The sequence below is a fragment of the Medicago sativa genome, chromosome 6, assembly GCF_051527215.1.
Source record: "Medicago sativa cultivar Bolivia chromosome 6, Bolivia_mono, whole genome shotgun sequence".
NCBI classification, from domain to species: Eukaryota; Viridiplantae; Streptophyta; class Magnoliopsida; order Fabales; family Fabaceae; genus Medicago; species Medicago sativa.
The window spans coordinates 30,797,874-30,869,962 of record NC_140754.1 but is presented as its reverse complement, the minus strand read 5'-3'; the positions used below and the strand labels follow the sequence as shown (position 1 = coordinate 30,869,962).

At 33.9% G+C, this 72,089-nt stretch overlaps 4 protein-coding genes across 4 annotated transcripts; 3 read left to right on the top strand and 1 right to left on the bottom strand.

The window, feature by feature from the left end:
* The first annotated feature begins 19,069 nt into the window (after positions 1 to 19,069).
* On the top strand, positions 19,070 to 20,010 carry LOC146914484 (ribonuclease S-4-like). The gene is made up of 2 exons (XM_085721077.1): positions 19,070 to 19,318; positions 19,543 to 20,010. The coding sequence occupies exons 1-2, from the start codon at positions 19,070 to 19,072 to the stop codon at positions 19,990 to 19,992; spliced, it is 699 nt and encodes a 232-aa protein (XP_085577203.1). The 3' UTR covers positions 19,993 to 20,010.
* Positions 20,011 to 21,293: 1,283 nt separating this feature from the next.
* Positions 21,294 to 22,897, top strand: LOC146914483 (putative F-box protein At3g16210). Its single transcript, XM_085717349.1, has one exon. The coding sequence runs from the start codon at positions 21,303 to 21,305 to the stop codon at positions 22,500 to 22,502; it is 1,200 nt and encodes a 399-aa protein (XP_085573475.1). The 5' UTR covers positions 21,294 to 21,302; the 3' UTR covers positions 22,503 to 22,897.
* A 4,476-nt stretch (positions 22,898 to 27,373) lies between these two features.
* Positions 27,374 to 30,450, bottom strand: LOC146914482 (serpin-ZX-like). The gene is made up of 2 exons (XM_085717347.1): positions 29,796 to 30,450; positions 27,374 to 28,331 (listed from the first exon to the last, which is right to left on the bottom strand). The coding sequence occupies exons 1-2, from the start codon at positions 30,183 to 30,185 to the stop codon at positions 27,552 to 27,554; spliced, it is 1,170 nt and encodes a 389-aa protein (XP_085573473.1). The 5' UTR covers positions 30,186 to 30,450; the 3' UTR covers positions 27,374 to 27,551.
* Positions 30,451 to 67,833: 37,383 nt separating this feature from the next.
* On the top strand, positions 67,834 to 68,614 carry LOC146914481 (uncharacterized). Its single transcript, XM_085717346.1, has one exon. It carries the CDS (start codon positions 67,834 to 67,836, stop codon positions 68,500 to 68,502), a length of 669 nt encoding a protein of 222 aa, XP_085573472.1. The 3' UTR covers positions 68,503 to 68,614.
* Positions 68,615 to 72,089: the final 3,475 nt, after the last annotated feature.

Sequence of the window (72,089 nt, the reverse complement as noted above, 5' to 3'; positions counted from 1 at the left end):
CGGAAGTATTATGATCAAACAAATTAGAAATTAAAGTAGCATTCCAAACAAATTTTATCTTCTTTTAATACTTCTCTCTCTATCTCGATAAAACCGATAATATGTCTTTTATATGTCTTTTATATATTTCAGCTTATCGATAGGAGAAGATTCACGACGGTTAGGATTTTGATACTCGTTGTTTGAGCATATTATTAAAAGGATTTTAAAACAAAATTACGAGGACTTGTCATTTAGTCATATAATATTAAAAAATAAAAAATAAGTTGGGTAACCCATTACCCAATCCAACCCAACCCAAAAATTAGTGGGTTTGCCCAAACCCACCCAATAGTATAACGGGTGGTTATTTTACCTCATCCAAACCGGAGTACCCTATTTGGTTTGGTTTTGGGTTTGACCAAACCCAACCCAAACCCACCCACGAACAACCCTGTCAGTTTCTTCACGATATTTATACAATATACGAAGAAAATAGAGCGTTTTGGGTTGCCTTTATCTCATTTTAATTATACATTTAAGCAATTTGATTATAAGAAATTTTAGGTTGGGCTTGTTCAAAAAAAAAAAATTCTAGGTTGGACATCGTGACCTAAGTTTGCACCCCGACTCCTTCAATTTTGTGCTTGACTTTCCAATGATTCTTCTCATTTCGTCTATCAATTCAAAGAAAAAATGTTATTTCCACCAAACAAAAAATCTCCTGTATTTTTTTTCAACATCGTCATCAACACGTACACTATAATAATAGGAAAACGTCCAAATTTCTTTTTGTCAAGTAGTGTAGTGGTTAAAATCAAATAGGTGTATACTTGCATCTTTGCAATTTTTTTTGGTCAGGTAGCCTAGTGGTTAGAATTCACCTTATAAGGTGAATAAGTGGAGTGTCCGGGCTTCGAACACCAACCCCCGCATATAATAATGCATTGTCTGCCAACTGAGTTATGCTCACGGACTGCATTTTGCAATTTTAGATGGGTGTAAATTAACAATTTTTCATCAAACAAAAAAATAACAACAACAATAATAAATTCCGTAACAATGAATATTTTTTTTTTGAGAGAAACAAGCTTAATGCATTTCATTGATAATAATAGATTCAATACATGTTGGAATATGAGAATAAATGCGGAAACTAGCTTCTGACAAAGCCGCCTTAGCTAAACTATGAGCAACTTTGTTCGCTTGTCTCCTAATGAACTTAACATGAGAGTTCATAAGGTCCGTGCAGAGAAGGTGTACACAATGCGTGATAATAGCACTAAAATCTGATACACCATTTTGCTTCCCGTAAATATTATCCACAACCGTCTTTGAGTCGACTTCGAAATCCATGTTCCAAAGATGGAGGTCCCTTACCCATTCCATAGCTTTTAATAGTCCAATAGCCTCCCCAATATCTACATCAGTGATAGGTGAAAACCATTCTGTTCGAGCCAGCACAAAGGCTCCTTCTGCGTCTCTGATACACATACCTATGCCCACAATGTCTAGAGTTTCAGAGAAAGAAGCATCAACATTACACTTGTATCTTCCGGGAGATGGTTTTGTCCAGGATGCAACATGACTAGGAGAGCTGCGTGTACCACTTTGTTGCTTGATTTCTTGAGCGTTCCTCCAGCTCTGTAACAAAGTTGTGGCTCTGTCACAAATACCCTGACACGTGTCTGAAGAATCATTCCACACTTTGTTGTTTCTGTTTTTCCATATGCTCCACATTAATGTGCTAAAAATTGGATGATGGGTAGGTTGCAGCTGCTGTAGAATTTCAAAGATGGTGGTGGAGATATTGCCGAGACTTGAAACAACATGCGAAACTTCATTCCATAGCCCCATCTGCTGCCAGCATTGCGCGCTTTTAGGACATGTGAATAGCGCGTGCACACTGTCTTCATCTTCGCTACAGAACGGACACTGCAAAGGACAAGCTACACCTCGAGTATGTAGTCGAAGCCGTGTTGGAAGACAGCCCCGAGTAACACGCCATAGAAAATTCTTGATTCGAGGTGGAATTTTACTGCGCCATAATTGATTCCAATTGCCGTCAATTCTGTGTTGTTGGATGGACAGATTGTTTTCCATGATGCTTCTATACGCACTGCGGACCGAGTAAACTCCATTCTTTTCCAGTTTCCACATGGGTGTGTCCTGCTGTACCGAGGCATAAAGTGGTGTTCTGCATATTTGATAAGCAGAACTGCTGTCAAATAACATGAAAATATTTTCTGTATGCCATTGCTTCATGTGTGGGATGAACAAATCAGACACCTTAAGCGAAGCCATGGCTGAGTTCATGTCAGCAGGCTGTGGGATAGAGTAATTTCCCCGAATCCAAGATGAGTTCCAAACTGATATGTTAGTTCCGGACCCAATGCTCCAGTGGAAGCCATTTTCGACAACCGCCTTAACGCTCCAAAGACTCCTCCAGACAAAACTCGGTTTGTGGCCTATACTTGATGCAAAGTAGTCACTAGAAGGAAAGTATCTAGCCTTAAATAATCTAGTGATCAAGGAATCAGGGTGTGTAAGAAGCTTCCACGCCTGTTTTCCTAACATTGCCATATTAAAAGCCTTAAGGCTTTTGAAACCCATACCTCCAAAACATTTCGGAACCGTAAGCCGCTCCCAAGATAACCAATGCATGCCTCTTCTATTTCCATTTCCGTGTCCCCACCAGAAAGCGTTGAGCATTTTCTCTATATCTTTAATTAAAGAATTTGGTAGAAGGAAAGTACTCATTAAATAGGACGGGATGGATTGTAGGACTGATTTTATGAGGACTTCTCTGCCTGCTTGAGAGAGACACCTGCTGCTCCAGGAGTTTATTTTGTTCCATATTCGGTCCTTGATGAATTTGAAAGTTGATGCTTTACTTCTTCCAACCATTGACGGTACCCCTAGATATTTACCCGCATATAATAATGCATTGTCTGCCAACTGAGTTATGCTCACGGACTGCATTTTGCAATTTTAGATGGGTGTAAATTAACAATTTTTCATCAAACAAAAAAATAACAACAACAATAATAAATTCCGTAACAATGAATATATTTTCAATCAAAATGTGAGAAGTAACATAGTGACGTAATTCTCCTAAAAAGACATAATAACATAATTTTTTTGAATAAATAACATAATTAGAAATATGACGATATTTTGTCAAAAAAAAAGAAAGAAATATGACGATATAATAGGAATTATATTTATGGGAAATTTAACCTCAGTCATATTTTTTTTGCAAGGAAACTTCACAAATTTAATTAACATATCCCTTTTTCACAAGAATGGAATGATAAAGTTTTTTGTTTCATTAGCAAGTTGTCAAAAAAAGAATGGAATGATAAAGTTTTTTGTTTCATTAGCAAGAGAATAAAAGGAGCCATGGGTTAAATATATTAATATCGTAAATATACAATATAGCAAACAACATTTTTTTTCAACCCTCTCAAAAAAAAAACATTTTTTTCAACATATTTCTCACCATATACTCTGTAACACCCATACCAGACGTATCTAGAAAGTCTGGCACGTGCGTTAACATTAGTACTGGATACATTAAAATATACAACATAAAAATTTTACAACTTAAATTACATTCGAATGAATATTATACAACAAATTGCGTTCGTACATAAATAACATAAACATCTCAACCATATATATAATTTCATCCTTAAAGTCCCAAGCATCCTGCAGCGACACGAACGCACACTTGTTGAAACATCCATCCGACTTCAAGCTTGCATAACATCCTGCTTATCTGAAACAAATAAGGATTGGGATGAGACATAATGTCTCAGTGAGTTCCCCTAAATCCTAGGCTATAGGCAACCTCAAGGGGAAACCTACGGTCACCACGTGTCTACATTACAACCTGGCGGTTGATTATACGTGTCTGGGGACTTGCATACTTAGACGGTAGTGCATACTAGAGCCGTCATAGTCTTATCTTAACTTGTTATAGGCTTCACTTCCTATACGTGTCATGGCGGTTGAGGGGGAATCTAAAACCGCATTGCCAAGAATACGCTCTACGTATCGAGGCCTAAACATAACATAATCATGGCACGATTCTAAACCGGACGATTAGGGGAAACCTAAGATCGTCATCGGTATCATGTTCATAGCTTGTTCTATACATAACTTGTCTTAGCATCTAATGCTCTTGCTCTTAACTTGATCATACATGCAATCATTCTTGCATTTCGTAACATAATCATAATCGTGAGAAACATATTCGTATCTAAGTTCATTCATATTGGTTAGCGTTGAACAAACAATTATTATCTTGACTCATTTTACGGATAGTCCCGGGTGGAGTAACCCCGAGATCAATCCCATACATGACCGATGTACGTACATCGGACTCCCTCGGTGTCGTGCGGGTCCCTTGCGGCTTGAACCGTTCCCCTTAGGTCGAGAACCTCCCGTATCCCCCTGGCGTGGATAACAAGAGACACGAGCACCTACATCTTGCTTACTCAGTGACATGCGGGTCCCTTACGGCTTGAATCGTTCTCATTATGAGAACCCCTTGTATCCCCCTGATGTGGATAGCAAGAGACATGTCACCTACACATATTAATCATGGTCTTGTCGTGCATATAAGTTAAACATATACATACTTGCTTATTTACCTCGGAACCTTAATCGATCCGATTAGTGGTAACTTATACTTGTTCATACTTAACATGGTGGAGAGAATAACTTATCAATCCACAACTTACATACTAGCTAAGTCATTCTAGCTCATGTGCGAAGAGAATATCATTTGCGTCTTACTTACATATGTATTCATAATCCTATACTTGACATACTTAGTGATTCATGCTATCTTGCTAGTTCTCAACAACTATGTCGAGGCTCTACATTCATGCCCTTTCTTAAATCATGCTACCCGAGTAATATCGGCTTAAACTCTCTTGATTCACTCTTGTCATTCATGTTAAGATTGCCATGATTTTCATTTCAAGAATCGTTTGATGTTATGTGCATTGCCTAGATGTTGTTTTAGGGTTATAAAGTTATAAAACGTTGAAAGAAAATCTTCGGAATGCACCACAGACCCTGAACTGGGCCAACAGGCCAAAACAAGTTGGCCAAGTCCAGAGAGCTGCGCTAATAGCTCAGCTTGGGCGTGGCTCATCCTGAAAATTTCGCTATTAGCGTATATTTCGCTAATAGCGTGGCTCTTCGGGTCAGAGGTACAAAATTTCCAGTTTTGACCCAAAACTTGTCCAGTTTGATCCTGCAATGCACCATAATCATCCAGCAACATATATTGACTTTAAATAACATATTTCATGGCAAACTAACATGGAATCAACAAGAATTGCTCAAAAGAACATTAGGGTTCTAACTCCCTCATAAACATAAATCAATCATTTCTAACATGAATTTATGCAACCAAAGGTAGGTAAACTATCTATGGAACTCACCTAACATGTTTTCTTGCTTTCCTTCAAGCTTCAAGCATCAACCTTAGTTTTCCCTTCATTCTTGATCTTTAGCTTTTCCCACCAAACCATGCTTAAATCCATGCTTCCTCTTGTTTCTTGCTTGCTAAGCTACCAATTGCATGATTTTGGAAGACTTTGATGCCTTAGAGAGGAAAGATTGGGGCGGCCAAGTAGAGAGAAGGAGGAGAGAATTTTCTTCCCAAAACCTAGAGAGAGAAAGTGGAAGGGAAAATGAATATTTTGGGTCCAAACATGCTTAAATACTCCCTTATGCGAGATTACTTAATTGCCCTTCGTCTCAGTTGTGTTTACCTGACACTGATACATAAGTCCATGCTTAACTTATATTGCATACTTTTACTATCCTCCATACTTAGCATTCTTCATCATACTCACTTTCCATGAACCTGAGTCCTCTGATACATTTAACAGATAAAGTTTCCTTTAGTTGATGAGCGGGATGTTACATACTCTTCATTTGGTTAAAATTTACATGAGTTTTATAAACTTTATGTGGGACAGACATGATTTTTTTAGGCAAATTAATTTAATTGTTAGACCCATACACTTAAGATGAAGAAGTGGATAATCCAAAATTCGAACTTCAATCCTATATATCAACATCTTTACAGCTACCAACTAAATTGTATTTAAAAGATGAGATTCATGTGAATTTTAATCAATCATAAAGCGTACATGTTTTTTGAAGCGTTTGTTATAAAAATATGTGTGTTGCTATCATTTTTCATCATAGTACTAAACAAATATGTCTTCGTGAGCTTAACTCAGTTGGTAAGGACAATATATAATATATGCAAGGTTTGCGGTTCATACCCCGACCACCACAAAAAAAAAAACAAATATTAAACAAATGATAATATTAATACATCTAAAAATAATAATAAAATCATTTAATAATAATAATGCTGATGATGATGATGAATAATGTAATAAATATATTGTCAATGAAAATGTGGGAGGGAAATAACATACTCCATTCGTTCTAAATTATATGTCATTCTATCAAAATTTTCTTGTTCTAAATTATATGTCACTTTACAATATCAAGAATCATTAATGATTATTTTCCTATTATACCCATTGATATTCATTATTTTGTCTTTTTTCCAAAAAAAATTAATGAAAGTTCTTCATACCATTAATTAAGAATATTTTTGTAAAAACAACTCACAATTAATTTTTTCCTATATAACATTAATTACATTGCTTAATCCGATTGTATATACAGTAGAAACTCTTTAATTTAATACTCGGTAAATTAATAAACTCTCTAAAATAATAAATTTGTCCGGTCCCGACTTGGGCCAATGTAAAAAATTGAAAAAATTGATAAAATAATAAGATAATAATTTTTCGGGAGATCCCTTTATAATTTTTGGTCCCAAGAAAATCATAAATTAATAATTCATAGAAACTGAAAAAAATATATTAAGAATACATTGAACACATTTGTTCCTCTTGTTTACATTTACTGTACTTCAAAAGTCATTATTGATTTCCAATGCATATGAACACAGTAGTTACTAATTTACGTTGAGTCCCAAGGTTCGTTGCAACGTAATTCTAAGAGGCATAAACTAATTTGCCTTTTTGTTTGGTATGTACAGTATAATTACTTAAAAACTCTTTAAATTAATAATTATTAATTTATCGATAAATTAATAACTCTCTAAATTAATAAATTTCTCCGGTCCTGACATTATTAATTTATAGAGTTTTAACTGTACAGTGGAATGAAGGGAGTAATTAAAAACATTTAGTAAGAAAAACATAATTAGAAACAACATGATGTAATATGAATTGAATTAATAAGAAGTATCCTCAAACATATTTCTTTTGAAAGAAAACCCCAAAAATTCTCCCTCAAAAAAAAAAACCCCAAAAATTTTAGCATCCCCCATTCACACACGAATAACAACTCACAATTACTCTTTTATATGCAACATTAATTACATTACTATTATTAATAAGAAGTATCCTCAAACATATTTCTTTTGAAAGGAAACCCCAAAAATATTAAAGTCCCCCATTTACACACGAAGAGCAACCCACAATTACTCTTTTCTATGAAACATTAATTACATTACTTAATTTATTTGTATTTTCTAAAATATATAATGTGAAAAGGAGAGAGTGATTACAAACATTTAGTGAGAAAAACATAATTAGAAACAACATGATGTAATATGAATTGCATTAATAAGAAGTATCCTCAAACATATTTCTTTTGATAGGAAACCCGAAAAATATTAACGTCCCCCATTTAAACGTGAATGAGAGCATCTTTATTTTTTTTTAAATCGAAAAATTAACGGGACTCGCGAGCTTAGCTCAGTTGGTTTGAACAATGCATAAAAATATGCAAGGTTCGGGGTTCAAACTCCGACCACCACAAAAAAATAGAAAAATTATCGGTGTTAATGTAATGTTTTCATTAAATAAATTTTTCTTTTATATGTAAAAATCTGTTAATTAATGTAATGTTTTCATTAAATAAATTTTTCTTTTATATGTAAAAATCTGTTAAATATCTCTCAAAATAATATGTTAAATATTTGCAAGATTGTCAATTTTATTTTCTAAATTTTTATATATCGATATAATAAAATTTTGAAAGGTCAAAGCTATTTTCAAAATATCAACATTGATGTGGTGTTTTTATTTTTATTTTATATTCAAAACAATGTTAAATATTTAATATTTTTTATGTGAATTAGTGATATTAAGAGCCTGTAATATCCCGCCTGTCAGTGTCGGAATATTACCGTTGATCGTGCCATAATATTTATATAAAGGAAATTAAGTTATGGAGAATGCTATTAAGTGGTGACAGTCAAATACGAGCTAAGCCTCAGAGTCGTATTTAACACGCTTAAGACAAAGGGTATTTTGGTAATTGCACGGAAAAGGGGTATTTAAGTAATTTGGACCCAAAAATATCTCATTTTTCCATAATCTTTCTCTCTCTAGGTTTTTGGAATTGGGATTGCTCTCCCTTCTCTCTCTTCTCTCACGACCATTCCCTCTTCTCTCCTCCATCTATTCTTTCAAAATTTTCCTCCTCTTCCATGACAAGTTTATACTAAGTTCCATCATGATCTTATGAGTTTGTGGAAGCTTGGTTTATTTTATTTATCCACTTCTCCTCATAGAAGAGATTCAAGCAAAGGTTTTGGTTAAGTTAGAAGTTGAAGCATGAACTTGTGCAAGCTATGATTCCTTCATGGTTAAGAAACAAAGGGAAAGATGATTTGAAGAATGGATTGATGAGCTAAGGCCATGGTAGTTAGTGAATCAAGAGCTAGGGTTTGAAGTTTGGGAGTGTAAAGCTTGAAGAAAGCAAGCTTATGTCAAGGTGAGTTCCTTAGTTATCTTCCTACCCTTTGGGATTGTGTGATTATGCTTGCAAGAAAACATATATGTTTAGGGTTTATATATAGAAATTGTTATCCCTTTTATTGTCATGCTCTCAATACATGTAAATACTTGCTACAAGACTATTTTGCAGGTTCCAAATGATCCATAGAGTCATGATATGCCTTAGAATACTTTGATTTGAGGATTTTGGGTCAAAAACATCGTTTTTGCACTTCTTGACTGTCATAACTCGCAACGGCGAGTAATTACTTGCCATGGCAAGCAAACAACACCGAATGGGGTGTTTACTCGCCGCGAACTCGCAGTGGCGAGTTAAGTAACTCGCAGTGGCGAGTAGGTGAACTCGCAGTGGCGAGTAACAGGGTGGCAGCACCCTGTTCGCCCGCTTCAGGCCCTTTCACCGCCGTTCGATCCAGTTTTTCTTCGTGCAGTCTTTTACAGTATTAAACCCCTCAAGTCATGACCCCAAGGCATAGCTTTTTACATGTTTTTCTTTAATAGTAAAGCAAGTATTTATATTGTATAGAGAAGCATGACATATGAGAGAAATATTTGTTTCACGATCGGGTAGCAAGTTATACCTCAAGTAAGGGAATGAACTAGAACCTCGACATAGTCGTCGAGAACTAGAAAGTTAGTATGAATTCTTAGAATGATAGGACGCGAATTATATATTCGCACATGAACAAGAATAAGTTAGTAAGCATGATAAGTGTGGGTTGTTTAGTCAATCACTCCACCATGATTAGGTATGTATAGGAACAAGTAAGACTTTACCACTAATCGGTTCGATTAAGGTTCCGAGGTAAAAGATCAAGTATGTACATGTTTAATTTATGTATACGACAAGACCATGACTAATAAGTAGGTGGCATGTCTCTTGCTATCCACATCAGGGGGATACAAGAGGTTCTCGATCTAAGGGGAACGATTCAAGCCGTAAGGGACCCGCATGTCATTGAAATAAGTAAGATGTAGGTGCTCGTGTCTCTTGTTATCCACACTAGGGGGATACGGGAGGTTCTCGACCTAAGGGGAACGGTTTAAGCCGCAAGGGACCCGCACGACACCGAGGGAGTCCGATGTACGTACATCGGTCATGTATGGGATTGTACTCGGGGTTACTCCACCCGGGACTTTCCGTAAAATGAATCAAGATAAGAATGTTTGTTCAACGCTAACATAATGAATAATGAACTTAGATGCGGATATATGTATGAATATGTTATGTACAAGTACAAGCTAAGTAAGGAATGTGATGCCGATGACGTTCTTAGGTTTCCCTGATCGTCCGGCTTAGGATTGTGTCATGAACATGTTACAAGAAGACCTCGATGCGTTTACCGTATCTTGGCATAGCGGTCTTAGGTCCCCTTTACCACCATGACACTCAAGATTATAGTAAGCCTATAACAAGTAAGATGAATTAAGACGGTCCTAGTATGCACCGCCGTCTAAGCATGCAAGTCCCCACACACGTATAATCAACCGTCGGGTTGTAAAATAGACACGTGGTGACCGTAGGTTTTCCCCCGTGGTTGCCTATAGCCTAGGATTAGGTGGAACTCACAGAGACATTATGTCTCATCCCAATCCTTATTTGTTTCAGATTAATAGGAGGGACGTCAAGCTATTTGCCGAATGGATTAATCAACAAGTGTTCGTTCGTACCGCTGAAGGATGAGATGGACGTTCAAGGATGCACCTTTATGTTTTAGACAAGTTGAGTTGAAATTTTTATGTACGAACACATTTAGTTGCATAATGTATTCATTCGAAGTATTATTGTTGTAAATTTTTAATGTATCCAGTACTAAATTAACGCTCTTGCTAGACTTTCTAGATACGTCTGGTATGGGTGTTACATTTGGTATCAGAGCAGGTCGATTCAGACCGTGCCTTGGGTCATTAAGTTACAACTAAGGAAGTGGGACCATTGGGTTCCAGGTAAATGTTTTAATTGTTGATGTTAGTTGAGCCTGATCAACTCAATTTAACATTCGACGGTTAGAACGGTTGCCTGAGAGCTGAATAGGACCAGGAGGAACGAAGTATATGATGAAGATGATTTGAGAAGGTAGAAACTCGGAGTAAGGATAGTAAGAGTCAAATCGTGCCAAATGGCGGCCGGTGAGTTAATCCGTTTAGGTATGATCTCTCCGAGAATGCAAGGTCAAGTCAAGATGGGTTGATCCGACAACGTTGGGGAAGTTGTTAAAGATATTTTGAATACCCGAAGGTGAAGAATTTGAGAATGTCTAAGAGGGACCGGAAGTTCCGGTAAAAGTCGTTGTTGTAGTAGGACAAAGTTATAGAAAGGAGAAGTCGACATATGTGGACGGAGTTAGTAGACTCTCAGAAGTAGAGTTATGTGAATGAGGTTATGGATTCGTAAGCTCAGATTGGACAAGGTTCTGGTGTTTGAAAGTGCGAGAAGTTGTAATGTAGCGAGGCAAGATACTCGTAGTAGAGGAAGTTAATGATTCAAGTGAAAGTTTTGGGTTATCAAGATTAAGGTATTGATTTCCGACGTGCCAAGAATTGTATTGAAATAGGTTGATGATTGCCGTGCATATATTGTAGAATATTTTACGATGATAGGAATGATATGCATTGGATTACTTGAGAAATAAGAATTGTTATGTGAAGAATGTTCTAGGAAAATTGAGCTGAAGGACCTCGCCAATAGTGAACCTAGAGCGGAATTTGGGTTTTTCAAAAAAAAAAAATTGTCAATTCGTTCCTAGGACCTATAGTGGCTAATGGGGAGTTGTCATCACAATCTTATTATACAACAAAAAAAAAAAACTTTTTTATGACATCGAGTAATGAATGCATATCACATCCTAAGATTTTCAAAGGAAAATGCATGAGCAACTATTAACGAGAATCAATACGGTTAGGGTAACTTTGGAAATTAATATGTCAAGGGTCAAAGAAGAGTTAAGATTAAAGGATATAGAGGTCCCGGTATATGATTGGACGTGAAGACATGAAGTAAGAAGTTAAAGTGGTTAAGAGTTATGATTGATCACAGGATTCTCAGGTTTTGTGGAGTATTAATTACCCCTCGAATCTATGATTTGCTTAATTAATTTACTAAGGCTCATTATCATGACAAATTTCAATATTTGTGAAATTTATAAGATTTTAGAAAAGATATATGCATATGGATGATTGGAATTGGTGTTCATAAATTTTTAAATGGAAGTTTTGTAGGTACCGGTCGGTTACAACACATGAAAAATAATTTGAACACTCGGAACAAGAGTTGATGGCATTTTTGTGTTATCAACTCGTTTCATGAATTTTATGGTAACGACCGAGATCCAAAATTCAATATTTTATATATAATAAAGAAACATCAACACCAATGATCTGTGTGCAAATTTTATGAAGTTTCTCCAAGAAGAAAAATTAATGAGTTAGCATTAGTAAGATTAAGCAAAGCATAGCATGCGAGAGACGAAGATGCGAGTAGGATGTTCATGAAAGGTATGGACGAAGTGCAATATAAGCATGCTATGGGAATTTGAGATTTGCTCGGGAATAAAAGTTAAGTATGTAAAGTTCAACCATAAGGAAGTGTTATGAGGATACGGTGAGTCTATCATGAGATTATATTTAACAAGGCCTTATGCATGGAAAGCAAGTTGCGACATTGGATGCCACATGAATGGTATTTATAGGAGTCCAAGAAGCTGATAAAGCGTAAGAAAAAGAACGTGAAATTTCACTCGCCTCTATGATTTTGAGTATTGGTTAAAGACAACCGGTGGGAATCAGAGTAGCGCAACGGAAGTAAATCGGTAAAGTTGTTAACAGTAAAGAAGCTTCATGAGAAGTATCATGAGGCAAGAGAAAGGTTCTTGAGGTGTTAAGTAATAAGACTTATACAGTCTGTGATGGATACGATGGAAGTTCAGTATTCTAGAAATAAGGGAGCTAAATGTTTCTATGTGAATCAAGGATCCTACATGGATTAAGTTATGCAGAATTGCATGTCGGAGGCATACACATAAGTTAAGAAGGAATAGAAAGGAGACCACTTCCAAAAGTTTAAGAGTTTTATCAAGAAAAGAGAAATGATTTATGAGCTAAGCAAGATGAGATTTGTACTCTTCGATGCCACAAAGGTTAAATGATAATGATACTTGCTAGAACAATGTTAAACCAAGATTTTATAACTTTTAAAAGTTAAGATGGGTATTAAGGGACTTGGAAATGAATGATTCTAAACAACATGATATTTTCATTTTTGAAATCAATGTCACACGTCGTAAGTGAGTAAGTTCACTTAAGGTGTGCAGACTACCGGACCAACTTGTCATTGGTGAGCTTAGGGTGAGATTCAATTCTTTTTCAAAATATAGAAACTCGTCCTGTGGTTCGGCAGTAGCATTATCGGTGTGATTTTAAAAATGTTTCTTTAAAAAGGATATACATATATTCATTCCAAGGATCCGTATACCAATGTTTATAAGATCTCTTAAAGTAAAAAGATAGAACAAGTATCGTTATTATCCAACAGTATGTGGCAATTGAAAGTATGTAATGCACAATGGATAGTAATGTTCTCAAAAAGGGCGTATGAGACGTACAAGTATATATTAAGGATATTCTAGTGCAAATGATTTTAGTCGGAAAGTTCAGAGAATGTAAACTAAAAGGCCGGCTGTCGAATGTAAAGTATAATGGCAAAATTTGAAGACGCCTAACCATGCCAAGTTATATGAGTTACCGATGGTTTCGAGTGCAGGAGATCATAACAAGATCGGAAGATTTTTCTTAAGGCTCTGAAAGGAGATTCGCGGAATCGTATAGTAAGTAATGTAGGTAAGAGACAAGTGCCTCAAGTTATATAAGGAAAAGTATGTATGAGCTAAGTGTTTACACCATAAGATATTTTGATGCAGTCGAGCACTGCAGGGCAAACTTGGATTCTAGTTAGACTCCAGTTGAAAGGCAAATCCTGAGAGTTCCAGATAGTGATAAGCTACCCATATAAATGTTTTACCCTGAGCAGGTAAGATATGGATCCGAGATATCTGGTCCAATATGCCGTAAGTATAAGTTTTGATCATAAAGTTTTAGGTTAAGACTATGAGGAGAATGATTCCGATGATGCAAGGATTATTTTAAGATGATATGGTTGAACTCGTTATATGTTAAGTGATCTCTAAATTTCGAGGACGAAATTTTTTTAAGGGGGGTAGAATGTAATATCCCGCCTGTCAGTGTCGGAATATTACCGTTGATCGTGCCATAATATTTATATAAAGGAAATTAAGTTATGGAGAATGCTATTAAGTGGTGACAGTCAAATACGAGCTAAGCCTCAGAGTCGTATTTAAGACGCTTAAGACAAAGGGTATTTTGGTAATTGCACGGAAAAGGGGTATTTAAGTAATTTGGACCCAAAAATATCTCATTTTTCCATAATCTTTCTCTCTCTAGGTTTTTGGAATTGGGATTGCTCTCCCTTCTCTCTCTTCTCTCACGACCATTCCCTCTTCTCTCCTCCATCTATTCTTTCAAAATTTTCCTCCTCTTCCATGACAAGTTTATACTAAGTTCCATCATGATCTTATGAGTTTGTGGAAGCTTGGTTTATTTGATTTCTCCACTACTCCTCATAGAAGAGATTCAAGCAAAGGTTTTGGTTAAGTTAGAAGTTGAAGCATGAACTTGTGCAAGCTATGATTCCTTCATGGTTAAGAAACAAAGGGAAAGATGATTTGAAGAATGGATTGATGAGCTAAGGCCACGGTAGTTAGTGAATCAAGAGCTAGGGTTTGAAGTTTGGGAGTGTAAAGCTTGAAGAAAGCAAGCTTACGTCAAGGTGAGTTCCTTAGTTATCTTCCTACCCTTTGGGATTGTGTGATTATGCTTGCAAGAAAACATATATGTTTAGGGTTTATATATAGAAATTGTTATCCCTTTTATTGTCATGCTCTCAATACATGTAAATACTTGCTACAAGACTATTTTGCAGGTTCCAAATGATCCATAGAGTCATGATATGCCTTAGAATACTTTGATTTGAGGATTTTGGGTCAAAAACATCGTTTTTGCACTTCTGGACTGTCATAACTCGCAACGGCGAGTAATTAATCGCCATGGCAAGCAAACAACACCGAAAGGGGTGTTTACTCGCCGCGAACTCGCAGTGGCGAGTTAAGTAACTCGCAGTGGCGAGTAGGTGAACTCGCAGTGGCGAGTAACAGGGTGGCAGCACCCTGTTCGCCCGCTTCAGGCCCTTTCACCGCCGTTCGATCCAGTTTTTCTTCGTGCAGTCTTTTACAGTATTAAACCCCTCAAGTCATGACCCCAAGGCATAGCTTTTTACATGTTTTTCTTTAATAGTAAAGCAAGTATTTATATTGTATAGAGAAGCATGACATATGAGAGAAATATTTGTTTCACGATCGGGTAGCAAGTTATACTTCAAGTAAGGGAATGAACTAGAACCTCGACATAGTCTTCGAGAACTAGCAAGTTAGTATGAATTCTTAGAATGATAGGACGCGAATTATATATTCGCACATGAACAAGAATAAGTTAGTAAGCATGATAAGTGTGGGTTGTTTAGTCAATCACTCCACCATGATTAGGTATGTATAGGAACAAGTAAGACTTTACCACTAATCGGTTCGATTAAGGTTCCGAGGTAAACGATCAAGTATGTACATGTTTAATTTATGTATACGACAAGACCATGACTATTAAGTAGGTGGCATGTCTCTTGCTATCCACATCAGGGGGATACAAGAGGTTCTCGATCTAAGGGGAACGATTCAAGCCGTAAGGGACCCGCATGTCATTGAAATAAGCAAGATGTAGGTGCTCGTGTCTCTTGTTATCCACACTAGGGGGATACGGGAGGTTCTCGACCTAAGGGGAACGGTTTAAGCCGCAAGGGACCCGCACGACACCGAGGGAGTCCGATGTACGTACATCGGTCATGTATGGGATTGTACTCGGGGTTACTCCACCCGGGACTTTCCGTAAAATGAATCAAGATAAGAATGTTTGTTCAACGCTAACATAATGAATAATGAACTTAGATGCGGATATATGTATGAATATGTTATGTACAAGTACAAGCTAAGTAAGGAATGTGATGCCGATGACGTTCTTAGGTTTCCCTGATCGTCCGGCTTAGGATTGTGTCATGAACATGTTACAAGAAGACCTCGATGCGTTTACCGTATCTTGGCATAGCGGTCTTAGGTCCCCTTTACCACCATGACACTCAAGATTATAGTAAGCCTATAACAAGTAAGATGAATTAAGACGGTCCTAGTATGCACCGCCGACTAAGCATGCAAGTCCCCACACACGTATAATCAACCGTCGGGTTGTAAAATAGACACGTGGTGACCGTAGGTTTTCCCCCGTGGTTGCCTATAGCCTAGGATTAGGTGGAACTCACTGAGACATTATGTCTCATCCCAATCCTTATTTGTTTCAGATTAATAGGAGGGACGTCAAGCTAGTTGCCAAATGGATTAATCAACAAGTGTTCGTTCGTACCGCTGAAGGATGAGATGGACGTTCAAGGATGCACCTTTATGTTTTAGACAAGTTGAGTTGTAATTTTTATGTACGAACACATTTAGTTGCATAATGTATTCATTCGAAGTATTATTGTTGTAAATTTTTAATGTATCCAGTACTAAATTAACGCTCTTGCTAGACTTTCTAGATACGTCTGGTATGGGTGTTACAGAGCCCGTTTGGATTGACTTATTTTTTAGCATATGTGAAACAATTTATGCAAATAAAAAAGATTTTACTTATTATTCATATGATTTTTGAGGTAGTTTTGAAACAACAACTTATGAAGATACAATTTTTCGTTGTTGAGAGAACTTATGACATAACTTATGAAGATACAAATAAATAAAATTTTATTTTTGTTTGAAGAAAAATAAGATTTTTTTAAAAAAAATTCTTATTTTTCTTCAAACAAAAATAAAATTTTATTTATTTGTATAAGCTAAAATATAAACCAATACAAACAGGCCCTAAAATATTAACCAAATATATATAAGAAAAAATGGCGAGAGTAAATTGTTTTCCTATATAAGGGAGGAGAGTAAAATGTTTTACTATATTTATTCCATTATACATTTTTTCTTCTTCTTCTTATTACCTAATAGCAATTTGACCACGAAGCCCACCAATTTAGTGACATTAAGGCTGTGTTTGGTTTGGAAGAGAAATTGTGAAGAGAGAGATAGGTGAGAGAGAGTATGGGAAGAGAGAAGTATGGGAGAAATATAGTAGATTTGAGAGGTTGTTTGATATAAGAGCATACAGTAGATTTGAGAGGTTGTTTGATATAAGAGATAGAGAGAAGAAATAAAGAAGAGAGAAGTATTATTTGTTTTGAAAAGTACTACAATGCCCCTATGTTGAATAACATTTTTTTAAGGAAGTATTACTTATTTAAATACATTTAATTAATTAATTCCACTACTTATTTAATTAAATTGATTGTTTTTAATAAAAGAAACAATGACTAATAAGCCCCTACCTAAAAATATAATAAAAAAATACTTCAACTTTTTTTTAGGGAAAAAACACTTCAACTTAAAAAATATTTGTTTGTGAAATTTAATTTATGTAAGAACCATAAAACAACCATAATATCTTATTAAAAACATAAAAATAAAACAACGATCAAACAAATTATTTTTTTATAAAAAGATAGCTTAAAAAAATTGAAAAAGATCAACATTAGTTTTATAATATTAGTAGTTGTTTTCCTATGTTTATGTCATAACGCTTTTTTATTTTTTTTAATTTTTTTTAATAGCAAATTGACTACGATGCCACCAAACTATTGAGATTAAGAGTCTAACCGAGGATATTTTAGACAAAATGGAGGACATTGGTTTTATTATATTAGCAGTAGATAGATAAAATTATTATTGTGGTATCTTAACTTAATTTCCGATAGCAATTTGGTTATTTATCTTTTTTTTCGTCATTTTGATCTTCCACTCATATTTGCTTATATTTTTTTTGGCTTATAGATGAAAGATAAATAATCATTAAAACTTAAAAAAATAAAGTGGAGATGTCGGGGTTCGAACGCGATCATGGCTTCCAACCTAGTAATTTTGGTATTTTTGACAATTTAGCTAGGACATGTGGAATGCTAATGAAATTTCAAGTCTCGTATCTACGATTTTCTTTTTGAGTATAACATATATTATTGTAGGTACCCTCTCACTCTTATTATTTGTGGGACCCACATGTACAATTAATGTAAAAATAATACTTCCTTTGGTCCTATTTACAAGAAACAATTTACTTTTTAAATACATTGAATAATCAATGCATCTAGACTAGAATTTAAACCAAATACATAATTTATCTAATGTATCTAAAAAGTCAACTGTTTCTTGTAAAAAGGACCGGAGGGAGTACTCACGCTTCAATACTTAATTACTTATAATGTTTTAATATTAAAAAATAAATAAAAGACTGGATATACTAATTGTTTGTTTATTTGACCAACATTGAATTTTCATTTTCAATCAAAGACCATTTTTTTTACTACAACACATAATGCATTCTTTTGCACACCAAAAAAAAAAAAGGAATAAGAATATAGTGTATTTTTGTTTGATTATAAACAAAAGAGACCATTTTCCAAATTATGAATAAAATTGAAAAGAAAAAAAATAGTACACTTTTTTTATAATTGAATTTATTTAATATTTCAAAAATTAAATAATTATGAATGACTAACTAAAATATTAATATTAATAATATTAATTATAAAACAAATGACGTGAAGAAATCGAATCAAGCATCAAAAGAGGTTTTGCATTATGGATGTTCTAACATAATATATCTTATATACTCCCTCCTGTCCTTATTATAAGAAAAAGTTGACTTTTTAGATTCATTGTGTAAGTGATATATCTAATCTATATTTATAACAAGATACATTGTTGTGTAAGTGATATATCTTATATAATTAGAAACATCATGATATAGTAGGAATTATATTTATGGAGAATTACCCTCAAACATATTAACACTCCTGTTTTCACACGAAAATTGGGTTTATGCATGAATGAATAATAAATGCGGAAACCACCCACCCTTCTATAAATAATGACACTGATTTTCATTCATTCTTCATCCTTAACCATTTTGCTGATAATCACGTACTCTCTGATACGTTAACCATGAAACTGCTCATACTTTGCTTTGCTGTGATTTTTGTTCATTATGCACCAACTTATTCCGTAGCACAATATGAATTCCTCAAATTGGTTGAACAGTGGCCTCCCGCTACCTGTCTCGGTCTCAAGCCGCCATGCACAAGAAATCCAAAGAATTTTACTATACACGGGCTGTGGCCCAGTAACAACACTGGGCCAAATCCAGAATACTGCAAACCTCATCCTACCCCACCACCATTTACAAGTACAATGGTAATCCAAAGAATTGCACTATTTTTTTTCTTGCTGCTTGATGTTCCTTCAACTTATTAGTAGTAAAATTATTATTTTTCTCTTCAATTATTCCACTCTAATCACTTTATTAGCTTATCTAAAAAAATTAAAAATAAGCTTTTGTTTCGGAATTTACTTCTTATGAGCATTTTCTATTTAAAAGTATATGTATTTATATTCATGATATTTGTGTATTTTTCCAGGTCCAAAGTTTATTTCCCCGAATCAATAATTCTTGGCCAGAACTAAACAAAGGGGATGAAGATTGGTTTTGGAAACACGAATGGGTGAAGCATGGTATTTGCTCAATAGCCCAATTTAAAGTGATTGGCTACTTTACACTTTCTCTAAACATAAAAGATAGGGTATATATTCTAGATGAATTGAAAAAACAAAACATTATACCAACTTCAACAAAACCCTATCGTTATGGCCAAGTTGAGCAGGTCATAAGTAAGCTAATCGATGGAAAAATTCCAGAACTCCGCTGTCGTGAACTAGTACAACGGCATAGATCGGTGATGTATTTGCATGAGGTTGGAATATGTGTAGAACATGATGGAGTTAATTTCACAGATTGTCCTAGCACTCAAATGGCGAATGATCCTGCAGTTAAGAAGTGCAAGAGCCAAGATTTTTACTTCCTACCATAAATTTGATCTGGTGTTACACATTTAAAAATAAAATAATAAATAAATGTGATCTCTTGTATTTTTAATAAATTTTAATAAAATATTATTTTAAGTTTAATTAACATATTATGTTATTATATAATTATTTTACACATATATTCTATAATATATTGTCATGTCTATCAATGAATATATGAACTCATGTGTTTTCATATTCAATAATTGAAGTGGTAACATACCATTAAATGCATGTATAAAATAATTGTACATTAATAGACTATACTAATTAAATTTATTTTTTTAAATAACTAATTAAATTCATTTTGAAAGGTTCATATTTGTCATCTAAAATTGCTATCAAGAATTAGTTTATTTCATATATGTATAATACATACCCTAATTGCATTTATATTGATATACCTTCACTCAAAAAAGAATTAATAAACCTTAATGCTATTTTTTAGAATTCAAATGCAAGCATCTTCAAGGCATATTCATTCTCATTCTCATATTGACATACTGTGCACCATCTTAAGATGAGCAGCCTCGACAAAATTACTATTTGTGGACTACAAAAGGGAATTTTTAATTGTGCCATAAAAGCTATTAACTTTTGTTGTCTCCTAATTTATTAACATTTTATAAGCAAATAAAACTTTGATTCCTCTAAAAAATTGATACATTTATGAATCAACACAATTTGATAAACTTATTTGATTTTTATATGCAATTGATATATCAACATAACTTAAAATAAAAGACTAAAGAACCATATGATTAGGCTCAAATGGTTAATGTGCCTTTAAGGACGAATCGTTCATAAGAAATCAAATTCGATTCCTGCTGCAAACAACTCTTAGCTAGACTTTATTTATTTTCCGATGAAACTCTAAATTATTAAAACATCTTTCTTTAGGAACCGGAGGGTTAACAAATAAAACCTAAAGTCTAATGTCACACAAAAAGTATTAAATTTCTTCTTTATTTTTTATTAGATTAATTACCTTATCCAGTTATGGTGTGGATTTGATAAATATTCAAAAACATTAAAAAATTATGAAAAAATTAATTTATATGCTGATCAGAATGAATTAAATTGGCATTTAATCAGAGCAAATGCACTGCTTAATGTGCAAAACTTATTTCGGTATAAAATTTGATTTTTATTTCCTTTTATAATTTTTATATGCTGATCACCATATTAAATATCTTTTTTACACGCTCTAAATTTTTTATCAACAATAGTGCTCTCAAATTTTGATTTCCCTTTTCTTCTATTGTAACATAACATATGCTTGATGGCAACTGCTCGTACACAACTAAAGGAATCAATGGCACTCGCTAAAAAAAAGGTTAGCAATCATATACCTCGTGATATTTCTTTTGTTATTCTATCCAAAATGCCTGTGAAATCTCTCAAGCGATTTACATGTGTGTGTAAATTTTGGGCAAATGTTTTTGAAAAACCTCAATTCATGAGCATGTACCTGTCTAAATATGATGATCATCTTAATTCAAGCCTCCTCCTCAAGCAGACTCCCGGTTTCTTCTACTATGATGATCATAATAATTTATTTTTGCTTCTTGGTGAGACGTTTGAGAATCGTGTCAGGTTAGATTGGCCACCTCCAATTGATGTGGATGGCCAAGGTATTTTAATTGCTGGTTCTATTGTTAATGGCATACTTTGTCTCTGTCAAGGCAGTGGAAGAGGTGACACCACTTGGATTGCGCAAAAAGTTGTATTGTGGAACCCATCTACAGAGGAATTCAAAGTCATTCCTGATGGTTCTTTTGAACATGAAATTCTGAAAGCCTTTCCTCCTGGCACTGTTTTTGAAGATCTTCCTGTTATGAATACTATTGTTAACATTCATGGTTTTGGTTATGACCCAGTGTCCGATGACTACAAGCTGATTCGATGTTTTTGTTTTTTTGACAATCCCGAGAAGCATGATCCAAATGATGAGATCTTATGGCAGATATATGACCTAAAAACTAACTGTTGGAGGGATCTTCAAGTTGAAATGCCAAATCATCTTTGGACCGACCGGTGGCAAGAGACTGGTTTTGGGGTGTACTTGCAAGGTATGTGCCACTGGTGGGGATATGAAGATTATTTTGGGGATGAGGTGTTGGTATCATTTAACTTGAGTAATGAGGTCTTCATTACAACACCCTTCAACCATAATTATGGTAGATTTGCTAAACACATGGTGGTGTTGAAAGAGTCCATTGCTATGATCGAGCATCCAGATTGTTCTAGTCTTTTCATATCAATTTTGGGTGAATTTGGTGTGGCGGATTCATGGACGAGACTTTTGAAAATTGGACCCCTACCCAGTGTGTTGGAACCCATTGGAGTTGGAAAGAATGGCGATATATTCTACATAAATTATGATGAAGAAGTTTCAAGGTTTGATTTAAATGCTGAAGTGATTGAAGATATGGGGGTTAGTGGAAGGCATAGATGTTGTCAAATGGTTATTTATAATGAAAGTCTTCTTCCAATTGGAGGAATGCGTGGTTGATTGTTTTCCTTAGCATATAGCTTTGCACAAGAGGTTGAAGAGTATGGTTATTAGGAATGGATGAGCGTGTTATGTTTTTTTTTTTTTTTTAAAATTCTATTAAATGGATTGTAAACTATCCATGTTATATTTTGAAAGGATAACGATGTATGGTTCGAATTGTATCAGACAAACAAATAAACGAAGTCTAGATGTTTTTCATTATCACCCATGATGTCAACATCTCTCCATGAATTCCACCAAAAATGGAAATTTAAGTTTGAACATCCAATATATGCTATGTATGTGTTGTTTCGTTGGTTTTCGTTGCTGCTAGATTGTTTGCTCTTCTTTATCCAATTGTAATACTCATTATAATATGAGTAAAATGTCTTCTGTTATCATGTTCATATGTAATCCAGATGGTTCTATCTATAAATACAAGGCAAGACTTGTTGCAAAAGTATTGCATCAACAAGGAGGCATAGATTTCTCTGAAACATTCAGTCCTCTGGTCAAACCTACTACAATTTGTGTGGTTCTCACTATTCCACTGTCACAAAACTTGCCTATCAAGAAACTTGCCTATCAAGAAAATTGACATCAACAGTGCCATTTGTCAACCTCCAGGATTTATCAAAGGTCCGATTGGTTCTGTAGTTTGTAAACTCAACAAATCTCTCTATAGTCTTTAATATGCTTCCGGATCTTGGTTCCAAAAACTCAATTTATATCTCACTCAACCAGGTTTCAATCCACTAAGAATATGACATTTCAGTCTTTACCAAAATCACTCATACTGTTCACCCTTCATATGCCTATCTATGTTGATGATGTGATCATCACATGACATTCTTTCCAAGACATAAATAATTTCATCGAATAAAAAAAATTAGCTTAGAGGTCCAGCAATGAGGCAAAATATCTTATCGCTGCAATCACTTCTTCATGGGTTCAAAGTTCCTCAATCTATGGCACCAAAATATTTTGTGTATACTTTTAGTGAAGTTCTTCTTGCCTCTAATCCTATCTTCCACCCTCGCACAAAACACTTTGAGTTGGACGTGACTACTTTATACGAAAAAAAAGTTGAAGCTAAATATCTCCAAAATTTTCATATTCCTTCTTTTGAACAAACATATGACTTGCTCACTAAAGAAAATTTCATTCCTTCCTTACTCAAGTTTCGCACCGAACACAAAGTTTAGAGTTAGATTTATTCTAGTTGCTCCCATTAACTTCCAGTTACACCCCGATTTAATGAAAATACCCTTCCACTCTTTTTAAATTGTCAACTATTACCCTTTCTCTTTCTCTTCATCCACTTCCTCTTATTTTGCAATTCTAATCATTTTTACATGCTCATAAAAAACAAGGGATATCAACAGAGGAAAATTATAAACCATATGTTATATTGTTTCTGATTTCTGTATTTATTGGCATCAAGTTGGAAAGTTTTCTTGAATGGATCTTGGGCCATTGCAAGACACCTCACCCTATTTATTGCTTCTTCTGACATCTAAGAAAGCTAATGTTATTATAAAACTAATTAGGCACAAAAATAAAATCCAGAATCTGATTTCTGTAGATGTGCACGTTCTTTGCTAAGAGAAAGTATATGTGGTATATTTGGTACCATTCCTTTTGCTATTAATTCGGTGTGCATTACCTGCATGCATACAGGTTGGTATATGCTTATACATTTGTCGACCACTTATTTCCAGATTGGTCCTTTGCTTGGATCTCAAGGTATTAAGGCAAGAACGAAAGTTCGAGTTCAACTAAATATGCATGGTACTTTCAGTAATGAATCAGATACAATAAATAAGAAGTTTCATTTTCCCATTGTGGTACGAACCAAAGAAAAGAAGAATAGCTTGGAGTCCTATGTCTATGAGATGGGGAGTAAGATACTGGTGCAAAATCAAGAGTTCCTTGAGGCATTCGTTTCAACAATAACATTTTGACTCAAATTCTTACCGTCCATGTAGTAGTTTGAAATTTTGAGACATTTCGTAGGACTCTTTGAAATAGTTGAGTCATGAAAACATTGGTAGCATCTAGCTCCCATGTAGATGGTTGACATCCAGACATCGTGTTCTTATTGGAGGAGTCTAGTTCCATGGAACAGAAAAAAGTAGAATGTAGTTGAAAGATCTAATGCACAAACGGAGTGTTGATCCACGACTCTTCCTATATCCAAACTTGTAATGTTGGACATGCTGGTTCAAGATGCAGAGTAGACTATGAAATTGATCTGTGACAATCAAGAAACCTTGCACGTTGCCTCTAAACTTGTTGTTTCTGATGCAGAGATAGGTTGTCATTTCATCAAATGAAATTTCTGTTCTAGAGAAATAACTGCCTCTTTCGTTAATTCTGTTGATAAGCTAGTAGATCTTAACAATTCTCTCAGAGGTTGAAGGGTAGTAGACAATAGACATACATATACGTAACAGGATTAGTGCATAAGACGAATATGCATAACAGGATTAGTGCATAAGACGAATATGCATCAGCTATATTTGTACGGGAGTGTTAATATGGTTTGATTCGGTTGGTGTCTTGTATCAAAGAAAGTATTAATCTGCTGTGAAATGTGAATAGATATATAAATCCCCTAAAATTTCAGGGTTTAGATTTATTTTGTAATTTATGAATATAAATAGATGAGAGGTTTTCACTCAAGCAAATCCAGATATTCAAGGTCTGAGAATAATTATTCACAAGAATAACAGTTAAATGTCAGTTAATTAAACATACTTCATGTCTAACAAAGATCCGCATGATATGAATAGATCTGATAAAGAAATTTTTCTCGTGAATCGTGATCATTCTGAATTACACACCTGCTTGTGCAAAACATTGTTCATATGTTTCTATGAATATGTTTATCATTATCCCTTGATTTTGTATCAAAACATAAAGTGATTGACGGTCATTGGTCCTTCCAAGGTTTCTAGAGATTTTTTTATGATGCTTTCTCTAATATTTTTTGATGTGATATAGTTTCTTCAAATGAATCAAATAGATTCGCGGGGAAAAAAATGCTTGAAATGTGTATGTATTATTAGTGTCGTGGGACATGTTTGTTCACTGTGCTAAACAAAATTCACAAAGTTAATTACTCCCTCCATCTCAGGATTTCAACACTTGAATGGTCCTGATTATTTCATTTGAAATGAAACATACAGGAAACTTGAAGGAAGAAACAGGCCGTGGGTTTTATTAAACGAAAAGAAAAACAGAGAAAACAGAACATAATAATCTCTTACTTGGAAAAGTACTCTTGCTTGGAGGAAGAAATATCACCTTCATCGTGTACTCATATTTCTATAGGCTAATTCTATTTTACTCAAATAAGATGGTGTTGAGTTTGTTTTTCATAATTAGATCAATAAGTTCAATCATATATCTCACTTGATCTAATTGTGGGATTATTTTATCAACAATGAAAATCAGTGGCGGAGCCAGAAATTTTATAGAGTCTGGGCAAAAAATTTATCGCAAAACGTTACTTCTTCCTGCGAATAATTTCAAATTTCCTACAGATAATTTCACATTTCCTGCGGATCCTAAAATCCTATGGTATTACCTCACCTGGAAACCTAAATGAATCCTTGGCAAAATCTGCAGGAAAAGTGTTTCCTGCGGAATTTACACAAAAATTCGCAGGTAAATCCGCAGGAAAAGCTAAAAATTCTAGTAATAGCTGGGCTTGCTCCAAAGAAAGTTGGAGATGAGCCTGGGCTAGTGCCCAGGCTAGCTGGGGGTGGCTCCGCCCCTGATGAAAATAAATATATGCATGATACAACACTTATCCCACCTAAAAATCTGTTCAAGTCATAGACAAATTCAAAGAGTGCATCTGATAACATGGTAAAACACAATTGTGAATTGAAGGAAAGTTGATCAAATACAGCTCAAGAAGTTGGATTGTGAACTCCTCAGAGGCATGTTTCAAAATAAGTTCTACAATGTTTTCCCTCTTTGCATAAAATTTTCAAGCCATTCCTATCCAATTCTAACCCATACAGGTTTTCAAGTTATCTATCTTCCAACCTCAATAACATTTATGCCACTAGATACACTATCGTAAATGATCTCTACACGTAATCTTTCTCATAATGAAGACAATACTATCAATTCAAAAATAAAAAGTCATTCTAGTACATGATACTACAGCTAGAGTGAATGGCTTCTAGTGGCAAACTTGTTTTAGACATCAAAGGCTCCAAATTGAAAGCAAAATGAAGACAGTAGCAACATTGGTACTCCAATTACCTTTATATTCATCAAAGGCTCTGTGGAAAGGAATTTACTTATTCTCTGTAATCCTTTTATTTGTTGTTTTACGAAGTAAAGAAAGCATGCCATATTTTATACTATCTAATTCTTCTATACTGCTATTCTTTCTATAATTGTTGTCTATCAACAAAAGTGGATATAAAGTAAAGAGCAAAGCAACAATGGAATTGTTGTTTGTTGAAAATGTTACCAATCCACCACCAAGATATAAGAAACCATTAGCTGAGCTCAACTAAAACAGCTTGTTTAAACAACATAAAATTAGAATATGATTGAAGAAAACTAATTAACAACATTATTTTTACAAATGGGAAGACGGTAAGAAACAATTGTTTTGTTATTTTACACTAGCAAATTGTTATGGAAAAGGTAATTTCAGAGAATATTGGCATACAAACATCGTTATGCAGAGTTACATGCAAACTAATGCCATTCATTTGATTTTTCAGGCCACTCTCTTTCAATTCCCATTTTATTAACATGTATTATTAGGAAATACAAGCTGAAATATCATTTGATTCAAAAAAGGAAAAAAACTGAAAAGGTTATAGCCTATTCTTATAGTTTTACCAACATTAATAAAATTACGGAAAATGGGAAGTACTGATATTTTATAAAATAAATTTAAAGAGACAGTTATAGACTCTTCACCTACCTAATACATGCCACTCACACATGGATTATATCCATAATGACTATGTTTTTCATCATAAATGCATTTCTATTAGAAAGCAGGTTTATTGGCAATCCAATCTAGTGTAATTACGCAGCAAGAGGGTCGAGCACCTGTCCAACAAAGAGGATTGCTCCGGTCCAATCTTCTTTAATTAGAAATAAGAATGGGTGGTCAGCTACAAAGTCTAGTTGAGGACGAGGTGGACCAAAGGATTGGCAAAAGGCGTAGGTTACCGCAGCAGCTTCAGTGCCTTCTTCATTCACTATGATGAAAGACTTGTGAAATATTTTGGAAACATAAAGCTTTTGATCCTCAACAGAGTCAACCATTTTTGTCAGACCTCCGGGAGAGAAAGGTAAAACCACTCCTAACTCCTTCAGCATATCAGAAGTTTCAAACCCAAATGAAACATTGAACCTTGGAATTCTGAAGTCACCTACTTGAACTTGAGAAATAGAATGAAGCTTGTCGTGTAGTGACTCAGATTCAGAAGTCATCTTCTCAACCAAAGCTGAGAGGCCATCTTTCGCATCTGGAAGAATAAAGTACATAGAGAATTGACGGTCATCTTGGCCTAGTTTATAAGGAAGTTTAAGTACTTTAAAACCATCGGAAGCACGGATATATTGATCCTTCATGCTGGTCATGAAAGGAACCTTGATTGAGCTGCCATTGAGAAGGTGAAAATCATAATCTTTCGTTTTTGAAGCATCAAAATTCTTAGACCATACTCCTTTGAAGTAGAGGGCATTAGCAAAGATGAGTCTCGTTAAGCTGTTGACCGCCCCTGGTGAAATAACTTCTTTAACAAGGCCATTTGTTTCTTTTTCAGCCCATAAATTAACTTCATTGGTCACTTCAACAGCCTATAAAATCATATCAAATTTAAAAAAAAAAATAAAAAATAAGAATTGCAAATAGATAAGTTGAGTTCTTTTTCACAAGTGTGGCAGTGGAAGAATTTAACTTTTTGTTAGTCTAATTATCAATCGTTATGTTGCCTAATAAGTTGAATGCTAGAAAATAATAATGACAAAAATGTTGTTTTGCATTCCTTTTTGTAACTCAAGACTAAGACGTATAGGGTGATGCATTTGAATAACATTCATGGAATTGCTTTAATCAATTTAAAGTGTGTGTGTGTGTGTTAAAAGAGTGAATTATTAGCCTTATACATTTAATGACCTGAAGTTGTACGATCAGAAATCAATGAAGGGGTTATCTATACTTTTTTTGTCAACCCTCGGATAACTAGAGAAAAGGGGCTTAGTAATCCGGAGCATAGTCACATAATTCGCTGGATTGACGGCGAACCGCGAATTGGTTCGCGCGAACCGATTCGCGGTACTTTCGCGTACTGGTTCGCGAAAATTCGTGAACAAATTCGCCAAAACCAGCGAACCATAGGTACCGGAAAAAACGAGCGTTGTGAGAGTGAGAAGGAAGAACGTCGTATTACCGGAAAAAACAGGTCTGGTTGGCGGCGGCTGTGGCTGTTTCACGTGAATGAAGAAGAAGATGAAATTAGGGTAATTAGTTATGAAGTTGGGCTTCTCTTGCTGGATCTTCTGTTTTTTCTAATGGGCTTTTCTGGTTTGACCCAATGAAATGGGAAAACATAATATTTAATAAGTATGGCTTTGTCTTTGTGGATTTTTATAATTTTTTTTTTTTAAAACGTAAACTCTATTTTTTAACTAAGATAGTTTTTTTTGTATCAAAACATTAAATACTTCCAAAATAGTTTTAACTACAAATGCTAGCATGGGTTCACTGTTTTTGGTTTTTTGAATATTTTTTAACTACAAATACTTCTAAAGTTATTTGAGAATTTAATTATTACTCACTTTATGTTATAGTGACTATATAATAATAAGATAGTCTTATTACTCACTATAAAATTAATTAATTTAATTTATTAAATATTAAAATGTTTTAAGTACTGGAACTCAAATTGAGATGATAAACTTCTAGAAATAGTTAGTGATTACTAATAAATTTTAAGTTTGGTTAAATAATTAAGTAAGAAAAATATTTTTCTTAAAAATTTATTGATGACTTGCTATATTTAATTAGGTAATACTAGTACTACGAACCGGAACGTACCAAAGCTCTATACCCCTATACGTACCGAATTCTTCTCATGTGGCGTACCGCGAACCCGAACCCGTACCGCGTACCACACGAATTGCGAATTATGTGACTATGATCCGGAGTTCAAGGTAAGTAAAGGTTATCTCTAAATTAGGTTATGAAATACAATAAACTAATTGTTTGTGAAGTTAAATCCATTATAGGGCATGGATTGTGGTGAAAAAATAGAAACGTACCTTGTTCTGGAAATCAACGGAAGCCAAGTTGGCTTTGTAAACAGATGACAGAATTTGTTTGAAGGTAGGTTGAAGAGGAAGTGATTGTTCAATCCAAACACTATCGGCAAAAGAGAGGCGAGGCCCTCCGGTGAGATAAGGGTCCGTGAGTACGACGGAAAGGATATGAGACGCAAAGGATTTGAGTTGATTGATGGATTTAGAGTGGAGGAAGTCGAGAAGTTGTTGCTGTGTGGTACCCTCAGAGCCGGCAGCGATGATGCTGAGAATAATTTGAATCGAGAGAGGTGAAAACACAATGTTGCTGTTAGATTGTTTAAAGAAGAGATGTTTGGCGATTTTGAGTGAAACGTTGGTTTGGTTGATCATTGATTCACGACGGAACTCCATTCTCCTTCAAAGTTAGGAACGACACAAACAAGAAAGAAGAAGGAATCAGTGAAGACCTAAGTAGCTATTTAGCAAATCAAAGTCTCGCTCTCTGGGCTTTTTGTTGGTTATTATATATACTCTTCAAATCAAAGTTCAAAAGAGATATAGCGTTGCTCTCACGCTATAAACATTAGGGCTTCTGGTTGATTATCTATACCTATTAATAAATGCAAAACATGGGTTTGGTGTAGCCTTTTTTCCATTCCAAAATTACCCTCTAACTTCTAGCATTATGTAACTTCCAGAGAAAATCTTGTGTGGTCCTGGTCCACACAAGTGGTCTTTGGTCACACAAAGAGAAAAAAGAGAAGAGAGAGAAGAGAGAAGAGAGAGAAAATGGAGAAGAGAGAAGAGAAGAGAGAAGGAAAAAACTTGTGTGTGTGACCAAACCAAAATTCTTGGTCCTGGTCCACACAAGTGTTTCTCGTAACTTCCATGCATGACTCAGCAAAGCATTCCAAAGCACCTAATTTTTTTTTAATAAAATATAACGGCAGCAGTTTTTTGTTTTTGACAGTTTTATATCATATGCAAGTTAAATGTAAACCAACTATTTTCTTTCCCTTTCAAAAAAGAAAAGCAGTTCCTCAAAATAAAATCAAAAAAGGCAAGGCCACGAGAAATGTTATTTTCACTTTATGGAAGATGGGAGAGCCTATGTTATTTTCTCTTTTCATCCATTGTTTCTACATGTTATTTGCATAAATCATCATATGTATTTTTTTTCAATCTCATAGATTTAAGTTAATGAGTATGCTTGATGGTGTTTTTGTTTCTTTATTTTTTTTAACGACGGTATTTTTTGTTGGCGTTGATAAATTCTAAGGTCAGGAACTAAAGTTATAATGGAGTGCACATTCAGGGACTACTTGGTATTTAATCCTGTGTCAGTGACCTTTGCGACAACGAAATGCAGAGTCAGGGACTAAAATGTCCATTTACTCACAATTATTTATTTCAAAATTATGTATTTATTTTATATGAAATACTTAAGTTCCAAGATATCCTTTTTACATTTGACTTCTTTATCTATGCAAATTTGTACATGATAGAAAAATTTATTATTAAACTATATACTTTTCAATTAAGAATTTGGGCTCAAGTGGTTAATTTAATATTCACCAAGAGCGAATTGTTCATTGTTGATATCATTCAAAAAGATTAGAATTTATATTATTGGTCTCATTTTAAAATATAAGTATAATTTGTTATAATATGAAAGTAAAATGTATCTATGTCAATAATTTTAATCAAAATTGTCTTAATAAAAGAAAGGTAATATATATATATATATATATATATATATATATATATATATATATATATATATATATATATAGAGAGAGAGAGAGAGAGAGAGAGAGAGAGAGAGAGAGAATTAGTCCAGTCTACCCTTTCTAGAGTGTTTTAGATTTCACACCTAAAAAGGACTTCATACATAGTAAAATAATTTTGTAATTTTAAAATTGTTTTAATTTCTACTTTTTTATGAATTAATAACAACTTTTAACTTATATATATATATATAGTCAATATAGCTAGTTATTTGTTAATAATATGTATATAGTTTAATACGATGGTCAACATTGTCCACGTATGCTTATTTTTAGGATAAGGATTGATATCTGTGTATAAATAATCTATTGTGTTTCAACACAACATATGCAGAGTTTGTTCTTTGTTTGAAAAAAAAATTGTTTAGCTAAAATGGAAGGTTCTTTGAAAATGATAATGAAGTTTGTTATCATTTTGGTTGTTGTTGCGATGAGCCTAATGGGAAATGCATATGCCACACGGCCTGGAGTTAGTGTTGATGATTATGCACCCGTGCCTTCTTGCTACATACTATGCGCTTTTAACAAGCAATGTTGCCCCCCTTCTAGAGTACCCTAAATTTATTTCATCTTTTTATTTAGTTTACAATAATACTATTGAGTTGGAGAAAAACTCAGTCTCACATGTAATAATTGAATTATATGAATAAATAAAATATTACTATTCCCGTCATTTTCTATTACTTGAATTTATGTATACAATAAACTGGATCGTGACCAAAGTTTTTTATAAAGGTGTGCAACCGCAACCTGGGTTGCAATATTAGTGTTTTGAATTAAACCATGATTCATACTCTTACCGTAATTTAAAAATCCGATAATAACTAGTTAAAGCACAAATACATTGCAATGCATAAAATATAAAGAAAAATAACCGAATAAAATCAACCAATGATATTTTAATTTTCAGCTCTATATATATAACTTTCTCACCACTGTCTCAAGTTCATAGAAAGTGTTGACAGGAACCCAATCAACAGCAGCTTCAAGCTTGGAGCTTTGGCAATCCAGGTAACACAATTGCACTCTTTAAAAATTGATAAAAGCATGAAAATTGATAGTATTGACAAAATAATCATGAGTTAAAAAAACATAAATAGGGATTCCAGAACTCTTGGAAACATCAAAAGTTCAATGTGATTTTTACTCCTTTTTGGGCTAAAGGTTTTGAGAATTGAAGCATAGGGTTTATGTGGCCTTGTAATGGATATGGTAACACTAAAATGTGTGGTGCATGGTTTCTTTCATCCTTCATTGGCTTATGGTTTCTTTGTTGTGGCTGTTTTCTATATGAAGAAGGATGTAAAAGAAAATAAACAAAATGCAATTTAAATCAATGTATGCATTGAACAAAAAGAAGGTATAAGGATATTCATCATGCATGAGATTATGGATATAAATCATTTTCCTCTTTTAATATAATATGGACTAAGGAATACAAATTTGTAATTGTAACTTTGTAATCATCTAAGCGAAAGCGAAATGGTAACACAATTGGAAACTTATAATATTGACTATTCATGAATGGTCAAAAAGTCAAAGAGAAATCAAACCTTACAACACATGCATCGAAAAAGACTCAAGTTCCTCACATTTCGATTTGTAAAGCTCCTCAAGTTCTCAAATTCCTCTTATCCAATGAGGCTAACGATGCCTTAACCACAGTCGCAAAAACATATAAAAAAAATACTAGTGTATCTTGTTAAAGTATGATTAGAGAAACCGCACAAAACCAAAATATATTGGATGTGTTCGGATGTGCTTTTGTAACAACCACTCTAACTAGTGTCACGGGATACTGGTTAAGGGTTTTAAAAGTTTATGCAACCAGTGCATTGGAAATTGAAAACTTTGATATTTTTAAGGGTCTTAAATAATAACTTTTTATAAAAGTTTGTGCAACCAGGGCATTGAAAATTGAAAACTTAGATATTTTTAAAGAATAATTTCTTAATTTAGCATGTTTAAAAAGTATCTCAGAGACACTCGTTAACAAGACACTTATAATAAATTTGGATGTCGTAGTTCAACATTACACAGTTACCATAGTTACACTCGTTAACAAGACACTTATAATAAATTTGGATGCATGTCAAAGTTCAATATTACATAGTTTTGAAAGTTTTCATTTTTTCGATCAAATTCTTGTTTGCAGATTATAGATGAAGTTTTTGGACATAAATAATAATGGGTCATTTTCATTCTTTTAAACAACAATTATTTTTGTAATTTCAGGTTCCAAGAGTTATTGATAATCAGAAATACAAGTGAACTGTTCCAAAACTTGTTCTATGTTTTGACCAACTAAGAGGAGAAGGCGTAATTGAACTCTTCACAAGTTTTTGGACCGAACTCATATTACAAATGAAGGTTTTTTGACATGAATTAACTTTGCATAACGTTTGTAACACATACAATCAGCTTCGTAACACATGCAATGTGTTGATCGGGAGAATGGCTATTCCCGCTCCAATACGGTTAATGTTGTTTTGTTGTTCGGTTTTTTTACCCCAACAACAATGAGCAATTGCTAGACACGACTTCTTAGCAAATTCCTGATAGGTTGAAGATTACAGACTCAACTGAGAGCGTTGGAAATACAAATTACATGTATGGTTTTGGTCATGAAATTATAATAGTTGCTCGCTCTAACTTGAGTCCTCTTTGCTTTTGTAAATGGTTATTTTTCACATTTTAAAAATTGTGGTAAAAAACTTGTAATTGCAAAGTTTCTATCTTGTTGCGTTTATATTTTGCCAGCCTGTTCTATTATGTACATTGTTCTTAATGTATTTTTAGGTCATGCGGCGAAAATATATACTTATTGATCAGAGACTAATAAATGTTTTAATCGATTAAGAAGAGGAATGTTAATAGAACTCTTTAGAATGTATAGTTTTACTTTTTTGAATTAAGCATTTATCAGAATTTTAGATGATTCAAGTGTATATCACAAAGGTTGACATGTAATATTGCCAAATTTAACCTTGCTATGTAATATAAAACAATCAACATTCTGTATAGGCCGGTCAAACATTTATCAAAACTAACTTGAAAATACAGACATTTTTAATGCTGATAATATAATTTATTATATAATAATAATTAGTATATCTTTTTACATTTGTGAGACCTTTTAGTTATTGTTCTTGAAAAGAAAATTGACGCCTAATATACTTACGGTCGTGATAGATGATTGCCCATGCCCCATTCATAAAGGGCATCAATTTTCGTTTAATAATACATGCATGTAGTTTAAATATTTAGATGTGCACGAATCATTTATTAATATTTTTATGCTCGTTTGTCATTTTATTTTACACATTTGTGGAAAAGAAGAAAAGATTAGTATGAAAGAATAGACGAAAAAAAAAATTTATTTTGATATTCTCTGTCTAATTTCAAAGTGGTAAACGATATAATTTATTGAACCAAAAATATGATATAATTTATAATTTTCTTCATAGAATAATAAAACGTTACTAAATCTTTTGCGATTATTTTTCTTCCAAAAAAAAATCTTACGCGATTATTCATAGAAAATTAATTTAGTTATTTTAGAGATAGAAACATAATACCGAAATATAACAAGAGTTAAAGTTGAGAATCTCTTTGTATTTCTCAAATATATAATATTTATTCTCATGACATGCATGGTTCAAAAAGACTTATTTGAGACATGAAAAAACGAAGAATATATTTATTCTACTTGTTGATGGTTCATAAATGTAGTTGATGTTGTTATTTGTGATTAAAATACAAGACTCCAAAAAAATCATGTCTAATACATGAAAAATGAGACATATGTGATTTCTTTGCAAGATATATTAATTATTTGTGCATGTAGTTTGTGATTGAAATAAATTACTCCAAAGTCATGTTTAGTTCATGACCCTGAGAGAAAATCAATTGTGTGAGATTTGTCTAATATTCATTTTTTTTAATTTAAAGTTAATTTTATATTAATTTATTTTTATTTAATTAACAAAGCATGCATTCATCAATGTTCGGTATGTTTCTAAAACGTTTTTCTTTGAAAATTGATTCAAGCAAATTGTGCAATCAACACACAACATTAATTAACAAATTCCATAACAACAAAAAGAAAAACTTAGTAGCTTATAAGGACTACCGCTTTGTCGGTTCTCAGAAAAATAGTTGGTATGTTATTTTTGTGTTGTTTGTTACGAAGTTTTTTAGATTTATTTGTATGTTACGTAGTGGGATGTCCATCTTTATGTAACCGCATTAATTATTGCAACCCATCTTTATTTTTAAAATACTATTGAAGTAGTAATATGACAATGTTAATAAATCATTTTAACGTAAATAATTATTTTGAATAACGTAATGCATAATTGGTGTTTATTTTGAAATTTCTATATATTGAGAGAATAATATGAATACTCGTTACATATTCAAAAACTAAAATAATTGGTATTCCATAATCAAAACTTTGCGAGCTATGAATGAATAAAAGATAATCAAAACAAATAATTAAAATAGTCATCATAATAGTGTTCTACAAATCGATTGTTAACTTGTAAACTCGGACGAGTTTATATTCACGTTTTTGGGTGTCAAAATCGTGTTAACTTAGATGTAAAATTATTTTTTGTTAAATTCAAAATGTTTGATGAGTTTGGCGAGTTAACACATGGTAAACTCGGTGAACTAGGGTAAAATCATCCCACTTTACGAGTTAACACTTAAAAAATACATTTTTTTAGTTAATTTAGGCTCCTATTCTGTTAAAATTCAATTTCTTTTTTCAAGCTCAATAGCCCAAAGTGCTTGTCTTGTCCGTACAATTAACACTTCCTTATTATTCCTTGCCTTTCTTTATTCTGAAACCTTCTTAAACGATAGAGGGTGGCAAAACTGGCCTAAACCACGTGGGCGGGTCCATTGAACACGTTATTTTTGGCAAGTTAAGTCCAATTTTTGAACTCGCCTCCTATAGTTGGTTCGCGCCGCTTAAATCATTGAAAAAACGGGGTGGTCATGGTGCGCGGCAGGCGGGCCCGCTTAACCCTTTTTTTTATTACTTATTTTGTCTCTTTGGATTTAGTTTTGGTTTTTTAATTTATTTTAGAATTTGTTTTTATGTTAGCGGATTTTTCTAAGTTAGTTATTAAGTATGATGTTGAGTTCGCCATTTTTTTAATTATATTTTTTTTACAAAAGCAAATCGATATTCATTCATTCAAATTACTAGAATACATCAGACAATAACATGATCAATATCTCTAGAAACGTAATGGGTGGATCTGCGAACAAACTCATAGCATCCAAGTTCATAGTGTACAACAGTAAAATACCTTCAAATAATATGACAAAATCTAAATCACTAGAATACCCATGCTTCCGGATCTGCAACGTTGACTTCCAAATCATTGATTAAATTTGTGATTGTCTGAAGTTGATGTTTCAATAAGAACAAAACGAACTCCGCACAACAAGATGTGAATCAAACAATGCCGCACAAGACGACGAACAACACAACGCCGCAGTCAGACGACGAAATCACGAAAAAACACCAAAAAAAAACTTGATATGTGTGAAAATCACTTATCTAGATTGAAAGAAAGGGGGAAATAGATGCAAGTGGGTGATTCTAGGTCAAAAAGTGACCTAAAACCACACGTCCTCGATCACCGAAGGAGACAGCGGACTTAGAGAGAAGGGGGAGTTTCTCTTACTAAAAACCTGGGGCGAAATATTTGTTAATTATCTTGTTTGTACCACAATTTCAATTTTTTTTAAACACAAATTTATTTGCTTCTTATTCTTTTATATTTTTTTATAATAAAAGCAACATAGCTTATTTGTGATTAAAATACAAGACTCCAAAAAAAATCATATCTAATACATGAAAAATGAGATATATGTGATTTCTTTGCAAGATATATTAGTTATTTGTGCATGTAGTTTTGATTGAAATAAATTACTCCAAAGTCATGTTTAGTTCATGATCCTGAGAGAAAATCATCAAGGGTTTTGTTGAATTCCACAAGTTGCTCCATGATGGCCTTTGACTCTACCATCTTGAATGAGTAAAGTTGTTGCTTTAGGAATTTCCGATGAGCCAAAGAATTTGTCATATACAAATATTTGAACTCTGATCACATCGATGCTGCGGTTGGTTCCTTCACTTCTTCTCTCAAAACTTTATTCCCGAGGCACAAGACAATGGCACTCCTAGCCTTGTCCACCATCTCGATCTTCTCCGCTCATGACATGGTGACCGGTAACGCACCTTCACCCTTCAAAGCTTTCTCACAATTGACCTTTACCCCACGGTGGGCGCCAATAATTGTGAATTCGATGAAAAATCACACCAATAACATACTTGATGTGTGGAGCAAGTGATAATGAAGCAACCAAACAGAAAGTGTATGGAACAATTATAAACACAAGCTAAAAGTAGAAAACAGCGAGAGAAAATAAGAGAGAACACAAAAGAATTTGTTGGCCCAGTTCGGTCCAAATTGACCTACTCTGGGGGAGAGAGAAGCCCCCCGTTTCACTATAATGATGAGTAACTTTACAAAAGAGATATCAATGGGTTACAAGAATAAGTCTCCCGCCTAATTCTACCCAAAGTCCCAATCTATTCCCGTGACTAAGAGACTCAATCCTAATAGTGTTTTACAAGGTGAATCAACCCTCAAACATTAGTGTTTGTTCCCAAGAGACAAACTCTATACAAACCCTAGCTTTGTTGTTGCCTTTCTAAACCCTTGTTTCAGCCCCTTCTATCTCAAGGTTTACTCTGATACAAATCCTATATTTATAGTAAAAGTAACCCTCATAAAATTGTAACAAATCTGGTCCAAAAATAGGTTTCTGTTTTATTTCCTGCGCAAAATCGGCCACCGAATGCTCCAAATCGGCCACCGATTTTTGCCGAACCAACAGATAAAAAACGAGAGTTGAAAATCGGCCACCGTGCTCTGAAAATTGGCCACCGATTTTCTGCTTCCAGCATTCCAATTTTGAGTCACTTTCACTACAAAAATCAACTAATAACATTGGACCGTCAATATACAATTAAGGGTACAACGCCCTCCAAAAGATCCAAAAACCTCCTTAGGGGTGTCCTCTTAAGGGTGCCGCCTCAAAAGGCTTCTAGAAACATCTAGAACGCTTTATGTTGGCAACTGTTGCACAAGCTCAATAATCGAATGTCCTATTTAATTTGGATCACTAACATGTTCAATTGGCTTATCAACATTAATCAATGGGTCCTCCATGTTAGCAATATGTTCTCAGTCCTGTTGTTCAACAAGCTCTAGAACCAGTGTTGTGAAGTGTGAGAGACTGTTTTGAAGCACTTCATCTGAAACGTTCGGCAAGGAAAAAATACAGGAGGTACTGGCCAAGGGTTTAACAATAGTACTAGGCATTGTACTACCTTTTTCTAACAAAGAAATATCTGTAGGTCACAACTATAATAGCTTGCATATATCTTCATCAATAATATGTTCCTCTACGACAATATGTTCCTCGTCAACAATAATACTTTTATTTACATCAATTGGTAACAATTGGAATGTTTTCAATAGTAGCCTCTTCAATAGTAAGAGGTTCATCTTTCGTGGGCTTGGAAATACCATCATCAGTAGTATCCACACGAGGTTCCAATTTTGGAACCGTTATTTTTTTTTGGAAACCATGGTCGATATGTAAAGGTTTCTAACCGTGATCAATCTCTGCCTTTGAAATCTAAGGCTGCAGCCACGTGTAAGTGGAAATACTATTACGAATCGTGTGACAATGTGAGGAAAACAAAGGGAGGAGTTCATAATGTACTTCAACATTGAAGGCATAACCTTCCCTTTCAACAAAAATCTCATAAAAGATGTGTTTGAGAAGTCGATGTCTACCAAGATGCATGCATAGTGACCAAAAACTCTTGTTATATGTTGCAACATCCACGATAAGAGGGGCCCCCATGTCACTTGCTATTTGAAGAGCGTGCATTCACTCCAATATTCTTGTGGCAACGCGATGAGTTTAATCCTTATTTGGGCATGCGTCTGTTTCTTAGTGTAATGATTATCAATCATCGGATTAAAAATAAATGGTATTGATCCCATTAGCCTATAATAGCAGCATGATACTCTAATGATCCTATAAGCCTTTTTGTAATATCCCGCCAGTCAGCATCGGTATATTACCCGTGATCGTGCCAGAGGAATTAAATTCAAGGAAAAGTAAGTTAAGGGAAATAATTTATGACATGTCAGCATAATACGGATAAAGTATCAGTGTCGTTTTAAACACGCTTGAGGCAAGGGCATAATTGTAATTTCACGGAATTAGATATTTATATGTTTTTGGATGGAAAATATCTTATTTTGCCTTATCCTTTCTCTCTCTTCTTGGTAAACATTTTTCCTCCTCCTTCTCTCTACTCCATCGATCTCTCCTTCTTCTCTCCCTACCTCACCAATTCATCAAGTCTTCTTCATCAAGAATCATGGTCAAGTTTGGTCCTTCTATCATCCTCCAAGAGATTGGTACCTTGGAGTAAGCTTCTTTCCAATTCTTCTCCTCTTTAGAAGAAATCCAAGGTTAGGGTTTTGTAGTTGGGAAAGAGGAAGCTAGAGCTTGCTTATGTTATGGTTCTCCCTTGTTCAAGGAAGTGATATGAAGTTGTAGTGAGATGATTACACTACTTTTCCTTCTCAAGGGAAGTTTAAGAAGAATTAGGGTTTGGATGTGATCAAGAAGCTAGGTCTTTTGATTGTTTTGGAGTTCAACTTGATCATTTATCATGGAATTGGAGAGTTGAGCAAGGAACAAGCTTTAAGGTTGAGTTCAACTTAAAGTCAAGAGTTAGGGTGTGATTCATGGTAAAGTGGAAGATGACTCAAGTATGGTTTCTTCATGATAAATCAAGGAGCCTAATGTCTTAGATTGCAAGAAAAGAATCAAGATAGAAAAGATTTGGACAAAGGAAGCAAGTGGAGCAAAGCTAGGGTTTTGCTTGGAACTTGTTGATGCTTCAAGATTATTGCTAGGTGAGTTCCATAGATAGTTTTCCCACCCTTTGGGATTATGTTATGCCATGTTAGATTAATATAAACAACATGATAATTCTAGGTTTTCAAGTGTATGTTTAGTTACCCCATTTGTATGCCATACTTGCTAGACTTGTGAATACTTGCTGAGTTCATGTTTTACAGGTTTCTAATGATCCTAAGGGTCATATAACTCTTGGAGATGCTTTGTTTGAGGTTTTTAAGTCAAAAATATCAGTTTTGAGGTGGCTGGACCGTCATAACTCGCCCAGGCAAGCAACTGGCTGCCTAGGCGAGTAAAATGGCAGTTCTGGAGGTCTGCTCGCCTCCCAACTCGCCTAGGCAAGCAACCACTCGCCTAGGCAAGTAAGTGAGCTCGCCTAGGCGAGAAACTCAGTGGGGAACCCATTGTTTTGTTTGCCTTTGGTCGTTCTGGGGAACCCATTGTTTTTGCTTGTGCAGTCTTTTTAAGAAAAGTAAACCCCCTCAAACCAAGATCCTAGATGTTAATTCTTGTAAGAAATCTTTCTTGAAAATAAAGCAAGTATATGGCAAGTATATTCATGCATGGTACACGAGAGAAAATATGATAAGAATCGGGTAGCAAGATATACAATAAGCAAGGGAAAAACTAGAGCCTCGGCATAGTCGTCGAGAACTAGCTAGTTAGCAAGAATTCCTAGAATGCTAAGACGCGAAGTGTAAACTCTTCGCACATGATCAAGAGTGATATAGCAAGTATGATAAGTTGTGGGTTGATTAGTTAATCACTCCACCATGACTAAGAATGTACAAGCATGCACAATTAAAACTCTACCGTTAATCGGATCGACCAAGGTTCCGAGGTAAACATGTAAGCATGATTAGGTACAACCTAAATTAATGACAAGTCCATGACAAGTATAAGTAGGTGGCATGTCTCTTTCTATTCACATCAGGGGGATACAAGGATTTCTCGTTATGAGAACGATTCAAGCCGTAAGGGACCCGCATGTCACCGAAACGCAAGACTAAGTTTATAACCGCATGTCGGTGCTCGTGTCTCTTGTTATCCACGTCAGGGGGATACGGGAGGTTCTCGACTCAAGGGGAACGGTTCAAGCCGCAATGGACCCGCACGACGTCGAGGGAGTCTGATGTACGTACATCGGTCATGATGGGATTGTACTCGGGGTTACTCCACCTGGGACTCTCCATAAAATGAATCAAGATAATGATTGTTTGTTCAACGCTAACATAACAATGAATGAACTTATGCACGATTATGATATGACATGTAGAATGTTTCCATGCAAGATCATGTTAAGAACAAGAGCATTAGATGCTACAAGCAAGTACAAGTCATGTATAGAACAAGTAAAGAACATGATACCAATGACGATATTAGGTATCCCCTAATCGTCCGATTTAGAATCGTGCCATGATCATGATATGTTTAGGCCTTGATACGTAGAGCGTATTCTTGGCAATGCGGTTCTAGGTTCCCCTCGACCGCCATAACACGTATAGGAAGTGAAGCCTATAACAAGTGAGATAAGCCTATGACGGGTCTAGCATACACTACCGTCTAGGAAGCATGACCACACATGTATAATCAACCGTCAGGTTGTATTGTAGACATGTGGTGACCGTAGGTTTCCCCAGAGGTTACTTATAGCCTAGGATTTATGGGAACTCACTGAGACATTATGTCTCATCCCAATCCTTATTTGTTTCAGATATCATGTGGGATGTCAAGGTAGTAGCCGGATGGATTTTCAGCAAGAGTTCGTTCGTACTGAAGCATGAAGATTAGGGATCTCAAGGATGTATTTATTTTAATTCAGATAAGATATGATGTATTGATAATGTACGAACGCGTTTTGTTGTATATAAATTCATTCGAAGTTTTTATGTTGTATATTTTAATGTATCCAGTACTAAATTCAACACACGTGCTAGACTTTCTAGATACGTCTATTATGGGTGTTACATTTGGTATCAGAGCAGGTCGATTCAGACCGTGCCTTGGGTTATTAAATTACAACTAAGGTAGTGGGACCATTGGTTTCCAGGTAAATGTTCTAGTTGTTGTTAGTTGAGCCTGATCAACTCAATTTAGCATTCAACGATTAGAATGGATATCTGAGAGCTGAATAGGACCCAGGAGGAAAGAAGTACGTGATGAAGAAGTTTGATCGTGCCAGAAGGTGGTCGGTGAACACAACAAGTAGAAGTGTGAATCCTCCGGGAATATGAGATACGTTAAGAAGGAACGTTCCGACAAGGATGGGTAAGATGTTGGTAATACTTCATGTACTCGTAAGTGAAGAAGTAGGATATATGTATCTAACCATGACCAAAAGTTTCGGTAATAGTGGTTGATGGAACGGGTTTATGATATTCTGGAATGTCAGTACAAGGTTACAAGATAGTTAGAAGTCGACATATGTTAACGGAGTCAGCAGTCTCTCAGGAATAACATATGTGAATGAAATTAAGGACATGTAAGTTGTCAAGTTGTGTTAGTGGCAACGTAATGAGGAACGCTATTCATAGTGGATGAAGTTAAGGAATCAAGAGAAAGTTTTATGTTATCAGGATTAAGACATTGATTTCCGATGTGCCAAGAATTGTATCGAAAAAGGTTGATGTTGCCATGCATATGTTATAGAATATTTCACGAAGATAGGAATGAATGATGTGCATTGTATGCTTGAGAATAAGAATTTCATGTAAAGAATGTTTTCTGAAAAATAGAGTTGGAGAAGCTCACCAATAGCAAGCCTGGGACGAAATTTTCAGTTTTCTACCAATTCGTTCATATGGTTTGCAATGACTATTGGGGAGATGTCTCCACAATAATCTTTTATGTGATGAAAATCTTTTATGATATCAAGTAATGAATGCATATCATATCCTAAGATTTTCGCGGAAAAAGGCATGGGCAACCACCAACGGAATGGATACGGTTTAGGGTAGCTTTGGGAGTTAATGTGTCAAGAGTCAAGAACAAGCCAAGACCAATAGTAAGAAGTTAAAGAGATGTAAAGTTATGGGAAAACACAAGGTTCTTGGATTTTGCGGAATTATGACGTATCTCTCGAACCTATGTTTTGCTTAATGGACTTGCTAAGGCTCAATATGATGTTGAATTATAAAGTTTAAATAATTTTTAGAAGGATTTACGCGTATGGGTGATTGAAGTTGACATTTTGAAAATTCACAAGAGATTTTCTAGGAACCGGTTTGCTACGACACTCGTAGAGCGGGCTAGACTTATTAGAGTCTAGGTTGATGGCACGTATGTGTTATCAACTCATTCTATGATTTTAGAGTAACGACCGGGGCCTAAACTCAGTTTTTGTATAAAGTAGAAAAATCATCAGCGTCAATGACCCGTGCGCTAGTTTACGAAGTTTTCTTTAAAAGGAAAATCAACGAGCAAGCATTGGTATGATTAAGCAAAGTATAGTACGCGAGAATGCGAAGGTACAAGGATTAGATGTTCAAGAAAGATATGTTCAAGTACAAGACGAGTTTGTCAAAGGAATTTAAATTTACTCGGAAAGAAGTTCAAGTATGACATGTATACCCCAACGGGTAAATCCAACTAGCAAGAATGTAAGGTTTACCCCCAAGTCAAGTATTATGAGCATAAGATAAGTTATCATGAGATTTTAATTTACAAGACAAGTGTAAGGTTGTGACGTTGGTTGCAACATGGAAGATTTTGAGAACAGTTCAAGAAAAGAGTATTCAAGTGATAAGCGGAAATGTGAAGTCTCAATCGCTCTAACGGATTAGAGTAATGGTTTAAGCCAACCAGTGGGAATCAGAGTAGCGCCATGGAAGCTAATCGCTAATGATGAAACATGGAATTTTAGTATGAAAGAATTTTCGGTTGGTAACACAAGTTTAACAGTAAGCATCATAAGACAAGCGAGGATTTCTCGATGTGAAGAGTAAGGATGGATGTTTATTTAGTCAGTGTTGTCTAAGGTATAAGTTTTAAGTATGTGACTTTACCTAAGTAAGATGAGAAAGACAAGAGTTGCCATTTGTGAATTAATTAGGATGTATGAATGATGGAATTGGAAAACATGTAAGAAATCAGAAGGTTTTCTCATGAGATTCAAGGTAAAGATCGAAGTAACAAGAATGATAATCGGTATTCGGATCAGGTAGTAATGTTCAAGTAATACTTAAAAAAAAAAATTATTTGAAGATTCAAGTTTAGTGTTCCTAAGAAGAGAAACAAGTTCATGTCAAGAGGTTCAAGGATTTCCTACGAGTATGTAAGCGGTATTGCGAGTATGTATATCGGTTAAAAGGAAGAATCCACCTTCAAAGTTTAAGCATGTTAACATGTAGGGAGATGCGACTCTCAAGTTTTGTTCAAGGAGAATCATACTTTTGTATGCAATACTTGTTGAGTGAAAACGATACTTGTTAAAATATGTTAAGTCATGATTTATAACTTTTAAAGTTAAGATTGGTATTAAGGAACTTGGGAACGATGGTTATTTTAAACATGAAAGTTTTGATTGTCAAAACTGAGGAGGTACGTCTTAAACAGGTAAAATCACTTAAGACGTACAAACTTCAGGACCAACTTGTTGTGGGCAAGTTTGGGGCAAGTTGTAAAAATCTTTTTCAAAATATAAAGACTCGTCCTGTGGTTCTGTAGTATCATTATAGACTCAGTTTTGAAATGATAATTCTTTTTAGCCATAAGTTTATTCGTTCCAAGAACCCATATACCAAAGTTTAGAGAATTTTTTTTTTCTTCTAAAAGCAAGATGATGGAACACGTATCGTTATCATTTAACAAGAAGTGGCACTTGGAAGTATGCATATGTTACGGAAACGACAATGTTCATATGAAGCCAATATCATGTAAGATACACGGAATTGTGTTAAGAGTATACGATGTAAGTGCAAATGGAATTACTAGCAAGTTTTAAGAGTATGTGAACCACAATGTTGGTTATTAGATTGTCAAATGAAGTGGCTGGTTGATTTCATTTTTTTTATGTCAAGCTATATGAGATACCCATTAGTTCGGGTGCAATAAGATGCAATAAGATTGCAATGAAATCGGAAGATTTCCTAAGGCTCTGAAAAGAGATAAGAGATTCATGGAATCGTCTAGATGATTAATGGAAGTAAGAAGTGTGTGTCTCAAGGTTCAGTAAGTACACTGATGTATGAATTATATGTTTACTCGATAAGATTAAGTATGCATGAAAAGATGTTTTAAAGTTACAAGTAAGCACTGCAGGGCAAACCTGGTTTCCGTAGGATTCCAGTTAAAAGGAAAATCCTGAGTGTTCATGTTATGATAAGATATCTTTATGAATGGTTCGTGTTAAACGAGTAAGATACGAGTCTAAGACAATAAGTCTATGTGTAGCAAGGTAAGTTCCAAATCATGATGTACTTAACGCCTTCAAAATTAAGTGATATTAAGATCAAGAAAGCTATATGCTTATGTATGTGAATCAAGAAACAAGATGAAACACAAGCTACGATGAACTTCTTGAGAATCTGTGTTTCGAATGTGTATGGGGTAGACCGAAGATGGTAAGTTTATGTCATGAGGATTGGTAGTCGATCTCTAAATTTCGAGGACGAAATATTTTTAAGGGGGTAGGATGTAATATCCCACTTGTCAGCATCGGTATATTACCCGTGATCGTGCCAGAGGAATTAAATTCATGGAAAAGTAAGTTAAGGGAAATAATTTATGACATGTCAGCATAATACGGATAAAGTATCAGTGTCGTTTTAAACATGCTTAAGGCAAGGGCATAATTGTAATTTCATGGAATTAGATATTTATATGTTTTTGGATGGAAAATGTCTTATTTTCCCTTATCCTTTCTCTCTCTTCTTGGTAAACATTTTTCCTCCTCCTTCTCTCTACTACATCGATCTCTCCTTCTCTCCCTACCTCACCAATTCATCAAGTCCTCTTCATCAAGAATCATGGTCAAGTTTGGTCCTTCTATCATCCTCCAAGAGATTGGTACCTTAGAGTAAGCTTCTTTCCAATTCTTCTCCTCTTAAGAAGAAATCCAAGTTTAGGGTTTTGTAGTTGGGAAAGAGGAAGCTAGAGCTTGCTTATGTTATGGTTCTCCCTTGTTCAAGGAAGTGATATGAAGTTGTAGTGAGATGATTATACTACTTTTCCTTCTCAAGGGAAGTTTAAGAAGAATTAGGGTTTGGATGTGATCAAGAAGCTAGGTCTTTTGATTGTTTTGGAGTTCAAGTTGATCATTTATCATGAAATTGGAGAGTTGAGCAAGGAACAAGCTTTGAGGTTGAGTTCAACTTGAAGTCAAATGTTAGGGTGTGATTCATGGTAAACTGAAAGATGACTCAAGTATGGTTCCTTCATGATCAATCAAGGAGCCTAATGTCTTAGATTGCAAGAAAAACATCAAGATAGAAAAGATTTGGACAAAGGAAGCAAGTGGAGCAAAGCTAGGGTTTTGCTTGGAACTTGTTGATGCTTCAAGATTATTGCTAGGTGAGCTCCATAGATAGTTTTCCCACCCTTTGGGATTATGTTATGCCATGTTAGATTAATATAAACAACATGATAATTCTAGGTTTTCAAGTGTATGTTTAGTTACCCCATTTGTATGCCATGCTTGCTAGACTTGTGAATACTTGCTGAGTTCATGTTTAACAGGTTTCTAATGATCCTAAGGGTCATATAACTCTTTGATATGCTTGGTTTGAGGTTTTTAAGTCAAAAATATCAGTTTTGAGGTGGCTGGACTGTCATAACTGGCCCAGGCGAGCAACTGGCTGCCTAGGCGAGCAAAATTGCAGTTCTGGAGGTCTGCTCGCCTCCCAACTCGCCTAGGCAAGCAACCACTCGTCTAGGCAAGTAAGTGAGCTCGGCTAGGCGAGCAACTCAGTGAGGAACCTATTGTTTTGTTCGCCTTTGGTCGTTCCGGCGATTCACGAGCGGTTTCTTCTTGAGTCTTTTTAAGAAAAGTAAACTCCCTCAAACCAAGATCCTAGATGTTAATTCTTGTAAGAAATATTTCTTAAAAATAAAGCAAGTATATGGCAAGTATATTCAAGCATGGTACAAGAGAAAAAATATGATAAGAATCCGGTAGCAAGATATACAATAAGCAAGGGAAAAACTAGAGCCTCGGCATAGTCGTCGAGAACTAGCTAGTTAGCTAGAATTCCTAGAATGCTAAGACGCGAAGTGTAAACTCTTCGCACATGATCAAGAGTGATATAGCAAGCATGATAAGTTGTGGGTTGATTAGTTAATCACTCCACCATGATTAAGAATGTACAAGCATGAACAATTAAGACTCTACCGCTAATCGGATCGACCAAGGTTCTGAGGTAAACATGTAAGCATGATTAGGTACAACCTAAATTAATGACAAGTCCATGACAAGTATAAGTAGGTGGCATGTCTCTCGCATGTCACCAAAATGCAAAACGAAGTTTATAACCGCATGTTGGTGCTTGTGTCTCTTGTTATCCACGTCAGGGGGATACGGAAGGTTCTCGAATCAAGGGGAACGGTTCAAGACGCAAGGGACCCGCACGACACTGAGGGAGTCTGATGTACGTACATCGGTCATGATGGGATTGTACTCGGGGTTACTCCACCCGGGACTCTCCATAAAATGAATCAAGATAATGACTGTTTGTTCAACGCTAACATAACAATGAATGAACTTATGTACGATTACGATATGACATGTAGAATGTTTCCATGCAAGATCATGTTAAGAACAAGAGCATTAGATGCTACAAGCAAGTACAAGTCATGTATAGAACAAGTAAAGAACATGATACCGATGACGATCTTAGGTTTCCCCTAATCGTCCGGTTTATAATTGTGCCATGATCATGATATGTTTAGGCCTTGATACGTAGAGCGTATTCTTGGCAATGCGGTTCTAGGTTCCCCTCGACCTCCATAACACGTATAGGAAGTGAAGCCTATAACAAGTGAGATAAGCCTATGACGGGTCTAGCATGCACTACCGTCTAGAACATGACCACACACGTATAATCAACCGTCAGGTTGTATTGTAGACACGTGGTCACCGTAGGTTTCCCCTGAGGTTACCTATAGCCTAGGATTTAGGGGAACTCACTGAGACATTTTGTCTCATCCCAATCCTTATTTGTTTCAGATATCAGATGGGACGTCAAGGTAGTAGCCGGATGGATTTTCAGCAAGAGTTCATTCGTACCTGAAGCATGAAGATTAGGGATCTCAAGGATGTATTTATTTTAATTTAGATAAGATATGATGTATTGATAATGTACGAACGTGTTTTGTTGTATATAAATTCATTCGAAGTTTTTATGTTGTATATTTTAATGTATCCAGTACAAAATTTAGTGCACGTGCTAGACTTTCTAGATACGTCTAGTATGGGTGTTGCACTTTTCTTTCAATTTCTTTATACACTTGACTTAAAAACTTGAAGATGTGTTCATATAGACTATTCCAAATCACTATATACATTTCTGACAAAATATGAAGATAATAGATTCTAATCTTATGAATCTTTTGAGACACAATATTTAGGAGTCTTCTTACCTAATAAGTGAAACACACGTCTTTAAATTTCAGACTGTTTAAAAAAAATTAAAATCAAATTAAACTAAACAAGTCCATTTCAGTTCTGTTTGTGAATTATCTGCCACAATTTGGTTAATATGCTGCCATAGTTTGTGATTACTCTCACTCTTTAAGTTATCCTTTTTAAATTAGATCAGATTCAGGGATTTGAGATTTAGAGAATAAATTCGGACTTTAGAGATTTGAGATTCATTTTCGGTTATTGATTTTCGGTTCAGGGGACTAGAGTGACCAGTTTCTACTTTCACTTTATTTCCTGTGACACATCACATATATACCACAAAATAATTTTCATCTCAGCGGTTAACAAAAGTTTGTAAGGTCAGGAACTAAATTTATAATGGAGTGCACATTCAGGTACTACTTGGTATTTAATCCTGAGTCAGTGACCTTTGCGACAACGAAATGCAGAGTCAGGGACTAAAATGTCCATTTACTCAAAATTATGTATTTTATATGAAATACTTAAGTTCCAAGATATCCTTTTTACTTTTGACTTCTTTATCTATGCAAGTTTGTACATGATAGAAAAACGTTATTAATAAACCATAGAGTTTTCAATTAAGAATTTGGGCTCAAGTGGTTAATTTAATTCACCAAGAACGAATTGTTCATTGTTGATATCATTCAAAAAGATTTGAATTTATATCATATTCTTTATATTATTGGTCTCATTTTAAAATATAAGTATAATTTGTTATAAGGTTTAAATGTGTAATTGGACCCTGCACTTTCAACAGATTTTGGCATTGGTCCCTGCACTTTTTTTTTGTTTGGCATTGGTCCCTGCACTTTGTAAAAATATTGGCATTGGTCCCTGTACTTTTTTTTGTTTGGCATCGGTCCCTGCACTTTGTAAAAATATTGGTATTGGTCCCTGCACTTTGGAAAAATATTGGTATTGGTCCCAATCATTTCATGCCACGTGGCACCAATACCAATATTTTTTCAAAGTGCAGGGACTAATACCAATATTTTTACAAAGTGCAGGGACCAATGCCAAACAAAAAAAGTGCAGGGACCAATGCCAATATTTTTACAAAGTGCAGGGACCAATGCCAAACAAAAAAAGTGCAGGGACCAATGCCAAAATCTGTTAAAAGTGCAGGGACCAATTACACATTTAAACCTTGTTATAATATGAAAGTAAAATGTATCTATGTCAATAATTTTAATCAAAATTGTCTTAATAAAAGAAAGGTAATATATATATATATATATATATATATATATATATATATATATATATAGAGAGAGAGAGAGAGAGAGAGAGAATTAGTCCAGTCTACCCTTTCTAGAGTGTTTTAGATTTCACACCTAAAAAGGACTTCATACATAGTAAAATAATTTTGTAATTTTAAAATTGTTTTAATTTCTCATTTTTTATGAATTAATAACAACTTTTAACTGTATTTATTTATTAATAATATGTCTATAGATTAATACGATGGTCAACATTGTCCACGTATGCTTATTTTTAGGATAAGGATTGATATCTGTGTATAAATAATCTATTGTGTTTCAACACAACATATGCAGAGTTTGTTCTTTGTTTGAAAAATAAATTGTTTAGCTAAAATGGAAGGTTCTTTGAAAATGATAATGAAGTTTGTTATCATTTTGGTTGTTGTTGCGATGAGCCTAATGGGAAATGCATATGCCACACGGCCTGGAGTTAGTGTTGATGATTATGCACCTGTGCCTAGGGGTGTTCAAATCCAAACCGATCCAAAATAAAACCGCGAACCGATCCAAAAAAACCGAATATTTTTGGATGTGTTCGGATGTTGTTTTGGAAAAACCGCTAAGATCGGATCGGATTTCGAATTGCCTTTTCAAAACCGAACCGAACCAAACCGAACCGCAAAAGTAAATTTTTATACTTATTTATTATTTTATTAGTATTATATATTGCACTAATATATTGTTTATTGGTATTTAATCTTATATATTGCATTAATTTACTCTATATTATTACTACTTCATCTATTTCAATTATAATCAATCATTTTCATTGTGTAATGTTAACTTTTTTAATAAATTTGTGTCATGTTTTGTATCAAACCTATTATTTTATTGTGTATGAGTAATATTAATATTAAAAAAAAATTACATGTTACACTTTGGATATCCAAAAACCGATCCAAATTAAACCGCATATATTGGATCGGATCGGTTCGGATTTTTTTAACATAATCATCCAAACCGAACCGAACCGCACGTGATTTTTATTTTGGATCGGTTGATTTTTTACCTCAAAACCGATCCAAACCGGACCGTGAACACCCCGTGCCTTCTTGCTACATACTATGCGCTTTTAACAAGCAATGTTGCCCCCCTTCTAGAGTACCCTAAATTTATTTCATCTTTTTATTTAGTTTACAATAATACTATTGAGTTGGAGAAAAACTCAGTCTCACATGTAATAATTGAATTATATGAATAAATAAAATATTACTATTCCCGTCATTTTCTATTACTTGAATTTATGTATACAATAAACTGGATCGTGACCAAAGTTTTTTATAAAGGTGTGCAACCGCAACCTGGGTTGCAATATTAGTGTTTTGAATTAAACCATGATTCATACTCTTACCGTAATTTAAAAATCCGATAATAACTAGTTAAAGCACAAATACATTGCAATGCATAAAATATAAAGAAAAATAACCGAATAAAATCAACCAATGATATTTTAATTTTCAGCTCTATATATATAACTTTCTCACCACTGTCTCAAGTTCATAGAAAGTGTTGACAGGAACCCAATCAACAGCAGCTTCAAGCTTGGAGCTTTGGCAATCCAGGTAACACAATTGCACTCTTTAAAAATTGATAAAAGCATGAAAATTGATAGTATTGACAAAATAATCATGAGTTAAAAAAACATCAATAGGGATTCCAGAACTCTTGGAAACATCAAAAGTTCAATGTGATTTTTACTCCTTTTTGGGCTAAAGGTTTTGAGAATTGAAGCATAGGGTTTATGTGGCCTTGTAATGGATATGGTAACACTAAAATGTGTGGTGCATGGTTTCTTTCATCCTTCATTGGCTTATGGTTTCTTTGTTGTGGCTGTTTTCTATATGAAGAAGGATGTAAAAGAAAATAAACAAAATGCAATTTAAATCAATGTATGCATTGAACAAAAAGAAGGTATAAGGATATTCATCATGCATGAGATTATGGATATAAATCATTTTCCTCTTTTAATATAATATGGACTAAGGAATACAAATTTGTAATTGTAACTTTGTAATCATCTAAGCGAAAGCGAAATGGTAACACAATTGGAAACTTATAATATTGACTATTCATGAATGGTCAAAAAGTCAAAGAGAAATCAAACCTTACAACACATGCATCGAAAAAGACTCAAGTTCCTCACATTTCGATTTGTAAAGCTCCTCAAGTTCTCAAATTCCTCTTATCCAATGAGGCTAACGATGCCTTAACCACAGTCGCAAAAACATATAAAAAAAATACTAGTGTATCTTGTTAAAGTATGATTAGAGAAACCGCACAAAACCAAAATATATTGGATGTGTTCGGATGTGCTTTTGTAACAACCACTCTAACTAGTGTCACGGGATACTGGTTAAGGGTTTTAAAAGTTTATGCAACCAGTGCATTGGAAATTGAAAACTTTGATATTTTTAAGGGTCTTAAATAATAACTTTTTATAAAAGTTTGTGCAACCAGGGCATTGAAAATTGAAAACTTAGATATTTTTAAAGAATAATTTCTTAATTTAGCATGTTTAAAAAGTATCTCAGAGACACTCGTTAACAAGACACTTATAATAAATTTGGATGTCGTAGTTCAACATTACACAGTTACCATAGTTACACTCGTTAACAAGACACTTATAATAAATTTGGATGCATGTCAAAGTTCAATATTACATAGTTTTGAAAGTTTTCATTTTTTCGATCAAATTCTTGTTTGCAGATTATAGATGAAGTTTTTGGACATAAATAATAATGGGTCATTTTCATTCTTTTAAACAACAATTATTTTTGTAATTTCAGGTTCCAAGAGTTATTGATAATCAGAAATACAAGTGAACTGTTCCAAAACTTGTTCTATGTTTTGACCAACTAAGAGGAGAAGGCGTAATTGAACTCTTCACAAGTTTTTGGACCGAACTCATATTACAAATGAAGGTTTTTTGACATGAATTAACTTTGCATAACGTTTGTAACACATACAATCAGCTTCGTAACACATGCAATGTGTTGATCGGGAGAATGGCTATTCCCGCTCCAATACGGTTAATGTTGTTTTGTTGTTCGGTTTTTTTACCCCAACAACAATGAGCAATTGCTAGACACGACTTCTTAGCAAATTCCTGATAGGTTGAAGATTACAGACTCAACTGAGAGCGTTGGAAATACAAATTACATGTATGGTTTTGGTCATGAAATTATAATAGTTGCTCGCTCTAACTTGAGTCCTCTTTGCTTTTGTAAATGGTTATTTTTCACATTTTAAAAATTGTGGTAAAAAACTTGTAATTGCAAAGTTTCTATCTTGTTGCGTTTATATTTTGCCAGCCTGTTCTATTATGTACATTGTTCTTAATGTATTTTTAGGTCATGCGGCGAAAATATATACTTATTGATCAGAGACTAATAAATGTTTTAATCGATTAAGAAGAGGAATGTTAATAGAACTCTTTAGAATGTATAGTTTTACTTTTTTGAATTAAGCATTTATCAGAATTTTAGATGATTCAAGTGTATATCACAAAGGTTGACATGTAATATTGCCAAATTTAACCTTGCTATGTAATATAAAACAATCAACATTCTGTATAGGCCGGTCAAACATTTATCAAAACTAACTTGAAAATACAGACATTTTTAATGCTGATAATATAATTTATTATATAATAATAATTAGTATATCTTTTTACATTTGTGAGACCTTTTAGTTATTGTTCTTGAAAAGAAAATTGACGCCTAATATACTTACGGTCGTGATAGATGATTGCCCATGCCCCATTCATAAAGGGCATCAATTTTCGTTTAATAATACATGCATGTAGTTTAAATATTTAGATGTGCACGAATCATTTATTAATATTTTTATGCTCGTTTGTCATTTTATTTTACACATTTGTGGAAAAGAAGAAAAGATTAGTATGAAAGAATAGACGAAAAAAAAAATTTATTTTGATATTCTCTGTCTAATTTCAAAGTGGTAAACGATATAATTTATTGAACCAAAAATATGATATAATTTATAATTTTCTTCATAGAATAATAAAATGTTACTAAATCTTTTGCGATTATTTTTCTTCCAAAAAAAAATCTTACGCGATTATTCATAGAAAATTAATTTAGTTATTTTAGAGATAGAAACATAATACCGAAATATAACAAGAGTTAAAGTTGAGAATCTCTTTGTATTTCTCAAATATATAATATTTATTCTCATGACATGCATGGTTCAAAAAGACTTATTTGAGACATGAAAAAACGAAGAATATATTTATTCTACTTGTTGATGGTTCATAAATGTAGTTGATGTTGTTATTTGTGATTAAAATACAAGACTCCAAAAAAATCATGTCTAATACATGAAAAATGAGACATATGTGATTTCTTTGCAAGATATATTAATTATTTGTGCATGTAGTTTGTGATTGAAATAAATTACTCCAAAGTCATGTTTAGTTCATGACCCTGAGAGAAAATCAATTGTGTGAGATTTGTCTAATATTCATTTTTTTTTAATTTAAAGTTAATTTTATATTAATTTATTTTTATTTAATTAACAAAGCATGCATTCATCAATGTTCGGTATGTTTCTAAAACGTTTTTCTTTGAAAATTGATTCAAGCAAATTGTGCAATCAACACACAACATTAATTAACAAATTCCATAACAACAAAAAGAAAAACTTAGTAGCTTATAAGGACTACCGCTTTGTCGGTTCTCAGAAAAATAGTTGGTATGTTATTTTTGTGTTGTTTGTTACGAAGTTTTTTAGATTTATTTGTATGTTACGTAGTGGGATGTCCATCTTTATGTAACCGCATTAATTATTGCAACCCATCTTTATTTTTAAAATACTATTGAAGTAGTAATATGACAATGTTAATAAATCATTTTAACGTAAATAATTATTTTGAATAATGTAATGCATAATTGGTGTTTATTTTGAAATTTCTATATATTGAGAGAATAATATGAATACTCGTTACATATTCAAAAACTAAAATAATTGGTATTCCATAATCAAAACTTTGCGAGCTATGAATGAATAAAAGATAATCAAAACAAATAATTAAAATAGTCATCATAATAGTGTTCTACAAATCGATTGTTAACTTGTAAACTCGGACGAGTTTATATTTACGTTTTTGGGTGTCAAAATCGTGTTAACTTAGATGTAAAATTATTTTTTGTTAAATTCAAAATGTTTGACGAGTTTGGCGAGTTAACACATGGTAAACTCGATGAACTAGGGTAAAATCATCCCAGTTTACGAGTTAACACTTAAAAAATACATTTTTTTAGTTAATTTAGGCTCCTATTCTGTTAAAATTCAATTTCTTTTTTCAAGCTCAATAGCCCAAAGTGCTTGTCTTGTCCGTACAATTAACACTTCCTTATTATTCCTTGCCTTTCTTTATTCTGAAACCTTCTTAAACGATAGAGGGTGGCAAAACTGGCCCAACCCACGTGGGCGGGTCCATTGAACACGTTATTTTTGGCAAGTTAAGTCCAATTTTTGAACTCGCTTCCTATAGTTGGTTCGCACCGCTTAAATCATTGAAAAAACGGGGTGGTCGTGGTGCGTGGCAGGCGGGCCCGCTTAACTCTTTTTTTGTTATTACTTATTTTGTCGTTTTGGATTTAGTTTTGGTTTTTGAATTTATTTTAGGATTTGTTTTATCTTAGCAGATTTTTCTAAGTTAGTTATTAAGTATGATGTTGAGTTCGCCATTTTTTTAATTATCTTTTTTTTTTTAAAAAGCAAATTGATATTCATTCATTCAAATTACTAGAATACATCAGAGACAATAACATGATCAATATCTCTAGAAACGTAATGGGTGGATATGCGAACAAACTCATAGCATCCAAGTTCATAGTGTACAACAGTAAAATACCTTCAAATAATATGATAAAATCTAAATCACAAGAATACCCATGCTTCCGGATCTGCAACGTTGACGCCCAAATCATTGATTAAATTTGTGATTTTCTGAAGTTGATGTTTCAATAAGAACAAATCGAACACCGCACAACAAGATGCAAATCAAACAATGCCGCACAAGACGACGAACAACACAACGCCGCAGTCAGACGATGAAATCACGAAAAAAGACAAAAAAAAAACTTGAAATGTGTGAAAATCACTTATCTAGATTGAAAGAAAAGGGGAAATAGATGCAAGTGGGTGATTCTAGGTCAAAAAGTGACCTAAAACCACACGTCCTCGATCACCGAAGGAGACAGCGAACTTAGAGAGATGGGGGAGTTTCTCTCACTAAAAACCTGGGGCGAAATATTTGTTAATTATCTTGTTTGTACCACAATTTCAATTTTTTTTAAACACAAATTTATTTGCTTCTTATTCTTTTATATTTTTTTATGATAAAAGCAACATAGCTTATTTGTGATTAAAATACAAGACTCCAAAAAAATCATATCTAATACATGAAAAATGAAACATATGTGATTTCTTTGCAAGATATATTAGTTGTTTGTTGATGTAGTTTTGATTGAAATAAATTACTCCAAAGTCATGTTTAGTTCATGATCCTGAGAGAAAATCATGATGGCCTTTGACTCTACCATCTTGAATGAGTAAAATTGTTGCTTTAGGAATTGCCGATGAGCCAAAGAATTTGTCATATACAAATATTTAAACTTTGATCACATCGATTCTGCGGTTGGTTCCTTCGCTTCTTCTCTCAAAACTTTATTCCCGAGGCACAAGACAATGGCACTCCTAGCCTTGTCCACCATCTCGGTCTTCTCCGCTCGTGACATGGTGACCGATAACGCACCTTCACCCTTCAAAGCTTTCTCACAATTTTGTTGTATTAACACCGCTTCCATCTTTACCTTCCATAACCCAAAATCGTTATCTCCAGTAAATTTCTCAATATCCCACTTCGAACCCCCTTTGACCCTTGCCCCACGGTGGGCGCCAATAATTGTGAATTCGATGAAAAATCACACTAATAACATACTTGATGTGTGGAGCAAGTGATAATCAAGCAACCAAACAGAAAGTGTATGGAACAATTATAAACACAAACTAAAAGTAGAAAACAGCGAGAGAAAATAAGAGAGAACACAAAAGAATTTGTTGGCCCAGTTCGGTCCAAATTGACCTAGTCTGGGGGAGAGAGAAGCCCTCCGTTTCACTATAATGATGAGTAACTTTACAAAAGAGATATCAATGGGTTACAAGAATAAGTCTCCCGCCTAATTCTACCCAACGTCCCAATCTCTTCCCATGACAAAGAGACTCAATCCTAATAGTGTTTTCCAAGGTGAATCAACCCTCAAACATTAGTGTTTGTTCCCAAGAGACAAACTCTATACAAACCCTAGCTTTGTTGTTGCCTTTCTAAACCCTTGTTTCAGCCCCCTCTATCTCAAGGTTTACTCTGATACAAATCCTATATTTATAGAAAAAGTAACCCTCATAAAATTGTAACAAATCTGGCCCAAAAATTCGTTTCTGTTTTATTTCCTGCGCAAAATCGGCCATCGAATGCTCCAAATCGGCCACCGATTTTTGCCGAACCAACAAACAAAAAACGAGAGTTGAAAATCGGCCACCGTGCTCTAAAAATCGGCCATCGATTTTCTGCTTCCAGCATTCCAATTTTGAGTCACTTTCACTAGAAAAATCAACTAATAACATTGGACCGTCAATATACAATTAAGGGTACAACGCCCTCCAAAAGATCCAAAAACCTCCTTAGGGTGTCCTCTTAAGGGCGCCGCCTCAAAAGGCTTCTAGAAACATCTAGAATGCTTTATGTTGGTAACTGTTGCACAAGCTCAATAATCGAATGTCCTATTTAATTTGGATCACTAACATGTTCAATTGGCTTATCAACATTAATCAATGGCTCCTCCATGTTAGCAATATGTTCTCAGTCCTGTTGTTCAACAAGCTCTAGAACGAGTGTTGTAAAGTGTGAGAGACTGTTTTGAAGCACTTCATCTGAAACGTTCGGCAAAGAAAAACTACAGGAGGTACTGGCCAAGGGTTTAACAATAGTACTAGGCATTGTAATGCCTTTTTCTAACAAAGAAATATCTGTAGGTCACAGCTATAATAGCTTGCATATAACTTCATCAATAATATGTTCCTCTACGACAATATGTTCCTCATCAACAATAATACTTTTATCGACATCAATTGGTAACAATTGGAATGTTTTCAATAGTAGCCTCTTCAATAGTAATAGGTTCATCTTTCGTGGGCTTGGAAATACCATCATCAGTAGTATCCACATGAGGTTCCAATTTTGGAACCGTTATTTTTTTTGGGGAACCATGGTCGATATGTAAAGGTTTCTAACCGTGATCAATCTTTGCCTTTGAAATCTAAGGCTGCAGCCACGTGTAAGTGGAAATACTATTACGAATCATGTGACAATGTGAGGAAAACAAAGGGAGGAGTTCATAATGTACTTGAAGGCATAACCTTCCCTTTCAACAAAAATCTCATAAAAGATGTGCTTTGAGAAGTCGATGTCTACCAAGATGCATGCATAGTGACCAAAAACTCTTGTTATATGTTGCAGCATCCACGATAAGAGGGGCCCCCATGTCACTTGCTATTTCAAGAGCGTGCATTCACTCCAATATTCTTGTGGCAACGCGATGAGTTTAATCCTTATTTGGGCATGCGTCTGTTTCTTAGTGTAATGATTATCAATCATCGGATTAAAAATAAATGGTATTGATCCCATTAGCCTATAATAGCAGCATGATACTCTAATGATCCTATAAGCCTTTTCTTTCAATTTATTTATACACTTGGCTTAAAAACTTGAAGATGTTTTCATATAGACTATTCCAAATCACTATGTAAACTTCTGACAAAATATGAAGATAATAGATTCTAATCTTATGAATCCTTTGAGACATAATATTTAGGAGTCTTCTTACCTAATAAGTGAAACACACGTCTTTAAATTTCAGACTGTTTAAAGAAAATTAAAATCAAATTAAACTAAACAAGTCTGTTTTAGTTCTGTTTGTGAATTATCTGCCACAATTTGGTTAATATGCTGTCATAGTTTGTGATTACTCTCACTTTTTAACTTATCCTTTTTAAATTAGATCAGATTCAGGGATTTGAGATTTAGAGAATAAATTCGGACTTTAGGGATTTGGGATTCATTTTCGGTTATTGATTTTCGGTTCAGGGGACTAGAGTGACCAGTTTCTACTTTCACTTTATTTGCTGTGACACATCACATATATACCACAAAATAATTTTCATGTCAGCGGTTAACAAAAGTTTGTAAGGTCAGGAACTAAAGTTATAATGGAGTGCACATTCAGGTACTACTTGGTATTTAATCCTGAGTCAGTGACCTTTGCGACAACGAAATGCAGAGTTAGGGACTAAAATGTCCATTTACTCAAAATTATGTATTTTATATGAAATACTTAAGTTCCAAGATATCCTTTTTACTTTTTACTTCTTTATCTATGCAAGTTTGTACATGATAGAAAAACGTTATTAATAAACTATAGAGTTTTCAATTAAGAATTTGGGCTCAAGTGGTTAATTTAATTCACCAAGAGCGAATTGTTCATTGTTGATATCATTCAAAAAGATTTGAATTTATATCATATTCTTTATATTATTGGTCTCATTTTAAAATATAAGTATAATTTGTTATAATATGAAAGTAATATGTACGTATCTATATCAATAATTTTAATCAAAATTGTCTTAATAAAAGAAAGGTAATATATATATATATGTAGAGAGAGAGAGAGAGAGAGAGAGAGAGAGAGAGAGAGAGAGAGAATCAGGCAAAAAAATTTATTCTGGTTCACCGTCAACCTGATTGGCTAGTCCAGTCTACCCTTTCTAGAGTGTTTTAGATTTCACACCTAAAAAGGACTTCATACATAGTAAAATAATTTTCTAATGTTAAAATTGTTTTAATTTCTCATTTTTTATCAATTAATAAGAACTTTTAACTTATATATATATATATATATATATATATATATATATATATATATATATATAGTTAATAGTCAATAGTCAATATAGCTATTTATTTGTTAATAATATGTCTATAGTTTAATACGATGGTCAACATTGTCCACGTATGCTTATTTTTAGGATAAGGATTGATATCTGTGTATAAATAATCTATTGTGTTTCAACACAACATATGCAGAGTTTGTTCTTTGTTTGAAAAATAAATTGTTTAGCTAAAATGGAAGGTTCTTTGACAATGATAATGAAGTTTGTTGTCTTTTTGGTTGTTGTTGCGATGAGCCTAATGGAAAATGCATATGCCACACGGCCCGGAGTTAGTGTTGATGATTATGCACCTGTGCCTTCTTGCTACATACTATGCGCTTTTAACAAGCAATGTTGCCCCCCTTCTAGAGTAACCTAAATTTATTTCATCTTTTTATTTAGTTTACAATAATACTATTGAGTTGAAGAAAAACTCAATCTCACATGTAATAATTGAATTATATGAATAAATAAAATATTACTATTCCCGTTATTTTCTGTTATTTGAATTTATCTATACAATAAAATGGATCGTGACCGCAATACATAAAATATTAGTGTTTTGAATTAAACCATGATTCATACTCACCGTAGTTTAAAAATCCGATAATAACTAGTTAAAGCACAAACACATTGCAATACATAAAATATAAAGAAAAATAACCGAATTAAATCAACCAATGATATTTTAATTTTCAGCTATATATATAACTTTCTCACCACTGTCTCAAGTTCATAGAAAGTGTTGACAATCCAGGTAACACAATTACACTCTTTGAAAATCGATAAAAGCATGAAAATTGATAGTATTGACAAAACAATCATGAGTTAAAAAAAACATCAATAGGGATTCCAGAACTCTTGGAAACATCAAAAGTTCAATGTGATTTTTACTCCTTTTGGGCTAAAGGTTTTGAGATTGTGGATATAAATCATTTTCCTCTTTTAATATAATATGGACTAAGGAATACAAATTTGTAATTGTAACTTTGTAATCATCTAAGCGAAATGGTAACACAGTTGGAAACTTATAATATTGACTATTCATGAATGGTCAAAAAGTCAAAGAGAAATCAAACCTTACAACACATGCATCGAAAAAGACTCAAGTTCCTCACATTTCGATTTGTAAAGCTCCTCAAGTTCTCAATATTTAATAATGGTAAAGGTAATTATCCAATGAGGCTAACGATGCCTTAACCACTGTCGCAAAAACATTTTAAAAAAATACTAGTGTATCTTGTTAAAGTATGATTAGAAACCGCACAAAACCAAAATATATTGGATGTGTTCGAATGTGCTTTTGTAACAACCATTCTAACTAGTGTCGCGAGACATTAGTTAAGGGTTTTAAACAAGACTCCCTCCGTCCCATAATACTTGACACAGTTAACATTATTACGCATGTCAACGCATAACTTTGAGCTTATATATCTTGAATAATATATTAGAAAAAAATTATGAAAATTTGATATATTGAAAATACTCATCGAGACGAACTTAACGACATCTTATATGATTCTCCCTCCGTTTCAAAATGAGTGTCGTTTTAGGTGTTTACACACATATTGGTTAGTTTTAAAAGTAATACTTTGGAAGTAGTGTGCAGAGTATTTATTGGAGGGTACAATTGAAAAGAAAAAATTATTATTGCATTGGAAACTGAAAGTGACATTTATTTTGAAACAATTTTTTTTTGGCTAAAGCGACACTCATTTTGAAACGGAGGGAGTACTATTTATCTTTGTATATTAGTAGAAAAATACGGTCAAAGTAAGTTAGGTCAAAATTGCACATTTTCAAATGGGTCATCTATTGTGGGACGGAGGGAGTAATTTTTTATAAAAGTTTATGCAACCAGTGCATTGGAAATTGAAAACTTTGATATTCTTAAGGGTCTTAAATAATAACTTTTTATAAAAGTTTGTGCAACCAGTGCATTGAAAATTGAAAACTTTGATATTTTTAAAGAATAATTTCTTAATTTAGCATGCTTAAAGAGTACCTCGGAGACACTCGTTAACAAGACACTTATAATAAATTTGGATGTTGAAGTTCAGTATTACATAGTTACACTCGTTAACAAGACACTTATAATAAATTTGGATGTCGAAGTTCAATATTACATAGTTTTGAAAGTTTTCATTTTTTCGATCAAAATCTTGTTTGCAGATTATAGATGAAATTTTTTGACATAAATAACAGTGGGTCATTTTCATTCTTTTAAACAACAATTATTGTTGTAATTTCAGGTTCCAAGAGTTATTGATAATCAGAAATACAAGTGAACTGTTCTAAAACTTGTTTTATACTTTGACCAACTAAGAGGAGAAGGCGTAATTGAACTCTTCAAACGTTTTCGGACCGAACTCATATTACAAATGAAGTTTTTTCGACATGAATTAACTTTGCATAACGTTTGTAACACATACAATCAGCTTCGTAACACATGCAATGTGTTGATCGGGAGAATGGCTATTCCCGCTCCAATATGGTTAATGTTGTTGTTTTGTTGTTCGGTTTTTTACCCCAACAACAATGAGCAATTGCTAGACACGACTTCTTAGGGAATTCCCGATAGATTGAAGATTACAGACTCAACTGAGAGCGTTGGAAATACAAATTACATGTATGGTGCTGGTCATGAAATTACAATAGTTGCTCGCTCTAACTTAGAGTCCTCTTTGCTTTTGTGAATGGTTATTTTTCACATTTTAAAAATTGTAGTAAAAAAAACTTGTAATTGCAAAGTTTCTATCTTGTTGCGTTTATATTCTGCCAGCCTGTTCTATTATGTACATTGTTTATAAAACTAAACAGTTTATGAAAAAGTTGTTCTTAATGTATTTTTAGGTCATGGGGAGAAAATATATACTTTTTGATCAGAGACTAATAAATGTTTTAATCGATTAAGAAGAGGAATGGTAGTAGAACTCTTCAGAATGTATAGTTTTACTTTTTTGGATTAAGCATTCATCAGAATTTTAGATGATTCAAGTGTATATCACAAAGGTTGACATGTAATTTTGGTGGCATTCAGATGGAAATGTTTTATACTTTTGCACTTTAAATGCCGCCAAATTTAACCTTGCACGTTACTAAATCTTATGCGATTATTTTTCTTCCAAAAAAAAAAATCTTACGATTATTCATAGAAAATTAATTTAGTTATTTTAGCGATAGAAACATAATACCGAAATATAACAAGAGTTAAAGTTGAGAATCTCTTTGTATTTCTCACATATATAATATTTATTCTCATGACATGCATGGTTCAAAAAGACTTATTTGAGACATGAAAAAACGAAGAATATATTTATTCTACTTGTTGATGGTTCATAAATGTAGTTGATGTTGTTATTTGTGATCAAAATACAATTGATTTCTTTGCAAGATATATTAGTTATTTGTGCATGTAGTTCGTGACTGAAATAAATTACTCCAAAGTCATGTTTAGTTCATGACCCTGAGAGAAAATCAATTTTATGTGATTTATCTAATATTCATTTTTTTAATTTAAAGTTAATTTTATATTAATTTATTTTTATTTAATTAACAAAGCATGCATTCATCAATGTTCGGTATGTTTCTAAAACGTTTTTCTTTGAAAATTGATTCAAGCAAATTCTCCATCAACACACAACATTAATTAAAAAATTGCATAACAACATTAAATGTTGTAATGTTTGTTTTCTTAGTAGGATTTAAGTTGTTTAATTTTTATGTTATTCCATAACAACAAAAAGAAAAACTTAATAGCTTATAAGGACTACCGCTTTGTCGGTCCTCAGAAAAATCGTTGGTATGTTAATTAGTGTTGTTTGTTACAAAGTTTTTTAGATTTATTTGTATGTTACGTAGTGAGATGTCCATCTTTACGTAGCCGCATTAATTATTCCAACACATCTTTATTTTTAAAATACTAATGAAGTAGTAATATGACAATGTTTTTTTTTAACAAATCAAAATGAGATATATTACCAAACCAACGGTGTTGCCCCCTGCACAAGGTGTGGAAAAGGAGGACACCGAAAAATATTTACAAAGTTATGGTGCCTAAAAAAAGAGCACCAACCACAACCAAAAAGTTTCAAACTGACACCCATACAAAGAATTGGGCATTTCCACCATTCGTGGTAAGAATAACCAAAAACCACCTGTTTAGATTTCAGCCAAAGGAATGAATGAAGCTTCACTTTTTCAATAAGAATGAAGTGAGTAGAAGCCGTATTTTCTATATATGACAATGTTAATAAATCATTTTAACGTAAATAATTATTTTGAATAACGTAATGCATAATTGGTGTTTATTTTGAAATTTCTATATATTTTAGAGAATAATATGAATACTCGTTACACATTCAAAAACTAAAATAATTGTAATTCCATAATCCAAACTTTGCGAGCTATGAATGAATAAAAGATAGTCAAAACAAATAATTAAAATAGTCATCATAATAGTGTTCTACAAATCGAGTGTTAACTCCTAAACTCCGACTAGTTTATATTTACGTTTTTAGGTGTCAAAATCGTGTTAACTTAGATGTAAAATTATTTTTTGTTAAATTCAAAATATTTGACGAGTTTGGCGAGTTAACACATGATAAACTCGGTGAACTCGGGTAAAATCATCCGAGTTTACGAGTTAACACTTAAAAAATACATATTTTTTTTAGTTAATTTAGGCTCGTATTCTGTTAAAATTCTATTCCTTTTTTTTCAGGCTCAATAGCCCAAAGTGCATGTCTTGTTCGTTAAAATTAACACTTCCCTATTTTTCCTTGCCTTTCTTTATTTGGAAACCTTCTTAAACGATAGGGGTGGCAAAACTAGCCCAACCCACGTGGTCGGGTCCATTGAACACGTTATTTTTGGCAAGTTGAGTCCAATTTTTGAACTCGCTTCCTATAGTTGGTTCACGCCGCTTAAATCATTGAAAAAACAGGGTGGTCATGGTGCGGGGCAGGCGGGCCCGCTTAACTCTTTTTTTTTATTACTTATTTTGTCCTTTTGGATTTAGTTTTGGTTTTTGAATTTATTTTAGGATTTGTTTTATGTTAGCGGATTTTTCTTAGTTAGTTATTAAGTATGATGTTGAGTTTGCCATTTTTTTAATTTTTTTTTTTTTACAAAAGCAAAACAATATTCATTCATTCATTCAAATTAGTAGAATACATCGGAGACAATAACATGATCAATATCTCTAGAAACGTAATGAGTGGATCTGCGAACAAACTCATAACATCCAAGTTAATAGCATACAACAGTAAAATACCTACAAATAATATGATAAAATCTAAATCACTAGAATAACCATGTTTCCGGATCTTCAACGTTGACGCCCAAATCATTGATTGAATTTGTGATTGTCTGAAGTTGATGTTTCAATAAGAACAAAACGAAAACCGCACAACAAGATGCGAATCAAACAACGCCACACAAGACGACGAACAATACAACGCCGTAGTCAGACGACGAAATCACGAAAAAACACCCAAAAAAACTTGATATGTGTGAAAATCACTTATCTAGATTGAAAGAAAAGGGGAAAAGGATGCAAGTGGGTGATTCTAGGTCACAAAGTGACCTAAAACCACCCCTCCTCGATCATCGAAGGAGACAGTGAACTTAGAGAGAAGGTGCAGTTTCTCTCAATAAAAACCTAGGGCTAAATATTTGTTAATTATCTTGTTTGTACCACAATTTCAATTTTTTTTTAAACACCAATTTATTTGCTGCTTATTCTTTTATAATTTTTTATGATAAAAGCAACATAGTTTTTTGGTAAACAATTAAGTTGTTGGGGAGAATAGTGGTTATGATGCTCAATGTACCTTCACCGTTAATTACCATTTTTTCAAACTTTGTAAAGATTTGTGGACGATAATTATTTATGAATAAAACCATATAACCGGACATGAGAATTTAAATCGATACCGCCTGAAGTATTAATTGAAATCGATAGAATCTGGTAATTGGAAAAATAGACTGCAGCTTGATAAGTGCTAGAAAGATGTAATTTTAGTGAATATTTAAAGCACAATTGTTACTTGTTTTGCAAGTAATTAAAGGGAAAGCCGAGGAATAAGTGATTATTGCCTATGTTACGTTTTAAGTATCTTACTTTATCCTTTTATGCAGGAATGTACCAGAACATGGAACAAAGAAGGAAAATAGAAGAAAAGGTTCACTAACTCGCAACTGCGATGCGAGCATGGCGCAAGCACTCGCAATGGCGAGCTCATCTACTCGCAATTGCGAATAAGAGGCAGCAGACACATTGAAAGGGACTTGACAGCACTTGGATGGTGGAGAGCAAAAGTTATCTCACCTAATATTTTCTTGGAGTGTTGTGTGAGCTGTGGTACACAGAATTGAGCCAAAACCAGTGGTTTCTTGGAGTGGGAATTGAGTGGGAAAAGCTTTGCCATAATATTTTACTTGGAATTCACCTATTTAAGCAAGGCAAAGAATTTATAATAGATATAGAGACTTAGCTCTGCATATAGCATGCTGCCTCTTAGTTTCATCACAAGGTTTGCAATGAATTCTTCTCCTTCCTTTCATTCTTGCAAGGCTTCCATGGAAATGAGTAGCTAAATCCTCTGTTGGGATTAGAGGTACTTGATCATAGTTAAACATGTAATTTCTTGATTTTTAATATATGGTTTTAATCTAATTATTCAATATTGTTGTTATTCTTGTTCTTACTACTTTCAACGAGATTCAAGATGATTTGGATACGAACTCTTGAATCTAGAATTAGAATAACAATCTATCTTAAATTATCAATTTTGACACGTTGGACTAATTTTTGATAATCACAATAAATCAAGAACTTAATGCTTTTGGACATTTAGTCAGGCTGGACACGGTCGATTAAGTTATCCAATCGTCTTTGTGATCGTTTAAAGGATTTGGACACGAATGTTTAAACGATACCTTAGAGATAATGATATCACTTTGGACACGAAGGATATTGTAGAAATGATTGTGATAATATTGTCTAATATGCTAGAATTCATATATGATCATTAAGTTATTTATGTTATGCTTGATCAAGGAATCCTAATCCTAACAAGTTTCTTGCCTTATTAAATCTCTATTTTATTATTTATAATTTAGTTAATTTAGTTTAAACAAACAAACAAGTACTCTTAATACTTAGAATGATATATGTTGTCGAGGACTGGCGTTTAATTATCAAAGATAGTAAGACTACTTTGTCATTTTAAGCCTTTGTACAAATTTTGTTAATATTTTCTTTATTATTTTTGTATAATTATTTGAACTAACCCCTCTTTGTCATACAAAGAAAAATTTCTTGTTACTAATATCTGTTTCAGATTCTCTACATAAAATAAATCATGGCTGATCATGGTTATTTCAATTCCTATCCTCAATTTGAGTATGAACCACATCAACAATATCAACAACATCCCTCTGAAAATGAACGTATAACAAAAATGGAAAATATTTTGAATATGTTCATGCATCAATCCATGATAAACATGCAAAATACCAACCAAAGATTACAAAATTTATCACTTCAGTTGAAATTTATGCAAGCAAAGTTTAATTCTACACAAACTGTCATGGATACTCAAACTAACAATCAATTCTATCATGAAAATAATGAAATTTTTTTCGAAGAGATTGTTAAAGAAAGTATTGATGAACCAAAGAAAAATATTGTTGTTGATAAAGAATGTGACAAACTGGATTTGGAAAAAGAACTTCTTCAAGAAAGGTCAGATGCTGAAGAGGCCAAAGATGTTAAAAATGAAGAAGTGATGAAGGTGGTAGAGAAAAAGGAATGGTTACTAGGCAAGGAAGAATCAAAGGAAGCAAAGGGGAAGAAAGTGAACAAGGTTGAAATTGATCGGATCATAGATGAAATATGTTCCTTGTTCAACAAACCAAAGTTAGGGAGGACATGGACTCCACATCAACTATATCTCAAATTCATGGGATTCCTCCCAAAGAGAAGGAGTAAAAAGGATGATGTGCTTTCCGTTTCATTTTGGCCGCCCTAACCAAAAAGGTGTCGAGCTAACGACGTAAACCAAGCGCTTGTTGGGAGGCAACCCAATTTTGTAAGTTTATTTATCATTTTTAATGCATAATAATATTAGAGTCATGTGCATTTAATTTTTTTTTTCCAAAACAGAAGCTGGAAAGCAAGAAAAAATTCATGAAATTGCATTACTCGCAACTGCGAGTAAACCAACTCGCAATTGCGAGTAAACTGAACTTGACTGCGTTGACCAACATTTAACTCGCAATTGCGAGTAGAATTGCTCGCAGTTGCGAGTAAGATCAGTTTTTGGCAGTTTTGAATTTTTAAAACATAACCCCCCACTTTAATACTCTTAACCACCCACTATCATCATTTATCATATTATTTTCGTTTTTGTTTCTCTCTCTTCAAACATTCACAAAAATTTCTCTCTTCACAAAGCTCTAAAATTCTTTTCTCTCAAAACCCTAAAAATCAAAGATTTCTAATTCAATACTACCCAAGGTCAAAGCAAGTCAAATTTCACTCTCATTCTTCATCTCTGCACTTGCACAATTGAAATCAACAGGTATGAATGGTTGTTTAGTTTTCTTTGAAAGATTCATGTGAAACCCTAGGATAGAAGCTTATACTGAGATTCTCAATCTGTTCAATTGATGCCCATATGATTATATAGAAACGAAATCATGCGCAGATCTATAATGTTTTTCAGTTCTAATCCACAACTATTGTTAACCCTTGTTAATATTTTTCAAATAAATTGGGTTTTGGGGTAGAATTCGAAATTTCAAAACCATTGCATGATTCAATTCATATAATTCCTCAAATGGGTCGCAATCACTGTCTTAGGGTGTAGAAACAATGAAACTGGAACAAATTTTGAAATGGGTTGAAATCTGAAAAATTCTGGGTTACTCGCAATTGCGAGTAAAACAGCTCGCAATTGCGAGTGATTGTTTGCAGCTCGCCATTGCGAGTTCAATAGCTCGCCGTTGCGAGTTACAGCAGAACTTGCACCAGATTCTGTAAAACAAGCTGTTCTTTGATTTTTAATGCTCCATACTGTTATTTAATGTTATATCCTCTCTGTGTATGGTATTTGCTGGCTGTTTTGCAGGAATGGCTCCAAAAAACCCACCTAACACCGGTAAACGTCAAAGGAAAGAAACACCCACACCTCAAACCTCATCTAGAAACCAATCCTATGACCATGAGAAATTTAAGTCTAGGTACCATCATAATAGGTATAACCAGTTGCACAAACTGTCCTTGTGGAAAGAGAGAGTCTTCCAAATCAACCCGGAGGGACCTTACAAACACATACTCCAACTTTTCCTTAACCAAGGGTGGGAACGACTTCTTAACCCTATAACTGATATTAATGCTGAGTTGGTACAAGAATTCTATGCCAATGCCCTTCCAAAGAATCCAAAAACTGATGAATTCCCTTATGAAACCTTTGTGAGAGGTAGGACAATTAGGTTTGACCGTGAGGCTATCAACAAATACCTTGGGAACCCATTTCCTTTAGATGACCAAGGTGTTTTAGATGACTTTCATGACAAACAAAACAAGGGACATTTTCTTCTTGATAAAAACCACAAAAGGATTAAGAAGTACATCATGTTAGAGGGAGAAGACTATGACAAAAGTGATGCGGGGAGAGAGAATATAGCCCAATACAAACTCATGAAAAAACCAGCCAAGCTTGTCCTTAGGTTCATCCTACACAATGTAAGACCTAAAAGCCACTTAGGTGATTGCACCGTTAATGTATGTCCTTTGATATACTACATTCTTAAAGGCAAAAAGGTTGACATTGCCCGAACAATTGCTTGGGAGCTAAAACTGGTTGCACTCCAAGGGCACGGTGAACCAAAAACCCGACTTTCCTTTCTTGGCCTTATTATGGGACTTATCAAAGACACTATGATGAGGATGCCTACTGCTGTTCATGACTACATTAGGAACCCCATTAATGATGATTTTATTACCCGGTGGATTTGGAATGATACAAAGGAGGACAAGGGTAAGGGAAGGAAAGCTTCTTCCTCAAGAGCACCTCCATCCGAGCCTCAAGAAGGACCTATTCCCTTCCCACCAGCAGCTGGTCATGACTTTGCAAGCTATGTTCAATGGCAACATCAAAATAATTTGCATACTTGGAAAATGCTAGCAGTCGGTAACAGAGCAACCATGTACTTCCAGCAGTCTCAATACCTTATGCAGCAGCAATCTAACTATCCTTCGGAGATTATGTCACAATTCATGACACCTCCAGCTTTTCGGGAGTACATAGATTGGCCTGAGGACACACCAAATGCTTTTGGAGGGGCAGAGTTTCATACAGGTTATGCAGGTGGAGATGGTGGAGAAGAGAATATGGCTGATGAAGATGATGGTGATGGAAGTGAAGAAGGAAATGATGAGCAAGACGATCCAGAAAACGTGCCTAGTGCTACTTCAGAGGGATCGGATGATGACATGGAAGGTTGAAAACGCCAAATGCTTTTTAAGTACTTTGCTTTTAATTTTAGTACTTTGTTTTAAAAATTGTGGGATATTAATGTTTGTTATAATTGTGTTGTTGAATTATGATTTTAATTTTCATAGTGTTTTAGTATGTGATAAAATATTATGTTTAGCACTTTGTGATTTAAAGTACTTTATTTTGGAATTAATATGGAAGTATCTTTAGTTTATTACTCTAACTTGATTTTCAAAGAATGATGCTCAAAGCTCCAAAAATTCCAACAAAAAGCTTCAAAAGTTTCAGATGAACGGTAATGATACATAATGAGATAAAGTGCAAAGCCAAGGTAAAAAATTTTCAGTTTTTCTAGGTTTTACTTGAATATGAAATAAATATTTTTGTGAAAATTTTAAGTTATTTAAGTTCAAGTTAATACCATGTTTATTTGTGAACCACTTAGTTCTAGCCAAAAAGTGAGGAGACCTCAAATGTTTGTACTATATGCAAGGAGACCGACATTCAATTTTTAACTAGATTGTTTTATGTTAAATCTAATTTTTTGTTTTAAATTGTGTGAAAACATGGAAAGGATCAAGGCACATTTTTGAAATTGAGAGAAACAAACTTACCACAAATAAACCTACCTTGTAAGAAGAGTGAGAATTTGATAACCCACTTGAGCCAAAAGAATCAGAAGTCCTTTACTTTGAACTGTCAAAATCATAAAGCACGATGCTTAATGAAATTATCCAAAGTTTTCAAAATTCAGTTCATTGTCGACGCACTTAAGGACTCTTATATTTTTTTTAATTGTTGAACCCTAAAACATTCATTGATTATTTGTCCCTTTTGCCATAGAAAAGAGGAACATTCAAATAGGGTATGTTGTATTCAAGTTGGGGAGATAAGGTAGATGTAAATCAATTGTCAAGTGAAATTGGTGTAATTTTAATTTTTTGATCAAAGACAACATGGTGTTTCAAATACCAAAAGAAAAGAAAAATCCAAAAATATAACAAGTTGTCAAGATCAAGGTATGTCATGTTTCAAACACCAAAGATTTGTTGAGAATTAAGGGAGATTCATGTAAATTTATCTTTTAAAGTAAATAGAAAGAATGTTCCCTTATG

Coding starts and splice junctions, on each gene's coding strand:
- LOC146914484 (XM_085721077.1), top strand. CDS start 19,070: ATGAAACTGCTCATACTTTGCTTTGCTGTGATTTTTGTTCATTATGCA. Junction 19,319..19,542: donor CACCATTTACAAGTACAATG/GTAATCCAAAGA, acceptor GTATTTTTCCAG/GTCCAAAGTTTATTTCCCCG.
- LOC146914483 (XM_085717349.1), top strand. CDS start 21,303: ATGGCACTCGCTAAAAAAAAGGTTAGCAATCATATACCTCGTGATATT.
- LOC146914482 (XM_085717347.1), bottom strand. CDS start 30,185: ATGGAGTTCCGTCGTGAATCAATGATCAACCAAACCAACGTTTCACTC. Junction 28,332..29,795: donor CCGTTGATTTCCAGAACAAG/GTACGTTTCTAT, acceptor ATGATTTTATAG/GCTGTTGAAGTGACCAATGA.
- LOC146914481 (XM_085717346.1), top strand. CDS start 67,834: ATGGCTGATCATGGTTATTTCAATTCCTATCCTCAATTTGAGTATGAA.